This window comes from Amblyomma mixtum, chromosome 2 (assembly GCF_055824585.1).
Source record: "Amblyomma mixtum isolate Tamu chromosome 2, ASM5582458v1, whole genome shotgun sequence".
NCBI lineage: Eukaryota > Metazoa > Arthropoda > Arachnida > Ixodida > Ixodidae > Amblyomma > Amblyomma mixtum.
Genome location: NC_143013.1, coordinates 156,776,285 through 156,847,468, shown reverse-complemented (window position 1 = coordinate 156,847,468; position 71,184 = coordinate 156,776,285). Strand labels below are relative to the sequence as shown.

Here is a 71,184-nt window from a genome sequence, read left to right as displayed (position 1 = left end):
TCACATCTTTCAACCCTCCTCTGTCTGTAGGTGGCAGCCATTGCTGTTCAGCTGAGCCAGTAGGCAGGCCCGTGCACATTCCTTTTCATTTTTCCTTCAGTCGCAAGAACAACACGGGTCTTCGCTCCGGCGGACGCGGTTGTCACGACGGGCATTTGTTTTTATTGCGAAAGAAATATTGCTAGCGCTTTTCTGCCTTCGGTGGAGGTCGTTCCTTCGCTCCGGCGCAGCTGCGGCGCACGACGACGTGACACCGTGACGTGACGACCAGAGCACAGCAGGGGCCCCAACTCGTCTCTTCGGCCGTAGTCGTTGCTTCGCTCGGCGCGGCGGCTACCACGTGACGGCTTCATCGGCCCGCCGCGTGAGGGCGCTCGCTAGAAGAGGATAAACGGGGCGCCGCAGGCGCGATCCGCTTAGTCATGCTTTAGGAGTTGTACAAGGCGTCGCTGGAGCGACGAGCTGCGCGCAAACGCCGGCGCCATGCCGCGGAGACAGATGAAGAAAGGCAAGAGCGGTTGGCTAAGCAACGCACCTATGCCCCAGAATGGCGAGCCTGGTGGCGTTGTGCAAGTTGAGTGAGGTAGAGTAGTTTCATGGACTCTCTGAGTGCAGAAGAATCGTCTATGAGTTGTGCAGAGCAATATAACTACCACAGAAGAAAGCGCCGTGTAGAGGAGGCACCGGATCGTCATATCAGCTGTAGATTGTTTTCGTTCTTGTCGTCGCGCAGCGGCGGCCGGTAGCCACGCGTGACCTGTAGACGCGGCGCACTGCGTTCCAAGCCTCTTTCGGTAGTCGCGCAGCGGTGGCTTGTAGCCACACGTGACCTGTAGACGCGGCGCACTGCGTTTCTTCAGTTGGAGGCGCTGCGCTTTTGCTTTCGCAACCTACCGGGCTTGACCAAAGCTAAGCCCCCGCCATTTTTTTTCTCTCTTTCCTCTCATATCTGTTGAGTCCTCTATCAGCACGTGCAGCGGTGGTAGCTGAGCTCGAGCCAGTACGCAGGTTCGTGCAATTTCTTTTCATCCTTCTCTAAGTTGCAAACAACAACAACCGCGGAGAGCTGTTGCCGTGGAGAAGGCATGCCTTGAGCGGCTTCGCAAACATGATAAGCTCAACTCCTCCGACCATGAGGTTGAAGCCTGGGAGTTGGCTGTCGCGAAAAGGAAGAGCGATCGGTGCAAGGCGAAGAGAGCAGAGGAAACGCCCGAGGAGCGAGAGGAGGGCCTAGCCAATGGCCGACGTCAGGACGCGGAGCGACTGCAGCGTCGCGCTTTGGCCCAGCTGGGTGATTCTGCGCAATTTTTTCAGTATGCATATCAACCAACCAGCCAACTTTCTGCTCTCCAGCTGGGTGAGCCTTCTTCCGAGGACGTGAAGTCTCGCCGCATGACCGACCAAGTGATCAGACTGACTGAATGTAACCAGGGGGAACTAAAGCTATCGCTACTATATCCTGACATAGCCGAGCTAAGCCACTGCCAATTTTTATTTCGAGGGGCTCCCCCCATGCTATTCTCGATGCCTGGGCTTAGTTGAATGAATATGACTCTCATTAGCGCCATCCCTGATGTATCGTCAAAGCACTAAGGCCCTAGTCATCCTTCCACTTTCACTAAATCAAGGGTGACTTCCAATCCCACTCTAATGAGGACTATAAGTACCGCTCGCGAGAACCTTCCCGTTCTTCCCGGCTCCGAGCCAGAAGCCTACAGAGGCGTTTGGCTACGCAGTGCGCCCTACCAATTCGGAGTCTTCTAGGTAACATTTTATTCGCAGCAACGCTCCTGTGTGTGACCGTTGGGGGAGTGGGAGGCACATCACACGCAACAGTCGCCCCTTCAAAGCTGCACCTCCAAGTAGTCGTTTTACGAATCTCCTTCTCAGTGGCCCTCGACCTGTCCCAGGTACAATGGAGGACAACGCCTCTGCCCGGTTTCCAAACAGTTTCTTCCTTGCGAGCCTTCCTTCCGTGCGCGCCGGTCTTCCTCAAAGGCAGAGTCGTTCCCTATCGCGTTCACTGGAGAAAACTCGACGCAGCCGCTAGAGAGTGTGCGCTGGATTTGGGAAATTACTGCATCGGTTATTAATTTCAGCATATGGTTTATTTGCTTGTGGAAGGTGTGGGCACAGATGTTAAAAAACCATAAACTCAACTGCCTGATGGTCTCTTAGATCGCATATTAAGATTGTTTGTTGCAAAATATATAACTGAGAATAGGTCGAAGTATTAGGAGTGGAGCTGGTATGGCGTTCTCAGAGCTGTACGAGGCGATGAGTTTTTTCACTTCCCGCGTGGGTTAAATCATCTTTGAGCATATCAATCTCCACGTCCCTCAGTTTAAAACATGAGTTCTTTTTCTCATTTTTATACACAACAAATTGCATTAAACGCGATGGGAAGTTGATTTTTCGACGACATGTATTAGATCGTGTTAATAACTTGATTTATAACTACTGTAATTTTTGCTAGATCGTACGTAGTACTTCAGAAAGCAAACTGCAGCACCTACGAAGAGAAACACTGCGGAACAAGGACACAGAAGAAGCGCTAACTTTATCTCACTTTATTCGCTGAGAAACCAGCGAATATAACAAGAACCAACATATGCACAGAAGACAAAGAAAGGGGAATGAGGGGCTCGTTATAAATATGAGAGAAGCCAACAGCCACAGAAACCAAGGGGCACAGGGGATCTTTAACTCATTTTTTTATTTTGTGGTGTTTATCAATTTACAATATTAGTGAATATGTTATCGCTTAAAGCTAATTGATTAGAAAAGCAGAAGAAAAAACAACCAAATGCCACCGGTGGGATCCGAACCCATGACCTCCAAATTACGCGTCCGGTGCTCTACCTCTGAGCTACGGCGACGGCTGTCAAACCTTCTGCTTTCGGGGGTATTTATGTTTACAAATAACCGAACCTTGGGAGTGTTCACCAGCGCCACCCACGTTCTTAAGCGGCGGACGTAGGACGTCCTGAGTTACCGCTGATGTGACGTAGAACGCGCATCGAACGGCGAGGGTGGAAGCTGTGTGAGAACCCTCTTATGCTTCCTAAGGCATCAAGGCTGCCAGAACCGAGGCCCTCGTTAAGCAATTAAGCAGACAAAGAAAGGGGAATGAGGGGCTCGTTATAAATATGAGAGAAGCCAACAGCCACAGAAACCAAGGGGCACAGGGGATCTTTAACTTACTTTTTATTTTTATTTTGTGGTGTTGATCAATTTACAATATTACTGTATATGTTATCGCTTAAAGCTAATTGATTAGAAAAGCAGAAGAAAAAACAACCACATGGCGCCGGTGGGATCCGAACCCACGACCTCCGAATTACGCGTCCGGTGCTCTACCTCTGAGCTACGGCGACGGCTGTCAAACCTTCTGCTTTCGGAGGTATTTATGTTTACAAATAACCGAACCTTGGGAGTGTTCACCAGCGCCACCCACGTTCTTAAGCGGCGGACGTAGGACGTCCTGAGTTACCGCTGATGTGACGTAAAACGTCATCGAACGGCGAGGGTGGAAGCTGTGTGAGAACCCTCTTATGCTTCCTAAGGCATCCAGGCTGCCAGAACCGAGGCCCTCGTTAAGCAATTAATCAGACAAAGACAGGGGAATGAGGGGCTCGTTATAAATATGAGAGAAGCCAACAGCCACAGAAACCAAGGGGCACAGGGGATCTTTAACTTGCTATTTTATTTTGTGGTGTTGATCAATTTACAATATTACTGAACATGTTATCGCTTAAAGCTAATTGATTAGAAAAGCAGAATAAAAAACAACCACATGCCACCGGTGGGATCCGAACCCACGACCTCCGATTTACGCGTCCGGTGCTCTACCTTTGAGCTACGGCGATGGCTGTTAAACCTTCTGCTTTCGGGGGTATTTATGTTTACAAATAACCGAACCTTGGGAGTGTTCACCAGCGCCACCCACGTTCTTAAGCGGCGGACGTAGGACGTCCTGAGTTACCGCTGATGTGACGTAGAACGTCATCGAACGGCGATAGTGGAAGCTGTGTGAGAACCCTCTTATGCTTCCTAAGGCATCAAGGCTGCCAGAACCGAGGCCCTTGTTAAGCAATTAAGCAGACAAAGAAAGGGGAATGAGGGGCTCGTTATAAATATGAGAGAAGCCAACAGCCACAGAAACCAAGGGGCACAGGGGATCTTTAACTTATTTTTTAATTTGTGGTGTTGATCAATTTACAATATTACTGAATATTTTATCGCTTCAAGCTAATTGATTAGAAAAGCAGAAGAGAAAACAACCACATGCCGCCGGTGAGATCCGAACCCACGACCTCCGAATTACGCGTCCGGTGTTCTACCTCTGAGCTACGGCTACGGCTGTAAAACCTTCTGCTTTCGGGGGTATTTATGTTTACAAATAACCGAACCTTGGGAGTGTTCACCAGCGCCACCCACGTTCTTAAGCGACGGACGTAGGAAGTCCTGAGTTACCGCTGATGTTACGTAGAACGTCATAGAACGGCGAGGGTGGAAGCTGTGTGAGAACCCTCTTATGCTTCCTAAGGCATCAAGGCTGCCAAAACCGAGGAACTCGTTAAGCAATTAAGCTGTGCTTACTTACTCTTATGCTTCCTAAGGCATCAAGGCTGCCAGAACCGAGGCCCTTGTTAAGCAATTAAGCAGACAAAGAAAGGGGAATGAGGGGCTCTTTATAAATATGAGAGAAGCCACCAGCCACAGAAACCAAGGGGCACAGGGGATCTTTAACTTATTTTTTAATTTGTGGTGTTGATCAATTTACAATATTACTGAATATGTTATCGCTTCAAGCTAATTGATTAGAAAAGCAGAAGAGAAAACAACCACATGCCGCCGGTGGGATCCGAACCCACGACCTCCGAATTACGCGTCCGGTGCTCTACCTCTGAGCTACGGCTACGGCTGTAAAACCTGCTTTCGGGGGTATTTATGTTTACAAATAACCGAACCTTGGGAGTGTTCACCAGCGCCACCAACGTTCTTAAGCGACGGACGTAGGAAGTCCTGAGTTACCGCTGATGTGACGTAGAACGTCATCGAACGGCGAGGGTGGAAGCTGTGTGAGAACCCTCTTATGCTTCCTAAGGCATCAAGGCTGCCAGAACCGAGGCCCTCGTTAAGCAATTAAGCAGACAAAGAAAGGGGAATGAGGGGCTCGTTATAAATATGAGAGAAGCCAACAGATACAGAAACCAAGGGGCACAGGGGATCTTTAACTTACTTTTTATTTTTATTTTGTGGTGTTGATCAATTTACAATATTACTGAATATGTTATCGCTTAAAGCTAATTGATTAGAAAAGCAGAAGAAAAAACAACCACATGGCGCCGGTGGGATCCGAACCTACGACCTCCGAATTACGCGTCCGGTGCTCTACCTCTGAGCTATGGCGACGGCTGTCAAACCTTCTGCTTTCGGAGGTATTTATGTTTACAAATAACCGAACCTTGGGAGTGTTCACCAGCGCCACCCACGTTCTTAAGCGGCGGACGTAGGACGTCCTGAGTTACCGCTGATGTGACGTAGAACGTCATCGAACGGCGAGGGTGGAAGCTGTGTGAGAACCCTCTTATGCTTCCTAAGGCATCAAGGCCGCCAGAACCGAGGCCCTTGTTAAGCAATTAAGCAGACAAAGAAAGGGGAATGAGGGGCTCGTTATAAATATGAGAGAAGCCAACAGCCACAGAAACCAAAGGGCACAGGGGATCTTTAACTTATTTTTTATTTTGTGGTGTTGATCAATTTACAATATTGCTGAATATGTTATCGCTTAAAGCTAATTGATTAGAAAAGCAGAAGAAAAAACAACCACATGCCGGCGGTGGGATCCGAACCCACGACCTCCGAATTACGCGTCCGGTGCTCTACCTCTGAGCTACGGCGACGGCTGTCAAACCTTCTGCTTTCGGTGGTATTTATGTTTAAAATAACCGAACCTTGGAGTGTTCACCAGCGCCACCCACGTTCTTAAGCGGCGGACGTAGGACGTCCTGAGTTACCGCTGATATGACGTAGAACGCCATCGAACGGCGAGGGTGGAAACTGTGTGAGAACCCTCTTATGCTTCCTAAGGCATCAAGGCTACCAGAACCGAGGCCCTCGTTAAGCAATTAAGCAGACAAAGAAAGGGGAATGAGGGGCTCGTTATAAATATGAGAGAAGCCAACAGCCACAGAAAGCAAGGGGCACAGGGAATCTTTAACTCATTTTTTTATTTTGTGGTGTTGATCAATTTACAATATTAGTGAATATGTTATCGCTTAAAGCTAATTGATTAGAAAAGCAGAAGAAAAAACAACCAAATGCCACCGGTGGGATCCGAACCCACGACCTCCGAATTACACGTCCGGTGCTCTACCTCTGAGCTACGGCGACGGCTGTCAATCCTTCTGCTTTCGGGGGTATTTAGGTTTACAAATAACCGAACCTTGGGAGTGTTCACCAGCGCCACCCACGTTCTTAAGCGGCGGACGTAGGACGTCCTGAGTTACCGCTGATGTGACGTAGAACGTCATCGAACGGCGAGGGTGGAAGCTGTGTGAGAACCCTCTTATGCTTCCTAAGGCATCAAGGCTGCCAGAACCGAGGCCCTCGTTAAGCAATTAAGCAGACAAAGAAAGGGGAATGAGGGGCTCGTTATAAATATGAGAAGCCACCAGCCACAGAAACCAAGGGGCACAGGGGATCTTTAACTTATTTTTTAATTTGTGGTGTTGATCAATTTACAATATTAGTGAATATGTTATCGCTTAAAGCTAATTGATTAGAAAAGCAGAAGAAAAAACAACCAAATGCCTCCGGTGGGATCCGAACCCACGACCTCCGAATTACGCGTCCGGTGCTCTACCTCTGAGCTACGGCGACGGCTGTCAAACCTTCTGCTTTCGGGGGTATTTATGTTTACAAATAACCGAACCTTGGGAGTGTTCACCAGCGCCACCCACGTTCTTAAGCGGCGGACGTAGGACGTCCTGAGTTACCGCTGATGTGACGTAGAACATCATAGAACGGCGAGAGTGGAAGCTGTGTGAGAACCCTCTTGTGCTTCCTAAGGCATCAAGGCTGCCAGAACCGAGGAACTCGTTAAGCAATTAAGCTGTGCTTACTTACTCTTATGCTTCCTAAGGTATCAAGGCTGCCAGAACCGAGGAACTCGTTAAGCAATTAAGCAGGGAAAGAAAGGGGAATCAGCTGCTCGTTATAAATATGAGAGAAGCCAACAGCCACAGAAACCAAGGGGCACAGGGGATCTTTAACTTATTTTTTATTTTGTGGTGTTGATCAATTTACAATATTACTGAATATGTTATCGCTTAAAGCTAATTGATTAGAAAAGCAGAAGAAAAAACAACCACATGCCGCCGGTGGGATGCGAACCCACGACCTCCGAATTACGCGTCCGGTGCTCTACTTCTGAGCTACGGCGATGGCTGTCAAACCTTCTGCTTTCGGGGGTATTTATGTTTACAAATAACCGAACCTTGGGAGTGTTCACCAGCGCCACCCACGTTCTTAAGCGGCGGACGTTGGACGTCCTGAGTTACCGCTGATGTGACGTAGAACGTCATCGAACGGCGAGGGTGGAAGCTGTGTGAGAACCCTCTTATGCTTCCTAAGGCATCAAGGCTGCCAGAACCGAGGAACTCGTTAAGCAATTAAGCAGGCAAAGAAAGGGGAATGTGGGGCTCGTTATAAATATGAGAGAAGCCAACAGCCCCAGAAACCAAGGGGCACAGGGGATCTTTAACTTATTTTTTTATTTTGTGGTGTTGATCAATTTCCAATACTACTTAATATGTTATCGCTTAAATCTAATTGATTAGAAAAGCAGAAGAAAAAGCAACCACATGCCGCCGGTGGGATCCGAACCCACGCCCTCCGAATTACGCGTCCGGTGCTCTACCTCTGAGCTACGGCGACGGCTGTCAAACCTTCTGGTTTCGGGGTATTTATGTTTACAAAGAACCGAACCTTGGGAGTGTTCTCCAGCGCCACCCACGTTCTTAAGCGACGGACGTAGGACGTCCTGAGTTACCGCTGATGTGACGTAGAACGTCATAGAACGGCGAGGGTGGACGCTGTGTGAGAACCCTCTTATGCTTCGTAAGGCATCAAGGCTGCCAGAACCGAGGAACTCGTTAAGCAATTAAGCAGGCAAAGAAAGGGGAATGTGGGGCTCGTTATAAATATGAGAGAAGCCAACAGCCACAGAAACCAAGGGGCACAGGGGATCTTTAACTTATTATTTTATTTCGTGGTGTTGATCAATTTACAATATTACTGAATATGTTATCGCTTAAAGCTAATTGATTAGAAAAGCAGAAGAAAAAACAACCACATGCCACCTGTGGGATCCGAACCCACGACCTCCGAATTACGCGTCCGGTACTCTACCTCTGAGCTACGGCGACGGCTGTCAAACCTTCTGCTTTCGAGGGTAATTATGTTTACAAATAACCGAACCTTGGGAGTGTTCACCAGCGCCACCCACGTTCTTAAGCGGCGGACGTAGGACGTCCTGAGTTACCGCTGATGTGACGTAGGACGTCATAGAACGGCGAGGGTGGAAGCTGTGTGAGTACCCTCTTATGCTTCCTAAGGCATCCAGGCTGCCAGAACCGAGGCCCTCGTTAAGCAATTAATCAGACAAAGACAGGGGAATGAGGGGCTCGTTATAAATATGAGAGAAGCCAACAGCCACAGAAACCAAGGGGCACAGGGGATCTTTAACTTACTATTTTATTTTGTGGTGTTGATCAATTTACAATATTACTGAACATGTTATCGCTTAAAGCTAATTGATTAGAAAAGCAGAAGAAAAAACAACCACATGCCACCGGTGGGATCCGAACCCACGACCTCCGATTTACGCGTCCGGTGCTCTACCTTTGAGCTACGGCGATGGCTGTTAAACCTTCTGCTTTCGGGGGTATTTATGTTTACAAATAACCGAACCTTGGGAGTGTTCACCAGCGCCACCCACGTTCTTAAGCGGCGGACGTAGGACGTCCTGAGTTACCGCTGATGTGACGTAGAACGTCATCGAACGGTGATGGTGGAAGCTGTGTGAGAACCCTCTTATGCTTCCTAAGGCATCAAGGCTGCCAGAACCAAGGCCCTTGTTAAGCAATTAAGCAGACAAAGAAAGGGGAATGAGGGGCTCGTTATAAATATGAGAGAAGCCAACAGCCACAGAAACCAAGGGGCACAGGGGATCTTTAACTTATTTTTTTTATTTTGTGGTGTTGATCAATTTACAATATTACTGAATATGTTATCGCTTAAAGCTAATTGATTAGAAAAGCAGAAGAAAAAACAACCACATGCCGCCGGAGGGATCCGAACCCACGACCTCCGAATTACGCGTCCGGTGCTCTACCTCTGAGCTACGGCGACGGCTGTCAGACCTTCTGCTTTCGGAGGTATTTATGTTTACAAATAACCGAACCTTGGGAGTGTTCACCAGCGCCACCCACGTTCTTAAGCGGCGGACGTAGGACGTCCTGAGTTACCGCTGATGTGACGTAAAACGTCATCGAACGGCGAGGGTGGAAGCTGTGTGAGAACCCTCTTATGCTTCCTAAGGCATCCAGGCTGCCAGAACCGAGGCCGTCGTTAAGCAATTAAGCAGACAAAGACAGGGGAATGAGGGGCTCGTTATAAATATGAGAGAAGCCAACAGCCACAGAAACCAAGGGGCACAGGGGATCTTTAACTTATTATTTTATTTTGTGGTGTTGATCAATTTACAATATTACTGGATATGTTATCGCTTAAAGCTAATTGATTAGAAAAGCAGAAGAAAAAACAACCACATGCCGCCGGTGGGATCCGAACCCACGACCTCCGAATTACGCGTCCGGTGCTCTACCTCTGAGCTACGGCGACGGCTGTCAAACCTTCTGCTTTCGGGGGTATTTATGTTTACAAATAACCGAACCTTGGGAGTGTTCACCAGCGCCACCCACGTTCTTAAGCGGCGGACGTAGGACGTCCTGAGTTACCGCTGATGTGACGTAGAACGTCATCGAACGGCGAGGGTGGAAGCTGTGTGAGAACCCTCTTATGCTTCCTAAGGCATCAAGGCTGCCAGAACCGAGGCCCTCGATAAGCAATTAAGCAGACAAAGAAAGGGGAATGAGGGGCTCGTTATAAATATGAGAGAAGCCACCAGCCACAGAAACCAAGGGGCACAGGGGATCTTTAACTTATTTTTTAATTTGTGGTGTTGATCAATTTACAATATTACTGAATATGTTATCGCTTCAAGCTAATTGATTAGAAAAGCAGAAGAGAAAACAACCACATGCCGCCGGTGAGATCCGAACCCACGACCTCCGAATTACGCGTCCGGTGTTCTACCTCTGAGCTACGGCTACGGCTGTAAAACCTTCTGCTTTCGGGGGTATTTATGTTTACAAATAACCGAACCTTGGGAGTGTTCACCAGCGCCACCCACGTTCTTAAGCGACGGACGTAGGAAGTCCTGAGTTACCGCTGATGTGACGTAGAACGTCATAGAACGGCGAGGGTGGAAGCTGTGTGAGAACCCTCTTATGCTTCCTAAGGCATCAAGGCTGCCAAAACCGAGGAACTCGTTAAGCAATTAAGCTGTGCTTACTTACTCTTATGCTTCCTAAGGCATCAAGGCTGCCAGAACCGAGGCCCTCGTTAAGCAATTAAGCAGACAAAAAAGGGGAATGAGGGGCTCTTTATAAATATGAGAGAAGCCACCAGCCACAGAAACCAAGGGGCACAGGGGATCTTTAACTTATTTTTTAATTTGTGGTGTTGATCAGGTTACAATATTACTGAATATGTTATCGCTTCAAGCTAATTGATTAGAAAAGCAGAAGAGAAAACAACCACATGCCGCCGGTGGGATCCGAACCCACGACCTCCGAATTACGCGTCCGGTGCACTACCTCTGAGCTACGGCTACGGCTGTAAAACCTTCTGCTTTCGGGGGTATTTATGTTTACAAATAACCGAACCTTGGGAGTGTTCACCAGCGCCACCCACGTTCTTAAGCGTCGGACGTAGGAAGTCCTGAGTTAACGCTGATGTGACGTAGAACATCATAGAACGGCGAGGGTGGAAGCTGTGTGAGAACCCCCTTATGCTTCCTAAGGCATCAAGGCTGCCAGAACCGAGGCCCTCGTTAAGCAATTAAGCAGACAAAGAAAGGGGAATGAGGGGCTCGTTATAAATATGAGAGAAGCCAACAGATACAGAAACCAAGGGGCACAGGGGATCTTTAACTTACTTTTTATTTTTATTTTGTGGTGTTGATCAATTTACAATATTACTGAATATGTTATCGCTTAAAGCTAATTGATTAGAAAAGCAGAAGAGAAAACAACCACATGCCGCCGGTGAGATCCGAACCCACGACCTCCGAATTACGCGTCCGGTGTTCTACCTCTGAGCTACGGCTACGGCTGTAAAACCTTCTGCTTTCGGGGGTATTTATGTTTACAAATAACCGAACCTTGGGAGTGTTCACCAGCGCCACCCACGTTCTTAAGCGACGGACGTAGGAAGTCCTGAGTTACCGCTGATGTGACGTAGAACGTCATAGAACGGCGAGGGTGGAAGCTGTGTGAGAACCCTCTTATGCTTCCTAAGGCATCAAGGCTGCCAAAACCGAGGAACTCGTTAAGCAATTAAGCTGTGCTTACTTACTCTTATGCTTCCTAAGGCATCAAGGCTGCCAGAACCGAGGCCCTCGTTAAGCAATTAAGCAGACAAAGAAAGGGGAATGAGGGGCTCTTTATAAATATGAGAGAAGCCACCAGCCACAGAAACCAAGGGGCACAGGGGATCTTTAACTTATTTTTTAATTTGTGGTGTTGATCAATTTACAATATTACTGAATATGTTATCGCTTCAAGCTAATTGATTAGAAAAGCAGAAGAGAAAACAACCACATGCCGCCGGTGGGATCCGAACCCACGACCTCCGAATTACGCGTCCGGTGCTCTACCTCTGAGCTACGGCTACGGCTGTAAAACCTTCTGCTTTCGGGGGTATTTATGTTTACAAATAACCGAACCTTGGGAGTGTTCACCAGCGCCACCCACGTTCTTAAGCGGCGGACGTAGGACGTCCTGAGTTACCGCTGATGTGACGTAGAACGTCATAGAACGGCGAGGGTGGAAGCTGTGTGAGAACCCTCTTATGCTTCCTAAGGCATCAAGGCTGCCAGAACCGAGGCCCTCGTTAAGCAATTAAGCAGACAAAGAAAGGGGAATGAGGGGCTCGTTATAAATATGAGAGAAGCCAACAGATACAGAAACCAAGGGGCACAGGGGATCTTTAACTTACTTTTTATTTTTATTTTGTGGTGTTGATCAATTTACAATATTACTGAATATGTTATCGCTTAAAGCTAATTGATTAGAAAAGCAGAAGAAAAAACAACCACATGGCGCCGGTGGGATCCGAACCTACGACCTCCGAATTACGCGTCCGGTGCTCTACCTCTGAGCTACGGCGACGGCTGTCAAACCTTCTGCTTTCGGAGGTATTTATGTTTACAAATAACCGAACCTTGGGAGTGTTCACCAGCGCCACCCACGTTCTTAAGCGGCGGACGTAGGACGTCCTGAGTTACCGCTGATGTGACGTAGAACGTCATCGAACGGCGAGGGTGGAAGCTGTGTGAGAACCCTCTTATGCTTCCTAAGGCATCAAGGCTGCCAGAACCGAGGCCCTTGTTAAGCAATTAAGCAGACAAAGAAAGGGGAATGAGGGGCTCGTTATAAATATGAGAGAAGCCAACAGCCACAGAAACCAAAGGGCACAGGGGATCTTTAACTTATTTTTTTATTTTGTGGTGTTGATCAATTTACAATATTACTGAATATGTTATCGCTTAAAGCTAATTGATTAGAAAAGCAGAAGAAAAAACAACCACATGCCGGCGGTGGGATCCGAACCCACGACCTCCGAATTACGCGTCCGGTGCTCTACCTCTGAGCTACGGCTACGGCTGTAAAACCTTCTGCTTTCGGGGGTATTTATGTTTACAAATAACCGAACCTTGGGAGTGTTCACCAGCGCCACCCACGTTCTTAAGCGACGGACGTAGGAAGTCCTGAGTTACCGCTGATGTGACGTAGAACGTCATAGAACGGCGAGGGTGGAAGCTGTGTGAGAACCCTCATATGCTTCCTAAGGCATCAAGGCTGCCAAAACCGAGGAACTCGTTAAGCAATTAAGCTGTGCTTACTTACTCTTATGCTTCCTAAGGCAACAAGGCTGCCAGAACCGAGGCCCTCGTTAAGCAATTAAGCAGACAAAGAAAGGGGAATGAGGGGCTCTTTATAAATATGAGAGAAGCCACCAGCCACAGAAACCAAGGGGCACAGGGGATCTTTAACTTATTTTTTAATTTGTGGTGTTGATCAATTTACAATATTACTGAATATGTTATCGCTTCAAGCTAATTGATTAGAAAAGCAGAAGAGAAAACAACCACATGCCGCCGGTGGGATCCGAACCCACGACCTCCGAATTACGCGTCCGGTGCACTACCTCTGAGCTACGGCTACGGCTGTAAAACCTTCTGCTTTCGGGGGTATTTATGTTTACAAATAACCGAACCTTGGGAGTGTTCACCAGCGCCACCCACGTTCTTAAGCGACGGACGTAAGAAGTCCTGAGTTAACGCTGATGTGACGTAGAACATCATAGAACGGCGAGGGTGGAAGCTGTGTGAGAACCCCCTTATGCTTCCTAAGGCATCAAGGCTGCCAGAACCGAGGCCCTCGTTAAGCAATTAAGCAGACAAAGAAAGGGGAATGAGGGGCTCGTTATAAATATGAGAGAAGCCAACAGATACAGAAACCAAGGGGCACAGGGGATCTTTAACTTACTTTTTATTTTTATTTTGTGGTGTTGATCAATTTACAATATTACTGAATATGTTATCGCTTAAAGCTAATTGATTAGAAAAGCAGAAGAGAAAACAACCACATGCCGCCGGTGAGATCCGAACCCACGACCTCCGAATTACGCGTCCGGTGTTCTACCTCTGAGCTACGGCTACGGCTGTAAAACCTTCTGCTTTCGGGGGTATTTATGTTTACAAATAACCGAACCTTGGGAGTGTTCACCAGCGCCACCCACGTTCTTAAGCGACGGACGTAGAAAGTCCTGAGTTACCGCTGATGTGACGTAGAACGTCATAGAACGGCGAGGGTGGAAGCTGTGTGAGAACCCTCTTATGCTTCCTAAGGCATCAAGGCTGCCAAAACCGAGGAACTCGTTAAGCAATTAAGCTGTGCTTACTTACTCTTATGCTTCCTAAGGCATCAAGGCTGCCAGAACCGAGGCCCTCGTTAAGCAATTAAGCAGACAAAGAAAGGGGAATGAGAGGCTCTTTATAAATATGAGAGAAGCCACCAGCCACAGAAACCAAGGGGCACAGGGGATCTTTAACTTATTTTTTAATTTGTGGTGTTGATCAATTTACAATATTACTGAATATGTTATCGCTTCAAGCTAATTGATTAGAAAAGCAGAAGAGAAAACAACCACATGCCGCCGGTGGGATCCGAACCCACCACCTCCGAATTACGCGTCCGGTGCTCTACCTCTGAGCTACGGCTACGGCTGTAAAACCTTCTGCTTTCGGGGGTATTTATGTTTACAAATAACCGAACCTTGGGAGTGTTCACCAGCGCCACCCACGTTCTTAAGCGACGGACTTAGGAAGTCCTGAGTTAACGCTGATGTGACGTAGAACATCATAGAACGGCGAGGGTGGAAGCTGTGTGAGAACCCTCTTATGCTTCCTAAGGCATCAAGGCTGCCAGAACCGAGGCCCTCGTTAAGCAATTAAGCAGACAAAGAAAGGGGAATGAGGGGCTCGTTATAAATATGAGAGAAGCCAACAGATACAGAAACCAAGGGGCACAGGGGATCTTTAACTTACTTTTTATTTTTATTTTGTGGTGTTGATCAATTTACAATATTACTGAATATGTTATCGCTTAAAGCTAATTGATTAGAAAAGCAGAAGAAAAAACAACCACATGGCGCCGGTGGGATCCGAACCTACGACCTCCGAATTACGCGTCCGGTGCTCTACCTCTGAGCTACGGCGACGGCTGTCAAACCTTCTGCTTTCGGAGGTATTTATGTTTACAAATAACCGAACCTTGGGAGTGTTCACCAGCGCCACCCACGTTCTTAAGCGGCGGACGTAGGACGTCCTGAGTTACCGCTGATGTGACGTAGAACGTCATCGAACGGCGAGGGTGGAAGCTGTGTGAGAACCCTCTTATGCTTCCTAAGGCATCAAGGCTGCCAGAACCGAGGCCCTTGTTAAGCAATTAAGCAGACAAAGAAAGGGGAATGAGGGGCTCGTTATAAATATGAGAGAAGCCAACAGCCACAGAAACCAAAGGGCACAGGGGATCTTTAACTTATTTTTTTATTTTGTGGTGTTGATCAATTTACAATATTACTGAATATGTTATCGCTTAAAGCTAATTGATTAGAAAAGCAGAAGAAAAAACAACCACATGCCGGCGGTGGGATCCGAACCCACGACCTCCGAATTACGCGTCCGGTGCTCTACCTCTGAGCTACGGCGACGGCTGTCAAACCTTCTGCTTTCGGTGGTATTTATGTTTACAAATAACCGAACCTTGGGAGTGTTCACCAGCGCCACCCACGTTCTTAAGCGGCGGACGTAGGACGTCCTGAGTTACCGCTGATATGACGTAGAACGCCATCGAACGGCGAGGGTGGAAACTGTGTGAGAACCCTCTTATGCTTCCTAAGGCATCAAGGCTGCCAGAACCGAGGCCCTCGTTAAGCAATTAAGCAGACAAAGAAAGGGGAATGAGGGGCTCGTTATAAATATGAGAGAAGCCAACAGCCACAGAAAGCAAGGGGCACAGGGAATCTTTAACTCATTTTTTTATTTTGTGGTGTTGATCAATTTACAATATTAATGAATATGTTATCGCTTAAAGCTAATTGATTAGAAAAGCAGAAGAAAAAACAACCAAATGCCACCGGTGGGATCCGAACCCACGACCTCCGAATTACACGTCCGGTGCTCTACCTCTGAGCTACGGCGACGGCTGTCAAACCTTCTGCTTTCGGGGGTATTTATGTTTACAAATAACCGAACCTTGGGAGTGTTCACCAGCGCCACCCACGTTCTTAAGCGGCGGACGTAGGACGTCCTGAGTTACCGCTGATGTGACGTAGAACGTCATCGAACGGCGAGGGTGGAAGCTGTGTGAGAACCCTCTTATGCTTCCTAAGGCATCAAGGCTGCCAGAACCGAGGCCCTCGTTAAGCAATTAAGCACACAAAGAAAGGGGAATGAGGGGCTCGTTATAAATATGAGAGAAGCCACCAGCCACAGAAACCAAGGGGCACAGGGGATCTTTAACTTATTTTTTAATTTGTGGTGTTGATCAATTTACAATATTAGTGAATATGTTCTCGCTTAAAGCTAATTGATTAGAAAAGCAGAAGAAAAAACAACCAAATGCCACCGGTGGGATCCGAACCCACGACCTCCGAATTACGCGTCCGGTGCTCTACCTCTGAGCTACGGCGACGGCTGTCAAACCTTCTGCTTTCGGGGGTATTTATGTTTACAAATAACCGAACCTTGGGAGTGTTCACCAGCGCCACCCACGTTCTTAAGCGACGGACGTAGAAAGTCCTGAGTTACCGCTGATGTGACGTAGAACGTCATAGAACGGCGAGGGTGGAAGCTGTGTGAGAACCCTCTTATGCTTCCTAAGGCATCAAGGCTGCCAAAACCGAGGAACTCGTTAAGCAATTAAGCTGTGCTTACTTACTCTTATGCTTCCTAAGGCATCAAGGCTGCCAGAACCGAGGCCCTCGTTAAGCAATTAAGCAGACAAAGAAAGGGGAATGAGAGGCTCTTTATAAATATGAGAGAAGCCACCAGCCACAGAAACCAAGGGGCACAGGGGATCTTTAACTTATTTTTTAATTTGTGGTGTTGATCAATTTACAATATTACTGAATATGTTATCGCTTCAAGCTAATTGATTAGAAAAGCAGAAGAGAAAACAACCACATGCCGCCGGTGGGATCCGAACCCACCACCTCCGAATTACGCGTCCGGTGCTCTACCTCTGAGCTACGGCTACGGCTGTAAAACCTTCTGCTTTCGGGGGTATTTATGTTTACAAATAACCGAACCTTGGGAGTGTTCACCAGCGCCACCCACGTTCTTAAGCGACGGACTTAGGAAGTCCTGAGTTAACGCTGATGTGACGTAGAACATCATAGAACGGCGAGGGTGGAAGCTGTGTGAGAACCCTCTTATGCTTCCTAAGGCATCAAGGCTGCCAGAACCGAGGCCCTCGTTAAGCAATTAAGCAGACAAAGAAAGGGGAATGAGGGGCTCGTTATAAATATGAGAGAAGCCAACAGATACAGAAACCAAGGGGCACAGGGGATCTTTAACTTACTTTTTATTTTTATTTTGTGGTGTTGATCAATTTACAATATTACTGAATATGTTATCGCTTAAAGCTAATTGATTAGAAAAGCAGAAGAAAAAACAACCACATGGCGCCGGTGGGATCCGAACCTACGACCTCCGAATTACGCGTCCGGTGCTCTACCTCTGAGCTACGGCGACGGCTGTCAAACCTTCTGCTTTCGGAGGTATTTATGTTTACAAATAACCGAACCTTGGGAGTGTTCACCAGCGCCACCCACGTTCTTAAGCGGCGGACGTAGGACGTCCTGAGTTACCGCTTATGTGACGTAGAACGTCATCGAACGGCGAGGGTGGAAGCTGTGTGAGAACCCTCTTATGCTTCCTAAGGCATCAAGGCTGCCAGAACCGAGGCCCTTGTTAAGCAATTAAGCAGACAAAGAAAGGGGAATGAGGGGCTCGTTATAAATATGAGAGAAGCCAACAGCCACAGAAACCAAAGGGCACAGGGGATCTTTAACTTATTTTTTTATTTTGTGGTGTTGATCAATTTACAATATTACTGAATATGTTATCGCTTAAAGCTAATTGATTAGAAAAGCAGAAGAAAAAACAACCACATGCCGGCGGTGGGATCCGAACCCACGACCTCCGAATTACGCGTCCGGTGCTCTACCTCTGAGCTACGGCGACGGCTGTCAAACCTTCTGCTTTCGGTGGTATTTATGTTTACAAATAACCGAACCTTGGGAGTGTTCACCAGCGCCACCCACGTTCTTAAGCGGCGGACGTAGGACGTCCTGAGTTACCGCTGATATGACGTAGAACGCCATCGAACGGCGAGGGTGGAAACTGTGTGAGAACCCTCTTATGCTTCCTAAGGCATCAAGGCTGCCAGAACCGAGGCCCTCGTTAAGCAATTAAGCAGACAAAGAAAGGGGAATGAGGGGCTCGTTATAAATATGAGAGAAGCCAACAGCCACAGAAAGCAAGGGGCACAGGGAATCTTTAACTCATTTTTTTATTTTGTGGTGTTGATCAATTTACAATATTAATGAATATGTTATCGCTTAAAGCTAATTGATTAGAAAAGCAGAAGAAAAAACAACCAAATGCCACCGGTGGGATCCGAACCCACGACCTCCGAATTACACGTCCGGTGCTCTACCTCTGAGCTACGGCGACGGCTGTCAAACCTTCTGCTTTCGGGGGTATTTATGTTTACAAATAACCGAACCTTGGGAGTGTTCACCAGCGCCACCCACGTTCTTAAGCGGCGGACGTAGGACGTCCTGAGTTACCGCTGATGTGACGTAGAACGTCATCGAACGGCGAGGGTGGAAGCTGTGTGAGAACCCTCTTATGCTTCCTAAGGCATCAAGGCTGCCAGAACCGAGGCCCTCGTTAAGCAATTAAGCACACAAAGAAAGGGGAATGAGGGGCTCGTTATAAATATGAGAGAAGCCACCAGCCACAGAAACCAAGGGGCACAGGGGATCTTTAACTTATTTTTTAATTTGTGGTGTTGATCAATTTACAATATTAGTGAATATGTTATCGCTTAAAGCTAATTGATTAGAAAAGCAGAAGAAAAAACAACCAAATGCCACCGGTGGGATCCGAACCCACGACCTCCGAATTACGCGTCCGGTGCTCTACCTCTGAGCTACGGCGACGGCTGTCAAACCTTCTGCTTTCGGGGGTATTTATGTTTACAAATAACCGAACCTTGGGAGTGTTCACCAGCGCCACCCACGTTCTTAAGCGGCGGACGTAGGACGTCCTGAGTTACCGCTGATGTGACGTAAAACGTCATAGAACGGCGAGAGTGGAAGCTGTGTGAGAACCCTCTTGTGCTTCCTAAGGCATCAAGGCTGCCAGAACCGAGGAACTCGTTAAGCAATTAAGCTGTGCTTACTTACTCTTATGCTTCCTAAGGTATCAAGGCTGCCAGAACCGAGGAACTCGTTAAGCAATTAAGCAGGGAAAGAAAGGGGAATCAGCTGCTCGTTATAAATATGAGAGAAGCCAACATCCACAGAAACCAAGGGGCACAGGGGATCTTTAACTTATTTTTTTATTTTGTGGTGTTGATCAATTTACAATATTACTGAATATGTTATCGCTTAAAGCTAATTGATTAGAAAAGCAGAAGAAAAAACAACCACTTGCCGCCGGTGGGATGCGAACCCACGACCTCCGAATTACGCGTCCGGTGCTCTACTTCTGAGCTACGGCGATGGCTGTCAAACCTTCTGCTTTCGGGGGTATTTATGTTTACAAATAACCGAACCTTGGGAGTGTTCACCAGCGCCACCCACGTTCTTAAGCGGCGGACGTTGGACGTCCTGAGTTACCGCTGATGTGACGTAGAACGTCATCGAACGGCGAGGGTGGAAGCTGTGTGAGAACCCTCTTATGCTTCCTAAGGCATCAAGGCTGCCAGAACCGAGGAACTCGTTAAGCAATTAAGCAGGCAAAGAAAGGGGAATGTGGGGCTCGTTATAAATATGAGAGAAGCCAACAGCCACAGAAACCAAGGGGCACAGGGGATCTTTAACTTATTTTTTTATTTTGTGGTGTTGATCAATTTCCAATACTACTTAATATGTTATCGCTTAAATCTAATTGATTAGAAAAGCAGAAGAAAAAGCAACCACATGCCGCCGGTGGGATCCGAACCCACGCCCTCCGAATTACGCGTCCGGTGCTCTACCTCTGAGCTACGGCGACGGCTGTCAAACCTTCTGGTTTCGGGGTATTTATGTTTACAAATAACCGAACCTTGGGACTGTTCTCCAGCGCCACCCACGTTCTTAAGCGACGGACGTAGGACGTCCTGAGTTACCGCTGATGTGACGTAGAACGTCATAGAACGGCGAGGGTGGAAGCTGTGTGAGAACCCTCTTATGCTTCCTAAGGCATCAGGGCTGCCAGAACCGAGGAACTCGTCAAGCAATTAAGCAGGCAAAGAAAGGGGAATGTGGGGCTCGTTATAAATATGAGAGAAGCCAACAGCCACAGAAACCAAGGGGCACAGGGGATCTTTAACTTATTATTTTATTTTGTGGTGTTGATCAATTTACAATATTACTGAATATGTTATCGCTTAAAGCTAATTGATTAGAAAAGCAGAAGAAAAAACAACCACATGCCACCTGTGGGATCCGAACCCACGACCTCCGAATTACGCGTCCGGTACTCTACCTCTGAGCTACGGCGACGGCTGTCAAGCCTTCTGCTTTCGAGGGTAATTATGTTTACAAATAACCGAACCTTGGGAGTGTTCACCAGCGCCACCCACGTTCTTAAGCGGCGGACGTAGGACGTCCTGAGTTACCGCTGATGTGACGTAGAACGTCATAGAACGGCGAGGGTAGAAGCTGTGTGAGAACCCTTTATGCTTCCTAAGGCATCAAGGCTGCCAGAACCGAGGAACTCGTTAAGCAATTAAGCTGTGCTTACTTACTCTTATGCTTCCTAAGGCATCAAGGCTGCCAGAACCGAGGAACTCGTTAAGCAATTAAGCAGGCAAAGAAAGGGGAATGAGGGGCTCGTTATAAATATGAGAGAAGCCAACAGCCACAGAAACCAAGGGGCACAGGGGATCTTTAACTTATTATTTTATTTTGTGGTGTTGATCAATTTACAATATTACTGAATATGTTATCGCTTAAAGCTAATTGATTAGAAAAGCAGAAGAAAAAACAACCACATATCGCCGGTGGGATCCGAACCCACGACCTCCGAATTACGCGTCCGGTGCTCTACCTCTGAGCTACGGCGACGGCTGTCAAACCTTCTGGTTTCGGGAGTATTTATGTTTACAAATAACCGAACCTTGGGAGTGTTCTCCAGCGCCACCCACGTTCTTAAGCGACGGACGTAGGACGTCCTGAGTTACCGCTGATGTGACGTAGAACGTCATAGAACGGCGAGAGTGGAAGCTGTGTGAGAACCCTCTTATGCTTCCTAAGGCATCAAGGCTGCCAGAACCGAGGAACTCGTTAAGCAATTAAGCAGGCAAAGAAAGGGGAATGTGGGGCTCGTTATAAATATGAGAGAAGCCAACAGCCACAGAAACCAAGGGGCACAGGGGATCTTTAACTTATTTTTTTATTTTGTGGTGTTGATCAATTTACAATATTACTGAATATGTTATCGCTTAAAGCTAATTGATTAGAAAAGCAGAAGAAAAAACAACCACATGCCACCTGTAGGATCCGAACCCACGACCTCCGAATTACGCGTCGGGTGCTCTACCTCTGAGCACGGCGACGGCTGTCAAACCTTCTGCTTTCGGGGGTATTTATGTTTACAAATAACCGAACCTTGGGAGTGTTCACCAGCGCCACCCACGTTCTTAAGCAGCGGACGTAGGACGTCCTGAGTTACCGCTGATGTGACGTAGAACGTCATAGAACGGCGAGGGTGGAAGCTGTGTGAGAACCCTTTATGCTTCCTAAGGCATCAAGGCTTCCAGAACCGATGAACTCGTTAAGCAATTAATCTGTGCTTACTTACTCTTATGCTTCCTAAGGCATCAAGGATGCCAGAACCGAGGAACTCGTTAAGCAATTAAGCAGGCAAAAAAAGGGGAATGTGGGGCTCGTTATACATATGAGAGAAGCCAACAGCCACAGAAACCAAGGGGCACAGGGGATCTTTAACTTATTATTTTCTTTTGTGGTGTTGATCAATTTACAATATCACTGAATATGTTATCGCTTAAAGCTAATTGATTAGAAAAGCAGAAGAAAAAACAACCACATGCCGCCGGTGGGATCCGAACCCACGACGTCCGAATTAGGCGTCCGGTGCTCTACCTCTGAGCTACGTCGATGGCTGTCAAACCTTCTGCTTTCGGGGGTATTTATGTTTACAAATAACCGAACCTTGGGAGTGTTCACTAGCGCCACCCACGGTCTTAAGCGGCGGACGTAGGACGTCCTGAGTTACCGCTGATGTGACGTAGAACGTCATAGAACGGCGAGGGTGGAAGCTGTGTGAGAACCCTCTTATGCTTCCTAAGGCATCAAGGCTGCCAGAACCGAGGAACTCGTTAAGCAATTAAGCAGGCAAAGAAAGGGGAATGAGGGGCTCGTTATAAATATGAGAGAAGCCAACAGCCACAGAAACCAAGGGGCACATGGATCTTTAACTTATTTTTTTATTTTGTGGTGTTGATCAATTTACAATATTACTGAATATGTTATCGCTTAAAGCTAATTGATTAGAAAAGCAGAAGAAAAAACAACCACATGCGCCGGTGGGATCCGAACCCACGACCTCCGAATTACGCGTCCGGTGCTCTACCTCTGAGCTACGGCGACGGCTGTCAAACATTCTGCTTTCGGGGGTATTTATGTTTACAAATAACCGAACCTTGGGAGTGTTCTCCAGCGCCACCCACGTTCTTAAGCGACGGATGTAGGACGTCCTGAGTTACCGCTGATGTGACGTAGAACGTCATAGAACGACGAGGGTGGAAGCTGTGTGAGAACCCTCTTATGCTTCCTAAGGCATCAAGGCTGCCAGAACCGAGGAACTCGTTAAGCAATTAAGCAGGCAAAGAAAGAGGAATGAGGGGCTCGTTATAAATATGAGAGAAGCCAACAGCCACAGAAACCAAGGGGCACATGGATCTTTAACTTATTTTTTTATTTTGTGGTGTTGATCAATTTACAATATTACTGAATATGTTATCGCTTAAAGCTAATTGATTAGAAAAGCAGAAGAAAAAACAACCACATGCGCCGGTGGGATCCGAACCCACGACCTCCGAATTACGCGTCCGGTGCTCTACCTCTGAGCTACGGCGACAGCTGTCAAACCTTCTGCTTTCAGGGGTATTTATGTTTACAAATAACCGAACCTTGGGAGTGTTTACCAGCGCCACCCACGTTCTTAAGCGGCGGACGTAGGCCGTCCTGAGTTACCGCTGATGTGACGTAGAACGTCATCGAACGGCGAGGGTGGAAGCTGTGTGAGAACCCTTTTATGCTTCCAACGGCATCAAGGCTGCCAGAACCAAGGCCCTCGTTAAGCAATTAAGCAGACAAAGAAAGGGGAATGAGGGGCTCTTTATAAATATGAGAGAAGCCACCAGCCACAGAAACCATGGGGCACAGGGGATCTTTAACTTATTTTTTGTTTTGTGGTGTTGATCAATTTACAATATTACTGAATATGTTATCGCTTAAAGCTAATTGATTAGAAAAGCAGAAGAAAAAAACAACCACATGCCACCGGTGGGATCCGAACCCACGACCTCCGAATTACTCGTCCGGTGCTCTACCTCTGAGCTACGTCGACGGCTGTCAAACCTTCTGCTTTCGGGGGTATTTATGTTTACAAATAACCGAACCTTGGGAGTGTTCACCAGCGCCACCCACGTTCTTAAGCGGCGGACGTAGGACGTCCTGGGTTACCGCTGATGTGACGTAGAACGTCATCGAACGGCGAGGGTGGACGCTGTGTGACAACCTTCTTATGCTTCCTAAGGCATCAAGGCTGCCAGAACCGAGCCCCTCGTTAAGCAATTAAGCAGACAAAGAAAGGGGAATGAGGGGCTCGTTATAAATATGAGAGAAGCCAACAGCCACAGAAACCAAGGGGCACAGGGGATCTTTAACTTACTTTTTATTTTTATTTTGTGGTGTTCATCAATTTACAATATTACTTAATATGTTATCGCTTCAAGCTAATTGATTAGAAAAGCAGAAGAAAAAACAACCACATGGCGCCGGTGGGATCCGAACCCACGACCTCCGAATTACGCGTCCGGTGCTCTACCTCTGAGCTACGGCGACGGCTGTCAAACCTTCTGCTTTCGGGGGTATTTATGTTTACAAATAACCGAACCTTGGGAGTGTTCACCAGCGCCACCCATGTTCTTAAGCGGCGGACGTAGGACGTCCTGAGTTACCGCTGATGTGACGTAGAACGTCTTAGAACGGCGAGTGTGGAAGCTGTGTGAGAACCCTCTTATGCTTCCTAAGGCATCAAGGCTGCCAGAACCGAGGAACTCGTTAAGCAATTAAGCTGTGCTTACTTACTCTTATGCTTCCTAAGGGATCAAGGCTGCCAGAACTGAGGAACTCGTTAAGCAATTAAGCAGGCAAAGAAAGGGGAATGAGGGGCTCGTTATAAATATGAGAGAAGCCAACAGCCAAAGAAACCAAGGGGCACAGGGGATCTTTAACTTATTTTTTTATTTTGTGGTGTTGATCAATTTACAATATTACTGAATATGTTATCGCTTAAAGCTAATTGATTAGAAAAGCAGAAGAAAAAACAACCACATGCCGCCGGTGGGATCCGAACCCACGACCTCCGAATTACGCGTCCGGTGCTCTACCTCTGAGCTACGGCGATGGCTGTCAAACCTTCTGCTTTCGGGGGTATTTATGTTTACAAATAACCGAACCTTGGGAGTGTTTACCAGCGCCACCCACGTTCTTAAGCGGCGGACGTAGGACGTCTTGAGTTACCGCTGATGTGACGTAGAACGTCATCGAACGGCGAGAGTGGAAGCTGTGTGAGAACCCTTATATGCTTCCTACGGCATCAAGGCTGCCAGAACCGAGACCCTCGTTAAGCAATTAAGCAGACAAAGAAAGGGGAATGAGGGGCTCTTTATAAATATGAGAGAAGCCACCAGTCACAGAAACCAGGGGGCACAGGGGATCTTTAACTTATTTTTTATTTTGTGGTGTTGATCAATTTACAATATTACTGAATATGTTATCGCTTAAAGCTAATTGATTAGAAAAGCAGAAGAAAAAACAACCACTTGCGCCGGTGGGATCCGAACCCACGACCTCCGAATTACGCGTCCGGTGCTCTACCTCTGAGCTATGGCGACGGCTGTCAAACCTTCTGGTTTCGGGGGTATTTATGTTTACAAATAACCGAACCTTGGGAGTGTTCTCCCGCGCCACCCACGTTCTTAAGCGACGGACGTAGGACGTCCTGAGTTACCGCTGATGTGACGTAGAACGTCATAGAACGGCGAGGGTGGAAGCTGTGTGAGAACCCTGTTATGCTTCCTAAGGCATCAAGGCTGCAAGAACCGAGGAACTCGTTAAGCAATTAAGCAGACAAAGAAAGGGGAATGAGGGGCTCGTTATAAATATGAGAGAAGCCAACAGCCACAGAAACCAAGGGGCACAGGGGATCTTTAACTTACTTTTTATTTTTATTTTGTGGTGTTGATCAATTTACAATATTACTGAATATGTTATCGCTTAAAGCTAATTGATTAGAAAAGCAGAAGAAAAAACAACCACATGGCGCCGGTGGGATCCGAACCCAGGACCTCCGAATTACGCGTCCGGTGCTCTACCTCTGAGCTACGGCGACGGCTGCCAAACCTTCTGCTTTCGGGGGTATTTATGTTTACAAATAACCGAACCTTGGGAGTGTTCACCAGCGCCACCCACGTTCTTAAGCGGCGGACGTAGGACGTCCTGAGTTAACGCTGATGTGACGTAGAACGTCATAGAACGGCGAGGGTGGAAGCTGTGTGAGAACCCTCTTATGCTTCCTAAGGCATCAAGGCTGCCAGAACCGAGGAACTCGTTAAGCAATTAAGCTGTGCTTACTTACTCTTATGCTTCCTAAGGCATCAAGGCTGCCAGAACCGAGGAACTCGTTAAGCAATTAAGCAGGCAAAGAAAGGGGAATGAGGGGCTCGTTATAAATATGAGAGAAGCCACCAGCCACAGAAACCAAGGGGCACAGGGGATCTTTAACCTATTTTTTTATTTTGTTGTGTTGATCAATTTACAATATTACTTAATAAGTTATCGCTTAAAGCTAATTGATTAGAAAAGCAGAAGAAAAAACAACCACATGCCGCCGGTGGGATCCGAACCCACGCCCTCCGAATTACGCGTCCGGTGTTCTACCTCTGAGCTACGGCGACGGCTGTCAAACCTTCTGCTTTCGGGGGTATTTATGTTTACAAATAACCGAACCTTGGGAGTGTTCTCCAGCGCCACCCACGTTCTTAAGCGACGGACGTAGGACGTCCTGAGTTACCGCTGATGTGACGTAGAACGTCATAGAACAACGAGGGTGGAAGCTGTGTGAGAACCCTCTTATGCTTCCTAAGGCATCAAGGCTGCCAGAACCGAGGAACTCGTTAAGCAATTAAGCAGGCAAAGAAAGAGGAATGAGGGGCTCGTTATAAATATGAGAGAAGCCAACAGCCACAGAAACCAAGGGGCACATGGATCTTTAACTTATTTTTTATTTTGTGGTGTTGATCAATTTACAATATTACTGAATATGTTATCGCTTAAAGCTAATTGATTAGAAAAGCAGAAGAAAAAACAACCACTTGCGCCGGTGGGATCCGAACCCACGACCTCCGAACTACGCGTCCGGTGCTCTACCTCTGAGCTACGGCGACGGCTTTCAAACCTTCTGCTTTCGGGGGTATTTATGTTTACAAATAACCGAACCTTGGGAGTGTTCACCAGCGCCACCCACGTTCTTAAGCGGCGGACGTAGGACGTCCTGGGTTACCGCTGATGTGACGTAGAACGTCATCGTACGGCGAGGGTGGACGCTGTGTGACAACCTTCTTATGCTTCCTAAGGCATCAAGGCTGCCAGAACCGAGCCCCTCGTTAAGCAATTAAGCAGACAAAGAAAGGGGAATGAGGGGCTCGTTATAAATATGAGAGAAGCCAACAGCCACAGAAACCAAGGGGCACATGGGATCTTTAACTTACTTTTTATTTTTATTTTGTGGTGTTGATCAATTTACAATATTACTGAATATGTTATCGCTTCAAGCTAATTGATTAGAAAAGCAGAAGAAAAAACAACCACATGGCGCCGGTGGGATCCGAACCCACGACCTCCGAATTACGCGTCCGGTGCTGTACCTCTGAGCTACGGCGACGGCTGTCAAACCTTCTGCTTTCGGGGGTATTTATGTTTACAAATAACCGAACCTTGGGAGTGTTCACCAGCGCCACCCATGTTTTTAAGCGGCGGACGTAGGACGTCCTGAGTTACCGCTGATGTGACGTAGAACGTCTTAGAACGGCGAGAGTGGAAGCTGTGTGAGAACCCTCTTATGCTTCCTAAGGCATCAAGGCTGCCAGAACCGAGGAACTCGTTAAGCAATTAAGCTGTGCTTACTTACTCTTATGCTTCCTAAGGGATCAAGGCTGCCAGAACCGAGGAACTCGTTAAGCAATTAAGCAGGCAAAGAAAGGGGAATGAGGGGCTCGTTATAAATATGAGAGAAGCCAACAGCCAAAGAAACCAAGGGGCACAGGGGATCTTTAACTTATTTTTTTATTTTGTGGTGTTGATCAATTTACAATATTACTGAATATGTTATCGCTTCAAGCTAATTGATTAGAAAAGCAGAAGAAAAAACAACCACATGCCGCCGGTGGGATCCGAACCCACTACCTCCGAATTAGGCGTCCGGTGCTCTACCTCTGAGCTACGGCGACGGCTGTCAAACCTCCTGCTTTCGGGGGTATTTATGTTTACAAATAACCGAACCTTGGGAGTGTTCACCAGCGCCACCCATGTTCTTAAGCGAAGGACGTAGGAAGTCCTGAGTTACCGCTGATGTGACGTAGAACGTCATAGAACGGCGAGGGTGGAAGCTGTGTGAGAACCCTCTTATGCTTCCTAAGGCATCAATGCTGCCAGAACCGAGGAACTCGTTAAGCAATTAAGCAGACAAAGAAAGGGGAATGAGGGGCTCGTTATAAATATGAGAGAAGCCAACAGCCACACAAACCAAGGGGCACAGGGGATCTTTAACTTATTTTTTATTTTGTGGTGTTGATCAATTTAATATTACTGAATATGTTATCGCTTAAAGCTAATTGATTAGAAAAGCAGAAGAAAAACAACCACATGCCGCCGGTGGGATCCGAACCCACGACCTCCGAATTACGCGTCCGGTGCTCTACCTCTGAGCTACGGCGACGGCTGTCAAACCTTCTGCTTTCGGGGGTATTTATGTTTACAAATAACCGAACCTTGGGAGTGTTCACCAGCGCCACCCACGTTCTTAAGCGACGGACGTAGGAAGTCCTGAGTTACCGCTGATGTGACGTAGAACGTCATAGAACGGCGAGGGTGGAAGCTGTGTGAGAACCCTCTTATGCTTCCTAAGGCATCAATGCTGCCAGAACCGAAGAACTCGTTAAGCAATTAAGCAGGCAAAGAAAGGGGATTGAGGGGCTCGTTATAAATATTTGAGAAGCCAACAGCCACAGAAACCAAGGGGCACAGGGGATCTTTAACTTATTTTTTTATTTTGTGGTGTTGATCAATTTACAATATTACTGAATATGTTATCGCTTAAAGCTTATTGATTAGAAAAGCAGAAGAAAAAACAACCACATGCCGCTGGTGGGATACGAACCCACGACCTCCGAATTACGCGTCCGGTGCTCTAACTCTGATCTACGGCGACGGCTGTCAAACCTTCTGCTTTCGGGGGTATTTATGTTTACAAATAACCGAACCTTGGGAGTGTTCACCAGCGCCACCCACGTTCTTAAGCGGCGGACGTAGGACGTCCTGAGTTACCGCTGATGTGACGTAGAACGTCATCGAACGGCGAGGCTGGAAGCTGTGTGACAACCCTCTTATGCTTCCTACGGCATCAAGGCTGCCAGAACAGAGGCCCTCGTTAAGCAATTAAGCAGACAAAGAAAGGGGAATGAGGGGCTCTTTATAAATATGAGAGAAGCCACCAGCCACAGAAACCAAGGGGCACAGGGGATCTTTAACTGATTTTTTTATTTTGTGGTGTTGATCAATTTACAATATTACTGAATATGTTATCGCTTCAAGCTAATTGATTAGAAAAGCAGAAGAAAAAACAACCACATGCCACCGGTGGGATCCGAACCCACGACCTCCGAATTACGCGTCCGGTGCTCTACCTCTGAGCTACGGAGACGGCTGTCAAACCTTCTGCTTTCGGGGGTATTTATGTTTACAAATAACCGAACATTGGGAGTGTTTACCAGCGCCACCCACGTTCTTAAGCGGCGGACGTAGGACGTCCTGAGTTACCGCTGATGTGACGTAGAACGTCATCGAACGGAGAGGGGGGACGCTGTGTGACAACCTTCTTATGCTTACTAAGGCATCAAGGCTGCCAGAACCGAGGCCCTCGTTAAGCAATTAAGCAGAGAAAGAAAATGGAATGAGGGGCTCGTTATAAATATGAGAGAAGCCACCAGCCACAGAAACCAAGGAGCACAGGGGATCTTTAACTTATTTTTTTATTTTGTGGTGTTGATCAATTTACAATACTACTGAATATGTTATCGCTTCAAGCTAATTGATTAGAAAAGCAGAAGAAAAAACAACCACATGCCGCCGGTGGGATCCGAACCCACGACCTCCGAATTACGCGTCCGGTGCTCTACCTCTGAGCTACGGCGACGGCTGTCAAACCTTCTGCTTTCGGGGGTATTTATGTTTACAAATAACCGAACCTTGGGAGTGTTCACCAGCGCCACCCACATTCTTAAGCGACGGACGTAGGAAGTCCTGAGTTACCGCTGATGTGACGTAGAACGTCATAGAACGGCGAGGGTGGAAGCTGTGTGAGAACCCTCTTATGCTTCCTAAGGCATCAATGCTGCCAGAACCGAAGAACTCGTTAAGCAATTAAGCAGGCAAAGAAAGGGGATTGAGGGGCTCGTTATAAATATGAGAGAAGCCAACAGCCACAGAAACCAAGGGGCACAGGGGATCTTTAACTTATTTTTTTATTTTGTGGTGTTGATCAATTTACAACATTAATGAATATGTTATCGCTTAAAGCTTATTGATTAAAAAAGCAGAAGAAAAAACAACCACATGCCGCCGGTGGGATCCGAACCCACGAGCTCCGAATTACGCGTCCGGTGCTCTACCTCTGATCTACGGCGACGGCTGTCAAACCTTCTGCTTTCGGGGGTATTTATGTTTACAAATAACCGAACCTTGGGAGTGTTCACCAGCGCCACCCACGTTCTTAAGCGGCGGACGTAGGACGTCCTGAGTTACCGCTGATGTGACGTAGAACGTCTTAGAACGGCGAGTGTGGAAGCTGTGTGAGAACCCTCTTATGCTTCCTAAGGCATCAAGGCTGCCAGAACCGAGGAACTCGTTAAGCAATTAAGCTGTGCTTACTTACTCTTATGCTTCCTAAGGGATCAAGGCTGCCAGAACCGAGGAACTCGTTAAGCAATTAAGCAGGCAAAGAAAGGGGAATGAGGGGCTCGTTATAAATATGAGAGAAGCCAACAGCCAAAGAAACCAAGGGGCACAGGGGATCTTTAACTTATTTTTTTATTTTGTGGTGTTGATCAATTTACAATATTACTGAATATGTTATCGCTTCAAGCTAATTGATTAGAAAAGCAGAAGAAAAAACAACCACATGCCGCCGGTGGGATCCGAACCCACTACCTCCGAATTAGGCGTCCGGTGCTCTACCTCTGAGCTACGGCGACGGCTGTCAAACCTCCTGCTTTCGGGGGTATTTATGTTTACAAATAACCGAACCTTGGGAGTGTTCACCAGCGCCACCCATGTTCTTAAGCGAAGGACGTAGGAAGTCCTGAGTTACCGCTGATGTGACGTAGAACGTCATAGAACGGCGAGGGTGGAAGCTGTGTGAGAACCCTCTTATGCTTCCTAAGGCATCAATGCTGCCAGAACCGAGGAACTCGTTAAGCAATTAAGCAGACAAAGAAAGGGGAATGAGGGGCTCGTTATAAATATGAGAGAAGCCAACAGCCACACAAACCAAGGGGCACAGGGGATCTTTAACTTATTTTTTATTTTGTGGTGTTGATCAATTTAATATTACTGAATATGTTATCGCTTAAAGCTAATTGATTAGAAAAGCAGAAGAAAAACAACCACATGCCGCCGGTGGGATCCGAACCCACGACCTCCGAATTACGCGTCCGGTGCTCTACCTCTGAGCTACGGCGACGGCTGTCAAACCTTCTGCTTTCGGGGGTATTTATGTTTACAAATAACCGAACCTTGGGAGTGTTCACCAGCGCCACCCACGTTCTTAAGCGACGGACGTAGGAAGTCCTGAGTTACCGCTGATGTGACGTAGAACGTCATAGAACGGCGAGGGTGGAAGCTGTGTGAGAACCCTCTTATGCTTCCTAAGGCATCAATGCTGCCAGAACCGAAGAACTCGTTAAGCAATTAAGCAGGCAAAGAAAGGGGATTGAGGGGCTCGTTATAAATATGAGAGAAGCCAACAGCCACAGAAACCAAGGGGCACAGGGGATCTTTAACTTATTTTTTTATTTTGTGGTGTTGATCAATTTACAACATTAATGAATATGTTATCGCTTAAAGCTTATTGATTAGAAAAGCAGAAGAAAAAACAACCACATGCCGCCGGTGTGATCCGAACCCACGAGCTCCGAATTACGCGTCCGGTGCTCTACCTCTGATCTACGGCGACGGCTGTCAAACCTTCTGCTTTCGGGGGTATTTATGTTTACAAATAACCGAACCTTGGGAGTGTTCACCAGCGCCACCCACGTTCTTAAGCGGCGGACGTAGGACGTCCTGAGTTACCGCTGATGTGACGTAGAACGTCTTAGAACGGCGAGTGTGGAAGCTGTGTGAGAACCCTCTTATGCTTCCTAAGGCATCAAGGCTGCCAGAACCGAGGAACTCGTTAAGCAATTAAGCTGTGCTTACTTACTCTTATGCTTCCTAAGGGATCAAGGCTGCCAGAACCGAGGAACTCGTTAAGCAATTAAGCAGGCAAAGAAAGGGGAATGAGGGGCTCGTTATAAATATGAGAGAAGCCAACAGCCAAAGAAACCAAGGGGCACAGGGGATCTTTAACTTATTTTTTTATTTTGTGGTGTTGATCAATTTACAATATTACTGAATATGTTATCGCTTCAAGCTAATTGATTAGAAAAGCAGAAGAAAAAACAACCACATGCCGCCGGTGGGATCCGAACCCACTACCTCCGAATTAGGCGTCCGGTGCTCTACCTCTGAGCTACGGCGACGGCTGTCAAACCTCCTGCTTTCGGGGGTATTTATGTTTACAAATAACCGAACCTTGGGAGTGTTCACCAGCGCCACCCACGGTCTTAAGCGGCGGACGTAGGACGTCCTGAGTTACCGCTGATCGGACGTAGAACGTCATCGAACGGCGAGGGTGGAAGCTGTGTGAGAACCCTCTTATGCTTCCTAAGGCATCAAGGCAGCCATAACCGAGGCCCTCGTTAAGCAATTAAGCAGACAAACAAAGGGGAATGAGGGGCTCGTTATAAATATGAGAGAAGCCACCAGCCACAGAAACCAAGGGGCATAGGGGATCTCTAACTTATTTTTTTATTTTGTGGTGTTGATCAATTTACAATATTACTGAATATGTTATCGCTTCAAGCTAATTGATTAGAAAAGCAGAAGAAAAAAAAACCACATGCCGCCGGTGGGATCCGAACCCACGACCTCCGAATTAGGCGTCCGGTGCTCTACCTCTGAGCTACGGCGACGGCTGTCAAACCGTCTGCTTTCGGGGGTATATATGTTTACAAATAACCGAACCTTGGGAGTGTTCACCAGCGCCACCCATGTTCTTAAGCGAAGGACGTAGGAAGTCCTGAGTTACCGCTGATGTGACGTAGAACGTCATAGAACGGCGAGGGTGGAAGCTGTGTGAGAACCCTCTTATGCTTCCTAAGGCATCAATGCTGCCAGAACCGAGGAACTCGTTAAGCAATTAAGCAGGCAAAGAAACGGGAATGAGGGGCTCGTTATAAATATGAGAGAAGCCAACAGCCACAGAAACAAAGGGGCACAGGGGATCTTTAACTTATTTTTTATTTTGTGGTGTTGATCAATTTACAATATTACTGAATATGTTATCGCTTAAAGCTTATTGATTAGAAAAGCAGAAGAAAAAACAACCACATGCCGCCGGTGGGATCCGAACCCACGACCTCCGAATTACGCGTCCGTTGCTCTACCTCTGATCTACGGCGACGGCTGTCAAACCTTCTGCTTTCGGGGGTATTTATGTTTACAAATAACCGAACCTTGGGAGTGTTCACCAGCGCCACTCACGTTCTTAAGCGGCGGACGTAGGACGTCCTGAGTTACCACTGATGTGACGTAGAACGTCATCGAACGGCGAGGGTGGAAGCTGTGTGAGAACCCTCTTATGCTTCCTACGGCATCAAGGCTGCCAGAACAGAGGCCCTCGTTAAGCAATTAAGCAGACAAAGAAAGGGGAATGAGGGGCTCTTTATAAATATGAGAGAAGCAACCAGCCACAGAAACCAAGGGGCACAGGGGATCTTTAACTGATTTTTTTATTTTGTGGTGTTGATCAATTTACAATATTACTGAATATGTTATCGCTTCAAGCTAATTGATTAGAAAAGCAGAAGAAAAAACAACCACATGGCGCCGGTGGGATCCGAACCCACGACCTCCGAATTACGCGTCCGGTGCTGTACCTCTGAGCTACGGCGACGGCTGTCAAACCTTCTGCTTTCGGGGGTATTTATGTTTACAAATAACCGAACCTTGGGAGTGTTCACCAGCGCCACCCATGTTCTTAAGCGGCGGACGTAGGACGTCCTGAGTTACCGCTGATGTGACGTAGAACGTCTTAGAACGGCGAGTGTGGAAGCTGTGTGAGAACCCTCTTATGCTTCCTAAGGCATCAAGGCTGCCAGAACCGAGGAACTCGTTAAGCAATTAAGCTGTGCTTACTTACTCTTATGCTTCCTAAGGGATCAAGGCTGCCAGAACCGAGGAACTCGTTAAGCAATTAAGCAGGCAAAGAAAGGGGAATGAGGGGCTCGTTATAAATATGAGAGAAGCCAACAGCCAAAGAAACCAAGGGGCACAGGGGATCTTTAACTTATTTTTTTATTTTGTGGTGTTGATCAATTTACAATATTACTGAATATGTTATCGCTTCAAGCTAATTGATTAGAAAAGCAGAAGAAAAAACAACCACATGCCGCCGGTGGGATCCGAACCCACTACCTCCGAATTAGGCGTCCGGTGCTCTACCTCTGAGCTACGGCGACGGCTGTCAAACCTCCTGCTTTCGGGGGTATTTATGTTTACAAATAACCGAACCTTGGGAGTGTTCACCAGCGCCACCCATGTTCTTAAGCGAAGGACGTAGGAAGTCCTGAGTTACCGCTGATGTGACGTAGAACGTCATAGAACGGCGAGGGTGGAAGCTGTGTGAGAACCCTCTTATGCTTCCTAAGGCATCAATGCTGCCAGAACCGAGGAACTCGTTAAGCAATTAAGCAGACAAAGAAAGGGGAATGAGGGGCTCGTTATAAATATGAGAGAAGCCAACAGCCACACAAACCAAGGGGCACAGGGGATCTTTAACTTATTTTTTATTTTGTGGTGTTGATCAATTTAATATTACTGAATATGTTATCGCTTAAAGCTAATTGATTAGAAAAGCAGAAGAAAAACAACCACATGCCGCCGGTGGGATCCGAACCCACGACCTCCGAATTACGCGTCCGGTGCTCTACCTCTGAGCTACGGCGACGGCTGTCAAACCTTCTGCTTTCGGGGGTATTTATGTTTACAAATAACCGAACCTTGGGAGTGTTCACCAGCGCCACCCACGTTCTTAAGCGACGGACGTAGGAAGTCCTGAGTTACCGCTGATGTGACGTAGAACGTCATAGAACGGCGAGGGTGGAAGCTGTGTAAGAACCCTCTTATGCTTCCTAAGGCATCAATGCTGCCAGAACCGAAGAACTCGTTAAGCAATTAAGCAGGCAAAGAAAGGGGATTGAGGGGCTCGTTATAAATATGAGAGAAGCCAACAGCCACAGAAACCAAGGGGCACAGGGGATCTTTAACTTATTTTTTTATTTTGTGGTGTTGATCAATTTACAACATTAATGAATATGTTATCGCTTAAAGCTTATTGATTAGAAAAGCAGAAGAAAAAACAACCACATGCCGCCGGTGTGATCCGAACCCACGAGCTCCGAATTACGCGTCCGGTGCTCTACCTCTGATCTACGGCGACGGCTGTCAAACCTTCTGCTTTCGGGGGTATTTATGTTTACAAATAACCGAACCTTGGGAGTGTTCACCAGCGCCACCCACGTTCTTAAGCGGCGGACGTAGGACGTCCTGAGTTACCGCTGATGTGACGTAGAACGTCTTAGAACGGCGAGTGTGGAAGCTGTGTGAGAACCCTCTTATGCTTCCTAAGGCATCAAGGCTGCCAGAACCGAGGAACTCGTTAAGCAATTAAGCTGTGCTTACTTACTCTTATGCTTCCTAAGGGATCAAGGCTGCCAGAACCGAGGAACTCGTTAAGCAATTAAGCAGGCAAAGAAAGGGGAATGAGGGGCTCGTTATAAATATGAGAGAAGCCAACAGCCAAAGAAACCAAGGGGCACAGGGGATCTTTAACTTATTTTTTTATTTTGTGGTGTTGATCAATTTACAATATTACTGAATATGTTATCGCTTCAAGCTAATTGATTAGAAAAGCAGAAGAAAAAACAACCACATGCCGCCGGTGGGATCCGAACCCACTACCTCCGAATTAGGCGTCTGGTGCTCTACCTCTGAGCTACGGCGACGGCTGTCAAACCTCCTGCTTTCGGGGGTATTTATGTTTACAAATAACCGAACCTTGGGAGTGTTCACCAGCGCCACCCACGGTCTTAAGCGGCGGACGTAGGGCGTCCTGAGTTACCGCTGATCGGACGTAGAACGTCATCGAACGGCGAGGGTGGAAGCTGTGTGAGAACCCTCTTATGCTTCCTAAGGCATCAAGGCTGCCATAACCGAGGCCCTCGTTAAGCAATTAAGCAGACAAACAAAGGGGAATGAGGGGCTCGTTATAAATATGAGAGAAGCCACCAGCCACAGAAACCAAGGGGCATAGGGGATCTCTAACTTATTTTTTTATTTTGTGGTGTTGATCAATTTACAATATTACTGAATATGTTATCGCTTCAAGCTAATTGATTAGAAAAGCAGAAGAAAAAAAAACCACATGCCGCCGGTGGGATCCGAACCCACGACCTCCGAATTAGGCGTCCGGTGCTCTACCTCTGAGCTACGGCGACGGCTGTCAAACCGTCTGCTTTCGGGGGTATATATGTTTACAAATAACCGAACCTTGGGAGTGTTCACCAGCGCCACCCATGTTCTTAAGCGAAGGACGTAGGAAGTCCTGAGTTACCGCTGATGTGACGTAGAACGTCATAGAACGGCGAGGGTGGAAGCTGTGTGAGAACCCTCTTATGCTTCCTAAGGCATCAATGCTGCCAGAACCGAGGAACTCGTTAAGCAATTAAGCAGGCAAAGAAAGGGGAATGAGGGGCTCGTTATAAATATGAGAGAAGCCAACAGCCACAGAAACAAAGGGGCACAGGGGATCTTTAACTTATTTTTTATTTTGTGGTGTTGATCAATTTACAATATTACTGAATATGTTATCGCTTAAAGCTTATTGATTAGAAAAGCAGAAGAAAAAACAACCACATGCCGCCGGTGGGATCCGAACCCACGACCTCCGAATTACGCGTCCGTTGCTCTACCTCTGATCTACGGCGACGGCTGTCAAACCTTCTGCTTTCGGGGGTATTTATGTTTACAAATAACCGAACCTTGGGAGTGTTCACCAGCGCCACTCACGTTCTTAAGCGGCGGACGTAGGACGTCCTGAGTTACCACTGATGTGACGTAGAACGTCATCGAACGGCGAGGGTGGAAGCTGTGTGAGAACCCTCTTATGCTTCCTACGGCATCAAGGCTGCCAGAACAGAGGCCCTCGTTAAGCAATTAAGCAGACAAAGAAAGGGGAATGAGGGGCTCTTTATAAATATGAGAGAAGCAACCAGCCACAGAAACCAAGGGGCACAGGGGATCTTTAACTGATTTTTTTATTTTGTGGTGTTGATCAATTTACAATATTACTGAATATGTTATCGCTTCAAGCTAATTGATTAGAAAAGCAGAAGAAAAAACAACCACTTGGCGCCGGTGGGATCCGAACCCACGACCTCCGAATTACGCGTCCGGTGCTGTACCTCTGAGCTACGGCGACGGCTGTCAAACCTTCTGCTTTCGGGGGTATTTATGTTTACAAATAACCGAACCTTGGGAGTGTTCACCAGCGCCACCCATGTTCTTAAGCGGCGGACGTAGGACGTCCTGAGTTACCGCTGATGTGACGTAGAACGTCTTAGAACGGCGAGTGTGGAAGCTGTGTGAGAACCCTCTTATGCTTCCTAAGGCATCAAGGCTGCCAGAACCGAGGAACTCGTTAAGCAATTAAGCTGTGCTTACTTACTCTTATGCTTCCTAAGGGATCAAAGCTGCCAGAACCGAGGAACTCGTTAAGCAATTAAGCAGGCAAAGAAAGGGGAATGAGGGGCTCGTTATAAATATGAGAGAAGCCAACAGCCAAAGAAACCAAGGGGCACAGGGGATCTTTAACTTATTTTTTTATTTTGTGGTGTTGATCAATTTACAATATTACTGAATATGTTATCGCTTCAAGCTAATTGATTAGAAAAGCAGAAGAAAAAACAACCACATGCCGCCGGTGGGATCCGAACCCACTACCTCCGAATTAGGCGTCCGGTGCTCTACCTCTGAGCTACGGCGACGGCTGTCAAACCTCCTGCTTTCGGGGGTATTTATGTTTACAAATAACCGAACCTTGGGAGTGTTCACCAGCGCCACCCATGTTCTTAAGCGGCGGACGTAGGACGTCCTGAGTTACCGCTGATGTGACGTAGAACGTCATAGAACGGCGAGGGTGGAAGCTGTGTGAGAACCGTCTTATGCTTCCTAAGGCATCAATGCTGCCAGAACCGAGGAACTCGTTAAGCAATTAAGCAGACAAAGAAAGGGGAATGAGGGGCTCGTTATAAATATGAGAGAAGCCAACAGCCACACAAACCAAGGGGCACAGGGGATCTTTAACTTATTTTTTATTTTGTGGTGTTGATCAATTTAATATTACTGAATATGTTATCGCTTAAAGCTAATTGATTAGAAAAGCAGAAGAAAAACAACCACATGCCGCCGGTGGGATCCGAACCCACGACCTCCGAATTACGCGTCCGGTGCTCTACCTCTGAGCTACGGCGACGGCTGTCAAACCTTCTGCTTTCGGGGGTATTTATGTTTACAAATAACCGAACCTTGGGAGTGTTCACCAGCGCCACCCACGTTCTTAAGCGACGGACGTAGGAAGTCCTGAGTTACCGCTGATGTGACGTAGAACGTCATAGAACGGCGAGGTTGGAAGCTGTGTGAGAACCCTCTTATGCTTCCTAAGGCATCAATGCTGCCAGAACCGAAGAACTCGTTAAGCAATTAAGCAGGCAAAGAAAGGGGATTGAGGGGCTCGTTATAAATATTTGAGAAGCCAACAGCCACAGAAACCAAGGGGCACAGGGGATCTTTAACTTATTTTTTTATTTTGTGGTGTTGATCAATTTACAATATTACTGAATATGTTATCGCTTAAAGCTTATTGATTAGAAAAGCAGAAGAAAAAACAACCACATGCCGCTGGTGGGATACGAACCCACGACCTCCGAATTACGCGTCCGGTGCTCTACCTCTGATCTACGGCGACGGCTGTCAAACCTTCTGCTTTCGGGGGTATTTATGTTTACAAATAACCGAACCTTGGGAGTGTTCACCAGCGCCACCCACGTTCTTAAGCGGCGGACGTAGGACGTCCTGAGTTACCGCTGATGTGACGTAGAACGTCATCGAACGGCGAGGCTGGAAGCTGTGTGACAACCCTCTTATGCTTCCTACGGCATCAAGGCTGCCAGAACAGAGGCCCTCGTTAAGCAATTAAGCAGACAAAGAAAGGGGAATGAGGGGCTCTTTATAAATATCAGAGAAGCCACCAGCCACAGAAACCAAGGGGCACAGGGGATCTTTAACTGATTTTTTTATTTTGTGGTGTTGATCAATTTACAATATTACTGAATATGTTATCGCTTCAAGCTAATTGATTAGAAAAGCAGAAGAAAAAACAACCACATGCCACCGGTGGGATCCGAACCCACGACCTCCGAATTACGCGTCCGGTGCTCTACCTCTGAGCTACGGAGACGGCTGTCAAACCTTCTGCTTTCGGGGGTATTTATGTTTACAAATAACCGAACATTGGGAGTGTTTACCAGCGCCACCCACGTTCTTAAGCGGCGGACGTAGGGCGTCCTGAGTTACCGCTGATGTGACGTAGAACGTCATCGAACGGAGAGGGGGGACGCTGTGTGACAACCTTCTTATGCTTACTAAGGCATCAAGGCTGCCAGAACCGAGGCCCTCGTTAAGCAATTAAGCAGAGAAAGAAAATGGAATGAGGGGCTCGTTATAAATATGAGAGAAGCCACCAGCCACAGAAACCAAGGAGCACAGGGGATCTTTAACTTATTTTTTTATTTTGTGGTGTCGATCAATTTACAATACTACTGAATATGTTATCGCTTCAAGCTAATTGATTAGAAAAGCAGAAGAAAAAACAACCACATGCCGCCGGTGGGATCCGAACCCACGACCTCCGAATTACGCGTCCGGTGCTCTACCTCTGAGCTACGGCGACGGCTGTCAAACCTTCTGCTTTCGGGGGTATTTATGTTTACAAATAACCGAACCTTGGGAGTGTTCACCAGCGCCACCCACATTCTTAAGCGACGGACGTAGGAAGTCCTGAGTTACCGCTGATGTGACGTAGAACGTCATAGAACGGCGAGGGTGGAAGCTGTGTGAGAACCCTCTTATGCTTCCTAAGGCATCAATGCTGCCAGAACCGAAGAACTCGTTAAGCAATTAAGCAGGCAAAGAAAGGGGATTGAGGGGCTCGTTATAAATATGAGAGAAGCCAACAGCCACAGAAACCAAGGGGCACAGGGGATCTTTAACTTATTTTTTTATTTTGTGGTGTTGATCAATTTACAACATTAATGAATATGTTATCGCTTAAAGCTTATTGATTAAAAAAGCAGAAGAAAAAACAACCACATGCCGCCGGTGGGATCCGAACCCACGAGCTCCGAATTACGCGTCCGGTGCTCTACCTCTGATCTACGGCGACGGCTGTCAAACCTTCTGCTTTCGGGGGTATTTATGTTTACAAATAACCGAACCTTGGGAGTGTTCACCAGCGCCACCCACGTTCTTAAGCGGCGGACGTAGGACGTCCTGAGTTACCGCTGATGTGACGTAGAACGTCTTAGAACGGCGAGTGTGGAAGCTGTGTGAGAACCCTCTTATGCTTCCTAAGGCATAAAGGCTGCCAGAACCGAGGAACTCGTTAAGCAATTAAGCTGTGCTTACTTACTCTTATGCTTCCTAAGGGATCAAGGCTGCCAGAACCGAGGAACTCGTTAAGCAATTAAGCAGGCAAAGAAAGGGGAATGAGGGGCTCGTTATAAATATGAGAGAAGCCAACAGCCAAAGAAACCAAGGGGCACAGGGGATCTTTAACTTATTTTTTTATTTTGTGGTGTTGATCAATTTACAATATTACTGAATATGTTATCGCTTCAAGCTAATTGATTAGAAAAGCAGAAGAAAAAACAACCACATGCCGCCGGTGGGATCCGAACCCACTACCTCCGAATTAGGCGTCCGGTGCTCTACCTCTGAGCTACGGCGACGGCTGTCAAACCTCCTGCTTTCGGGGGTATTTATGTTTACAAATAACCGAACCTTGGGAGTGTTCACCAGCGCCACCCATGTTCTTAAGCGAAGGACGTAGGAAGTCCTGAGTTACCGCTGATGTGACGTAGAACGTCATAGAACGGCGAGGGTGGAAGCTGTGTGAGAACCCTCTTATGCTTCCTAAGGCATCAATGCTGCCAGAACCGAGGAACTCGTTAAGCAATTAAGCAGACAAAGAAAGGGGAATGAGGGGCTCGTTATAAATATGAGAGAAGCCAACAGCCACACAAACCAAGGGGCACAGGGGATCTTTAACTTATTTTTTATTTTGTGGTGTTGATCAATTTAATATTACTGAATATGTTATCGCTTAAAGCTAATTGATTAGAAAAGCAGAAGAAAAACAACCACATGCCGCCGGTGGGATCCGAACCCACGACCTCCGAATTACGCGTCCGGTGCTCTACCTCTGAGCTACGGCGACGGCTGTCAAACCTTCTGCTTTCGGGGGTATTTATGTTTACAAATAACCGAACCTTGGGAGTGTTCACCAGCGCCACCCACGTTCTTAAGCGACGGACGTAGGAAGTCCTGAGTTACCGCTGATGTGACGTAGAACGTCATAGAACGGCGAGGGTGGAAGCTGTGTGAGAACCCTCTTATGCTTCCTAAGGCATCAATGCTGCCAGAACCGAAGAACTCGTTAAGCAATTAAGCAGGCAAAGAAAGGGGATTGAGGGGCTCGTTATAAATATGAGAGAAGCCAACAGCCACAGAAACCAAGGGGCACAGGGGATCTTTAACTTATTTTTTTATTTTGTGGTGTTGATCAATTTACAACATTAATGAATATGTTATCGCTTAAAGCTTATTGATTAGAAAAGCAGAAGAAAAAACAACCACATGCCGCCGGTGTGATCCGAACCCACGAGCTCCGAATTACGCGTCCGGTGCTCTACCTCTGATCTATGGCGACGGCTGTCAAACCTTCTGCTTTCGGGGGTATTTATGTTTACAAATAACCGAACCTTGGGAGTGTTCACCAGCGCCACCCACGTTCTTAAGCGGCGGACGTAGGACGTCCTGAGTTACCGCTGATGTGACGTAGAACGTCTTAGAACGGCGAGTGTGGAAGCTGTGTGAGAACCCTCTTATGCTTCCTAAGGCATCAAGGCTGCCAGAACCGAGGAACTCGTTAAGCAATTAAGCTGTGCTTACTTACTCTTATGCTTCCTAAGGGATCAAGGCTGCCAGAACCGAGGAACTCGTTAAGCAATTAAGCAGGCAAAGAAAGGGGAATGAGGGGCTCGTTATAAATATGAGAGAAGCCAACAGCCAAAGAAACCAAGGGGCACAGGGGATCTTTAACTTATTTTTTTATTTTGTGGTGTTGATCAATTTACAATATTACTGAATATGTTATCGCTTCAAGCTAATTGATTAGAAAAGCAGAAGAAAAAAAACCACATGCCGCCGGTGGGATCCGAACCCACTACCTCCGAATTAGGCGTCCGGTGCTCTACCTCTGAGCTACGGCGACGGCTGTCAAACCTCCTGCTTTCGGGGGTATTTATGTTTACAAATAACCGAACCTTGGGAGTGTTCACCAGCGCCACCCATGTTCTTAAGCGAAGGACGTAGGAAGTCCTGAGTTACCGCTGATGTGACGTAGAACGTCATAGAACGGCGAGGGTGGAAGCTGTGTGAGAACCCTCTTATGCTTCCTAAGGCATCAATGCTGCCAGAACCGAGGAACTCGTTAAGCAATTAAGCAGACAAAGAAAGGGGAATGAGGGGCTCGTTATAAATATGAGAGAAGCCAACAGCCACACAAACCAAGGGGCACAGGGGATCTTTAACTTATTTTTTATTTTGTGGTGTTGATCAATTTAATATTACTGAATATGTTATCGCTTAAAGCTAATTGATTAGAAAAGCAGAAGAAAAACAACCACATGCTGCCGGTGGGATCCGAACCCACGACCTCCGAATTACGCGTCCGGTGCTCTACCTCTGAGCTACGGCGACGGCTGTCAAACCTTCTGCTTTCGGGGGTATTTATGTTTACAAATAACCGAACCTTGGGAGTGTTCACCAGCGCCACCCACGTTCTTAAGCGACGGACGTAGGAAGTCCTGAGTTACCGCTGATGTGACGTAGAACGTCATAGAACGGCGAGGGTGGAAGCTGTGTGAGAACCCTCTTATGCTTCCTAAGGCATCAATGCTGCCAGAACCGAAGAACTCGTTAAGCAATTAAGCAGGCAAAGAAAGGGGATTGAGGGGCTCGTTATAAATATGAGAGAAGCCTACAGCCACAGAAACCAAGGGGCACAGGGGATCTTTAACTTATTTTTTTATTTTGTGGTGTTGATCAATTTACAATATTACTGAATATGTTATCGCTTAAAGCTTATTGATTAGAAAAGCAGAAGAAAAAACAACCACATGCCGCTGGTGGGATACGAACCCACGACCTCCGAATTACGCGTCCGGTGCTCTACCTCTGATCTACGGCGACGGCTGTCAAACCTTCTGCTTTCGGGGGTATTTATGTTTACAAATAACCGAACCTTGGGAGTGTTCACCAGCGCCACCCACGTTCTTAAGCGGCGGACGTAGGACGTCCTGAGTTACCGCTGATGTGACGTAGAACGTCATCGAACGGCGAGGCTGGAAGCTGTGTGACAACCCTCTTATGCTTCCTACGGCATCAAGGCTGCCAGAACAGAGGCCCTCGTTAAGCAATTAAGCAGACAAAGAAAGGGGAATGAGGGGCTCTTTATAAATATGAGAGAAGCCACCAGCCACAGAAACCAAGGGGCACAGGGGATCTTTAACTGATTTTTTTATTTTGTGGTGTTGATCAATTTACAATATTACTGAATATGTTATCGCTTCAAGCTAATTGATTAGAAAAGCAGAAGAAAAAACAACCACATGCCACCGGTGGGATCCGAACCCACGACCTCCGAATTACGCGTCCGGTGCTCTACCTCTGAGCTACGGAGACGGCTGTCAAACCTTCTGCTTTCGGGGGTATTTATGTTTACAAATAACCGAACATTGGGAGTGTTTACCAGCGCCACCCACGTTCTTAAGCGGCGGACGTAGGACGTCCTGAGTTACCGCTGATGTGACGTAGAACGTCATCGAACGGAGAGGGGGGACGCTGTGTGACAACCTTCTTATGCTTACTAAGGCATCAAGGCTGCCAGAACCGAGGCCCTCGTTAAGCAATTAAGCAGAGAAAGAAAATGGAATGAGGGGCTCGTTATAAATATGAGAGAAGCCACCAGCCACAGAAACCAAGGAGCACAGGGGATCTTTAACTTATTTTTTTATTTTGTGGTGTTGATCAATTTACAATACTACTGAATATGTTATCGCTTCAAGCTAATTGATTAGAAAAGCAGAAGAAAAAACAACCACATGCCGCCGGTGGGATCCGAACCCACGACCTCCGAATTACGCGTCCGGTGCTCTACCTCTGAGCTACGGCGACGGCTGTCAAACCTTCTGCTTTCGGGGGTATTTATGTTTACAAATAACCGAACCTTGGGAGTGTTCACCAGCGCCACCCACGTTCTTAAGCGACGGACGTAGGAAGTCCTGAGTTACCGCTGATGTGACGTAGAACGTCATAGAACGGCGAGGGTGGAAGCTGTGTGAGAACCCTCTTATGCTTCCTAAGGCATCAATGCTGCCAGAACCGAAGAACTCGTTAAGCAATTAAGCAGGCAAAGAAAGGGGATTGAGGGGCTCGTTATAAATATGAGAGAAGCCAACAGCCACAGAAACCAAGGGGCACAGGGGATCTTTAACTTATTTTTTTATTTTGTGGTGTTGATCAATTTACAACATTAATGAATATGTTATCGCTTAAAGCTTATTGATTAGAAAAGCAGAAGAAAAAACAACCACATGCCGCCGGTGGGATCCGAACCCACGAGCTCCGAATTACGCGTCCGGTGCTCTACCTCTGATCTACGGCGACGGCTGTCAAACCTTCTGCTTTCGGGGGTATTTATGTTTACAAATAACCGAACCTTGGGAGTGTTCACCAGCGCCACCCACGTTCTTAAGCGGCGGACGTAGGACGTCCTGAGTTACCGCTGATGTGACGTAGAACGTCATCTAAAGGCGAGGGTGGAAGCTGTGTGAGAACCCTCTTATGCTTCCTACGGCATCAAGGCTGCCAGAACAGAGGCCCTCGTTAAGCAATTAAGCAGACAAAGAAAGGGGAATGAGGGGCTCTTGATAAATATGAGAGAAGCCACCAGCCACGGAAACCAAGGGGCACAGGGGATCTTTAACTGATTTTTTTATTTTGTGGTGTTGATCAATTTACAATATTACTGAATATGTTATCGCTTCAAGCTAATTGATTAGAAAAGCAGAAGAAAAAACAACCACATGCCACCGGTGGGATACGAACCCACGACCTGCGAATTACGCGTCCGGTGCTCTACCTCTGAGCTACGGAGACGGCTGTCAAACCTTCTGCTTCCGGGGGTATTTATGTTTACAAATAACCGAACCTTGGGAGTGTTCACCAGCGCCACCCACGTTCTTAAGCGGCGGACGTAGGACGTCCTGAGTTACCGCTGATGTGACGTAGAACGTCATCGAACGGCGAGGGGGGACGCTGTGTGACAACCTTCTTATGCTTCCTAAGGCATCAAGGCTGCCAGAACCGAGGCCCTCGTTAAGCAATTAAGCAGACAAAGAAAGGGGAATGAGGGGCTCGTTATAAATATGAGAGAAGCCAACAGCCACAGAAACCAAGGGGCACAGGGGATCTTTAACTTACTTTTTATTTTTATTTTGTGGTGTTGATCAATTTACAATATTACTGAATATGTTATCGCTTAAAGCTAATTGATTAGAAAAGCAGAAGAAAAAACAACCACATGGTGCTGGTGGGATCCGAACCCACGACCTCCGAATTACGCGTCCGGTGCTCTACCTCTGAGCTACGGCGACGGCTGTCAAACCTTCTGCTTTCGGGAATATTTATGTTTACAAATAACCGAACCTTGGGAGTGTTCACCAGCGCCACCCATGCTCTTAAGCGGCGGACGTAGGACGTCCTGAGTTACCGCTGATGTGACGTAGGACGTCTTAGAACGGCGAGGGTGGAAGCTGTGTGAGAACCCTCTTATGCTTCCTAAGGCATCAAGGCTGCCAGAACCGAGGAACTCGTTAAGCAATTAGGCTGTGCTTACTTACTCTTATGCTTCCTAAGGCATCAAGGCTGCCAGAACCGAGGAACTCGTTAAGCAATTAAGCAGGCAAAGAAAGGGGAATGAGGGGCTCGTTATAAATATGAGAGAAGCCAACAGCCAAAGAAACCAAGGGGCACAGGGGATCTTTAACTTATTTTTTTATTTTGTGGTGTTGATCAACTTACAATATTACTGAATATGTTATCGCTTAAAGCTAATTGATTAGAAAAGCAGAACAAACAACCACATGCCGCCTGTGGGATCCGAACCCACGACCTCCGAATTACGCGTCCGGTGCTCTACCTCTGAGCTACGGCGATGGCTGTCAAACCTTCTGCTTTCGGGGGTATTTATGTTTACAAATAACCGAACCTTGGGAGTGTTCACCAGCGCCACCCACGGTCTTAAGCGGCGGACGTAGGACGTCCTGAGTTACCGCTGATCGGACGTAGAACGTCATCGAACGGCGAGGGTGGAAGCTGTGTGAGAACCCTCTTATGCTTCCTAAGGCATCAAGGCTGCCATAACCGAGGCCCTCGTTAAGCAATTAAGCAGACAAACAAAGGGGAATGAGGGGCTCGTTATAAATATGAGAGAAGCCACCAGCCACAGAAACCAAGGGGCATAGGGGATCTCTAACTTATTTTTTTATTTTGTGGTGTTGATCAATTTACAATATTACTGAATATGTTATCGCTTCAAGCTAATTGATTAGAAAAGCAGAAGAAAAAAAAACCACATGCCGCCGGTGGGATCCGAACCCACGACCTCCGAATTAGGCGTCCGGTGCTCTACCTCTGAGCTACGGCGACGGCTGTCAAACCGTCTGCTTTCGGGGGTATATATGTTTACAAATAACCGAACCTTGGGAGTGTTCACCAGCGCCACCCATGTTCTTAAGCGAAGGACGTAGGAAGTCCTGAGTTACCGCTGATGTGACGTAGAACGTCATAGAACGGCGAGGGTGGAAGCTGTGTGAGAACCCTCTTATGCTTCCTAAGGCATCAATGCTGCCAGAACCGAGGAACTCGTTAAGCAATTAAGCAGGCAAAGAAAGGGGAATGAGGGGCTCGTTATAAATATGAGAGAAGCCAACAGCCACAGAAACAAAGGGGCACAGGGGATCTTTAACTTATTTTTTATTTTGTGGTGTTGATCAATTTACAATATTACTGAATATGTTATCGCTTAAAGCTTATTGATTAGAAAAGCAGAAGAAAAAACAACCACATGCCGCCGGTGGGATCCGAACCCACGACCTCCGAATTACGCGTCCGTTGCTCTACCTCTGATCTACGGCGACGGCTGTCAAACCTTCTGCTTTCGGGGGTATTTATGTTTACAAATAACCGAACCTTGGGAGTGTTCACCAGCGCCACTCACGTTCTTAAGCGGCGGACGTAGGACGTCCTGAGTTACCACTGATGTGACGTAGAACGTCATAGAACGGCGAGGGTGGAAGCTGTGTGAGAACCCTCTTATGCTTCCTAAGGCATCAATGCTGCCAGAACCGAAGAACTCGTTAAGCAATTAAGCAGGCAAAGAAAGGGGATTGAGGGGCTCGTTATAAATATGAGAGAAGCCAACAGCCACAGAAACCAAGGGGCACAGGGGATCTTTAACTTATTTTTTTATTTTGTGGTGTTGATCAATTTACAACATTAATGAATATGTTATCGCTTAAAGCTTATTGATTAGAAAAGCAGAAGAAAAAACAACCACATGCCGCCGGTGTGATCCGAACCCACGAGCTCCGAATTACGCGTCCGGTGCTCTACCTCTGATCTATGGCGACGGCTGTCAAACCTTCTGCTTTCGGGGGTATTTATGTTTACAAATAACCGAACCTTGGGAGTGTTCACCAGCGCCACCCACGTTCTTAAGCGGCGGACGTAGGACGTCCTGAGTTACCGCTGATGTGACGTAGAACGTCTTAGAACGGCGAGTGTGGAAGCTGTGTGAGAACCCTCTTATGCTTCCTAAGGCATCAAGGCTGCCAGAACCGAGGAACTCGTTAAGCAATTAAGCTGTGCTTACTTACTCTTATGCTTCCTAAGGGATCAAGGCTGCCAGAACCGAGGAACTCGTTAAGCAATTAAGCAGGCAAAGAAAGGGGAATGAGGGGCTCGTTATAAATATGAGAGAAGCCAACAGCCAAAGAAACCAAGGGGCACAGGGGATCTTTAACTTATTTTTTTATTTTGTGGTGTTGATCAATTTACAATATTACTGAATATGTTATCGCTTCAAGCTAATTGATTAGAAAAGCAGAAGAAAAAACAACCACATGCCGCCGGTGGGATCCGAACCCACTACCTCCGAATTAGGCGTCCGGTGCTCTACCTCTGAGCTACGGCGACGGCTGTCAAACCTCCTGCTTTCGGGGGTATTTATGTTTACAAATAACCGAACCTTGGGAGTGTTCACCAGCGCCACCCATGTTCTTAAGCGAAGGACGTAGGAAGTCCTGAGTTACCGCTGATGTGACGTAGAACGTCATAGAACGGCGAGGGTGGAAGCTGTGTGAGAACCCTCTTATGCTTCCTAAGGCATCAATGCTGCCAGAACCGAGGAACTCGTTAAGCAATTAAGCAGACAAAGAAAGGGGAATGAGGGGCTCGTTATAAATATGAGAGAAGCCAACAGCCACACAAACCAAGGGGCACAGGGGATCTTTAACTTATTTTTTATTTTGTGGTGTTGATCAATTTAATATTACTGAATATGTTATCGCTTAAAGCTAATTGATTAGAAAAGCAGAAGAAAAACAACCACATGCTGCCGGTGGGATCCGAACCCACGACCTCCGAATTACGCGTCCGGTGCTCTACCTCTGAGCTACGGCGACGGCTGTCAAACCTTCTGCTTTCGGGGGTATTTATGTTTACAAATAACCGAACCTTGGGAGTGTTCACCAGCGCCACCCACGTTCTTAAGCGACGGACGTAGGAAGTCCTGAGTTACCGCTGATGTGACGTAGAACGTCATAGAACGGCGAGGGTGGAAGCTGTGTGAGAACCCTCTTATGCTTCCTAAGGCATCAATGCTGCCAGAACCGAAGAACTCGTTAAGCAATTAAGCAGGCAAAGAAAGGGGATTGAGGGGCTCGTTATAAATATGAGAGAAGCCTACAGCCACAGAAACCAAGGGGCACAGGGGATCTTTAACTTATTTTTTTATTTTGTGGTGTTGATCAATTTACAATATTACTGAATATGTTATCGCTTAAAGCTTATTGATTAGAAAAGCAGAAGAAAAAACAACCACATGCCGCTGGTGGGATACGAACCCACGACCTCCGAATTACGCGTCCGGTGCTCTACCTCTGATCTACGGCGACGGCTGTCAAACCTTCTGCTTTCGGGGGTATTTATGTTTACAAATAACCGAACCTTGGGAGTGTTCACCAGCGCCACCCACGTTCTTAAGCGGCGGACGTAGGACGTCCTGAGTTACCGCTGATGTGACGTAGAACGTCATCGAACGGCGAGGCTGGAAGCTGTGTGACAACCCTCTTATGCTTCCTACGGCATCAAGGCTGCCAGAACAGAGGCCCTCGTTAAGCAATTAAGCAGACAAAGAAAGGGGAATGAGGGGCTCTTTATAAATATGAGAGAAGCCACCAGCCACAGAAACCAAGGGGCACAGGGGATCTTTAACTGATTTTTTTATTTTGTGGTGTTGATCAATTTACAATATTACTGAATATGTTATCGCTTCAAGCTAATTGATTAGAAAAGCAGAAGAAAAAACAACCACATGCCACCGGTGGGATCCGAACCCACGACCTCCGAATTACGCGTCCGGTGCTCTACCTCTGAGCTACGGAGACGGCTGTCAAACCTTCTGCTTTCGGGGGTATTTATGTTTACAAATAACCGAACATTGGGAGTGTTTACCAGCGCCACCCACGTTCTTAAGCGGCGGACGTAGGACGTCCTGAGTTACCGCTGATGTTACGTAGAACGTCATCGAACGGAGAGGGGGGACGCTGTGTGACAACCTTCTTATGCTTACTAAGGCATCAAGGCTGCCAGAACCGAGGCCCTCGTTAAGCAATTAAGCAGAGAAAGAAAATGGAATGAGGGGCTCGTTATAAATATGAGAGAAGCCACCAGCCACAGAAACCAAGGAGCACAGGGGATCTTTAACTTATTTTTGTATTTTGTGGTGTTGATCAATTTACAATACTACTGAATATGTTATCGCTTCAAGCTAATTGATTAGAAAAGCAGAAGAAAAAACAACCACATGCCGCCGGTGGGATCCGAACCCACGACCTCCGAATTACGCGTCCGGTGCTCTACCTCTGAGCTACGGCGACGGCTGTCAAACCTTCTGCTTTCGGGGGTATTTATATTTACAAATAACCGAACCTTGGGAGTGTTCACCAGCGCCACCCACGTTCTTAAGCGACGGACGTAGGAAGTCCTGAGTTACCGCTGATGTGACGTAGAACGTCATAGAACGGCGAGGGTGGAAGCTGTGTGAGAACCCTCTTATGCTTCCTAAGGCATCAATGCTGCCAGAACCGAAGAACTCGTTAAGCAATTAAGCAGGCAAAGAAAGGGGATTGAGGGGCTCGTTATAAATATGAGAGAAGCCAACAGCCACAGAAACCAAGGGGCACAGGGGATCTTTAACTTATTTTTTTATTTTGTGGTGTTGATCAATTTACAACATTAATGAATATGTTATCGCTTAAAGCTTATTGATTAGAAAAGCAGAAGAAAAAACAACCACATGCCGCCGGTGGGATCCGAACCCACGAGCTCCGAATTACGCGTCCGGTGCTCTACCTCTGATCTACGGCGACGGCTGTCAAACCTTCTGCTTTCGGGGGTATTTATGTTTACAAATAACCGAACCTTGGGAGTGTTCACCAGCGCCACCCACGTTCTTAAGCGGCGGACGTAGGACGTCCTGAGTTACCGCTGATGTGACGTAGAACGTCATCGAACGGCGAGGGTGGAAGCTGTGTGAGAACCCTCTTATGCTTCCTACGGCATCAAGGCTGCCAGAACAGAGGCCCTCGTTAAGCAATTAAGCAGACAAAGAAAGGGGAATGAGGGGCTCTTGATAAATATGAGAGAAGCCACCAGCCACGGAAACCAAGGGGCACAGGGGATCTTTAACTGATTTTTTTATTTTGTGGTGTTGATCAATTTACAATATTACTGAATATGTTATCGCTTCAAGCTAATTGATTAGAAAAGCAGAAGAAAAAACAACCACATGCCACCGGTGGGATACGAACCCACGACCTGCGAATTACGCGTCCGGTGCTCTACCTCTGAGCTACGGAGACGGCTGTCAAACCTTCTGCTTCCGGGGGTATTTATGTTTACAAATAACCGAACCTTGGGAGTGTTCACCAGCGCCACCCACGTTCTTAAGCGGCGGACGTAGGACGTCCTGAGTTACCGCTGATGTGACGTAGAACGTCATCGAACGGCGAGGGGGGACGCTGTGTGACAACCTTCTTATGCTTCCTAAGGCATCAAGGCTGCCAGAACCGAGGCCCTCGTTAAGCAATTAAGCAGACAAAGAAAGGGGAATGAGGGGCTCGTTATAAATATGAGAGAAGCCAACAGCCACAGAAACCAAGGGGCACAGGGGATCTTTAACTTACTTTTTATTTTTATTTTGTGGTGTTGATCAATTTACAATATTACTGAATATGTTATCGCTTAAAGCTAATTGATTAGAAAAGCAGAAGAAAAAACAACCACATGGTGCTGGTGGGATCCGAACCCACGACCTCCGAATTACGCGTCCGGTGCTCTACCTCTGAGCTACGGCGACGGCTGTCAAACCTTCTGCTTTCGGGAATATTTATGTTTACAAATAACCGAACCTTGGGAGTGTTCACCAGCGCCACCCATGCTCTTAAGCGGCGGACGTAGGACGTCCTGAGTTACCGCTGATGTGACGTAGAACGTCTTAGAACGGCGAGGGTGGAAGCTGTGTGAGAACCCTCTTATGCTTCCTAAGGCATCAAGGCTGCCAGAACCGAGGAACTCGTTAAGCAATTAGGCTGTGCTTACTTACTCTTATGCTTCCTAAGGCATCAAGGCTGCCAGAACCGAGGAACTCGTTAAGCAATTAAGCAGGCAAAGAAAGGGGAATGAGGGGCTCGTTATAAATATGAGAGAAGCCAACAGCCAAAGAAACCAAGGGGCACAGGGGATCTTTAACTTATTTTTTTATTTTGTGGTGTTGATCAACTTACAATATTACTGAATATGTTATCGCTTAAAGCTAATTGATTAGAAAAGCAGAACAAACAACCACATGCCGCCGGTGGGATCCGAACCCACGACCTCCGAATTACGCGTCCGGTGCTCTACCTCTGAGCTACGGCGATGGCTGTCAAACCTTCTGCTTTCGGGGGTATTTATGTTTACAAATAACCGAACCTTGGGAGTGTTCACCAGCGCCACCCACGGTCTTAAGCGGCGGACGTAGGACGTCCTGAGTTACCGCTGATCGGACATAGAACGTCATCGAACGGCGAGGGTGGAAGCTGTGTGAGAACCCTCTTATGCTTCCTAAGGCATCAAGGCTGCCATAACCGAGGCCCTCGTTAAGCAATTAAGCAGACAAACAAAGGGGAATGAGGGGCTCGTTATAAATATGAGAGAAGCCACCAGCCACAGAAACCAAGGGGCATAGGGGATCTCTAACTTATTTTTTTATTTTGTGGTGTTGATCAATTTACAATATTACTGAATATGTTATCGCTTCAAGCTAATTGATTAGAAAAGCAGAAGAAAAAAAAACCACATGCCGCCGGTGGGATCCGAACCCACGACCTCCGAATTAGGCGTCCGGTGCTCTACCTCTGAGCTACGGCGACGGCTGTCAAACCGTCTGCTTTCGGGGGTATATATGTTTACAAATAACCGAACCTTGGGAGTGTTCACCAGCGCCACCCATGTTCTTAAGCGAAGGACGTAGGAAGTCCTGAGTTACCGCTGATGTGACGTAGAACGTCATAGAACGGCGAGGGTGGAAGCTGTGTGAGAACCCTCTTATGCTTCCTAAGGCATCAATGCTGCCAGAACCGAGGAACTCGTTAAGCAATTAAGCAGGCAAAGAAAGGGGAATGAGGGGCTCGTTATAAATATGAGAGAAGCCAACAGCCACAGAACCAAAGGGGCACAGGGGATCTTTAACTTATTTTTTATTTTGTGGTGTTGATCAATTTACAATATTACTGAATATGTTATCGCTTAAAGCTTATTGATTAGAAAAGCAGAAGAAAAAACAACCACATGCCGCCGGTGGGATCCGAACCCACGACCTCCGAATTACGCGTCCGTTGCTCTACCTCTGATCTACGGCGACGGCTGTCAAACCTTCTGCTTTCGGGGGTATTTATGTTTACAAATAACCGAACCTTGGGAGTGTTCACCAGCGCCACTCACGTTCTTAAGCGGCGGACGTAGGACGTCCTGAGTTACCACTGATGTGACGTAGAACGTCATCGAACGGCGAGGGTGGAAGCTGTGTGAGAACCCTCTTATGCTTCCTACGGCATCAAGGCTGCCAGAACAGAGGCCCTCGTTAAGCAATTAAGCAGACAAAGAAAGGGGAATGAGGGGCTCTTTATAAATATGAGAGAAGCAACCAGCCACAGAAACCAAGGGGCACAGGGGATCTTTAACTGATTTTTTTATTTTGTGGTGTTGATCAATTTACAATATTACTGAATATGTTATCGCTTCAAGCTAATTGATTAGAAAAGCAGAAGAAAAAACAACCACATGCCACCGGTGGGATCCGAACCCACGACCTCCGAATTACGCGTCCGGTGCTCTACCTCTGAGCTACGGAGACGGCTGTCAAACCTTCTGCTTTCGGGGGTATTTATGTTTACAAATAACCGAACCTTGGGAGTGTTCACCAGCGCCACCCACGTTCTTAAGCGGCGGACGTAGGACGTCCTGAGTTACCGCTGATGAGACGTAGAACGTCATCGAACGGCGAGGGTGGACGCTGTGTGACAACCTTCTTATGCTTCCTAAGGCATCAAGGCTGCCAGAACCGAGGTCCTCGTTAAGCAATTAAGCAGACAAAGAAAGGGGAATGAGGGGCTCGTTATAAATATGAGAGAAGCCAACAGCCACAGAAACCAAGGGGCACAGGGGATCTTTAACTTACTTTTTATTTTTATTTTGTGGTGTTGGTCAATTTACAATATTACTGAATATGTAATCGCTTAAAGCTAATTGATTAGAAAAGCAGAAGAAAAAACAACCACATGGCGCCGGTGGGATCCGAACCCACGACCTCCGAATTACGCGTCCGGTGCTCTACCTCTGAGCTACGGAGACGGCTGTCAAACCTTCTGCTTTCGGGGGTATTTATGTTTACAAATAACCGAACCTTGGGAGTGTTCACCAGCGCCACCCACGTTCTTAAGCGGCGGACGTAGGGCGTCCTGAGTTACCGCTGATGTGACGTAGAACGTCATAGAACGGCGAGGGTGGAAGCTGTGTGAGAACCCTCTTATGCTTCCTAAGGCATCAATGCTACCAGAACCGAAGAACTCGTTAAGCAATTAAGCAGGCAAAGAAAGGGGATTGAGGGGCTCGTTATAAATATGAGAGAAGCCAACAGCCACAGAAACCAAGGGGCACAGGGGATCTTTAACTTATTTTTTTATTTTGTGGTGTTGATCAATTTACAACATTAATGAATATGTTATCGCTTAAAGCTTATTGATTAGAAAAGCAGAAGAAAAAACAACCACATGCCGCCGGTGGGATCCGAACCCACGAGCTCCGAATTACGCGTCCGGTGCTCTACCTCTGATCTACGGCGACGGCTGTCAAACCTTCTGCTTTCGGGGGTATTTATGTTTACAAATAACCGAACCTTGGGAGTGTTCACCAGCGCCACCCACGTTCTTAAGCGGCGGACGTAGGACGTCCTGAGTTACCGCTGATGTGACGTAGAACGTCATCGAACGGCGAGGGTGGAAGCTGTGTGAGAACCCTCTTATGCTTCCTACGGCATCAAGGCTGCCAGAACAGAGGCCCTCGTTAAGCAATTAAGCAGACAAAGAAAGGGGAATGAGGGGCTCTTGATAAATATGAGAGAAGCCACCAGCCACGGAAACCAAGGGGCACAGGGGATCTTTAACTGATTTTTTTATTTTGTGGTGTTGATCAATTTACAATATTACTGAATATGTTATCGCTTCAAGCTAATTGATGAGAAAAGCAGAAGAAAAAACAACCACATGCCACCGGTGGGATCCGAACCCACGACCTGCGAATTACGCGTCCGGTGCTCTACCTCTGAGCTACGGAGACGGCTGTCAAACCTTCTGCTTTCGGGGGTATTTATGTTTACAAATAACCGAACCTTGGGAGTGTTCACCAGCGCCACCCACGTTCTTAAGCGGCGGACGTAGGACGTCCTGAGTTACCGCTGATGTGACGTAGAACGTCATCGAACGGCGAGGGGGGACGCTGTGTGACAACCTTCTTATGCTTCCTAAGGCATCAAGGCTGCCAGAACCGAGGCCCTCGTTAAGCAATTAAGCAGACAAAGAAAGGGGAATGAGGGGCTCGTTATAAATATGAGAGAAGCCAACAGCCACAGAAACCAAGGGGCACAGGGGATCTTTAACTTACTTTTTATTTTTATTTTGTGGTGTTGATCAATTTACAATATTACTGAATATGTTATCGCTTAAAGCTAATTGATTAGAAAAGCAGAAGAAAAAACAACCACATGGTGCCGGTGGGATCCGAACCCACGACCTCCGAATTACGCGTCCGGTGCTCTACCTCTGAGCTACGGCGACGGCTGTCAAACCTTCTGCTTTCGGGAATATTTATGTTTACAAATAACCGAACCTTGGGAGTGTTCACCAGCGCCACCCACGGTCTTAAGCGGCGGACGTAGGACGTCCTGAGTTACCGCTGATCGGACGTAGAACGTCATCGAACGGCGAGGGTGGAAGCTGTGTGAGAACCCTCTTATGCTTCCTAAGGCATCAAGGCTGCCATAACCGAGGAACTCGTTAAGCAATTAGGCTGTGCTTACTTACTCTTATGCTTCCTAAGGCATCAAGGCTGCCAGAACCGAGGAACTCGTTAAGCAATTAAGCAGGCAAAGAAAGGGGAATGAGGGGCTCGTTATAAATATGAGAAGCCAACAGCCAAAGAAACCAAGGGGCACAGGGGATCTTTAACTTATTTTTTTATTTTGTGGTGTTGATCAACTTACAATATTACTGAATATGTTATCGCTTAAAGCTAATTGATTAGAAAAGCAGAACAAAGAACCACATGCCGCCGGTGGGATCCGAACCCACGACCTCCGAATTACGCGTCCGGTGCTCTACCTCTGAGCTACGGCGATGGCTGTCAAACCTTCTGCTTTCGGGGGTATTTATGTTTACAAATAACCGAACCTTGGGAGTGTTCACCAGCGCCACCCACGGTCTTAAGCGGCGGACGTAGGACGTCCTGAGTTACCGCTGATCGGACGTAGAACGTCATCGAACGGCGAGGGTGGAAGCTGTGTGAGAACCCTCTTATGCTTCCTAAGGCATCAAGGCTGCCATAACCGAGGCCCTCGTTAAGCAATTAAGCAGACAAACAAAGGGGAATGAGGGGCTCGTTATAAATATGAGAGAAGCCACCAGCCACAGAAACCAAGGGGCATAGGGGATCTCTAACTTATTTTTTTATTTTGTGGTGTTGATCAATTTACAATATTACTGAATATGTTATCGCTTCAAGCTAATTGATTAGAAAAGCAGAAGAAAAAAAAACCACATGCCGCCGGTGGGATCCGAACCCACGACCTCCTAATTAGGCGTCCGGTGCTCTACCTCTGAGCTACGGCGACGGCTGTCAAACCGTCTGCTTTCGGGGGTATATATGTTTACAAATAACCGAACCTTGGGAGTGTTCCCCAGCGCCACCCATGTTCTTAAGCGAAGGACGTAGGAAGTCCTGAGTTACCGCTGATGTGACGTAGAACGTCATAGAACGGCGAGGGTGGAAGCTGTGTGACAACCTTCTTATGCTTCCTAAGGCATCAAGGCTGCCAGAACCGAGGTCCTCGTTAAGCAATTAAGCAGACAAAGAAAGGGGAATGAGGGGCTCGTTATAAATATGAGAGAAGCCAACAGCCACAGAAACCAAGGGGCACAGGGGATCTTTAACTTACTTTTTATTTTTATTTTGTGGTGTTGGTCAATTTACAATATTACTGAATATGTAATCGCTTAAAGCTAATTGATTAGAAAAGCAGAAGAAAAAACAACCACATGGCGCCGGTGGGATCCGAACCCACGACCTCCGAATTACGCGTCCGGTGCTCTACCTCTGAGCTACGGCGACGGCTGTCAAACCTTCTGCTTTCGGGGGTATTTATGTTTACAAATAACCGAACCTTGGGAGTGTTCAGCAGCGCCACCCACGTTCTTAAGCGGCGGACGTAGGACGTCCTGAGTTACCACTGATGTGACGTAGAACGTCATCGAACGGCGAGGGTGGAAGCTGTGTGAGAACCCTCTTATGCTTCCTACGGCATCAAGGCTGCCAGAACAGAGGCCCTCGTTAAGCAATTAAGCTGTGCTTACTTACTCTTATGCTTCCTAAGGCATCAAGGCTGCCAGAACCGAGGAACTCGTTAAGCAATTAAGCAGGCAAAGAAAGGGGAATGAGGGGCTCGTTAGAAATATGAGAGAGGCCAACAGCCACAGAAACCAAGAGGCACAGGGGATCTTTAACTTATTTTTTTATTTTGTGGTGTTGATCAATTTACAATATTACTGAATATGTTATCGCTTAAAGCTAATTGATTAGAAAAGCAGAAGAAAAAACAACCACATGCTGCCGGTGGGATCCGAACCCACGTCCTCCGAATTACGCGTCCGGTGCTCTACCTCTGAGCTACGGCGATGGCTGGCAAACCTTCTGCTTTCGGGGGTATTTATGTTTACAAATAACCGAACCTTGGGAGTTTTCACCAGCGCCACCCACGTTCTTAAGCGGCGGACGTAGGACGTCCTGAGTTACCGCTGATGTGACGTAGAACGTCATCGAACGGCGAGGGTGGAATCTGTGTGAGAACCCTCTTATGCTTCCTAAGGCATCAAGGCTGCCAGAACCGAGGCCCTCGTTAAGCAATTAAGCAGACAAAGAAAGGGGAATGAGGGGCTCGTTATAAATATGAGAGAAGCCACCAGCCACAGAAACCAAGGGGCACAGGGGATCTTTAACTTACTTTTTTATTTTGTGGTGTTGATCAATTTACAATATTACTGAATATGTTATCGCTTCAAGCTAATTGATTAGAAAAGCAGAAGAAAAAACAACCACATGCCGCCGGTGGGATCCGAACCCACGACCTCCGAATTACGCGTCCGGTGCTCTACCTGTGAGCTACGGCGACGGCTGTCAAACCTTCTGCTTTCGGGGGTATTTATGTTTACAAATAACCGAACCTTGGGAGTGTTCACCAGCGCCACCCACGTTCTTAAAGGGACACTGAGGAGAGCACCATTAATATATTTTTTATAGCAAAATCCGATAGTTCGGCATGTCATGGCTTTGTTGCCACTTGGCCGGCAGAGAAAAATGCATTTATTTCTAAGAAATTTGGATTCGAAGTTGAAAAGGTTTTTCCCGCCGCTGTGATTCAAACTTGGGATTCGGCTATGACGACAGAGGACTAAGTGACGTGAAACATGACGTGACATGACTTGATGCAGACTCCGTGATTTCTGGCGGCCAGCAGTGCGGCCTAGCAGCAGCCGAAAAGAAAGCTACCGCCGGCCGCACGTTGAAGGCATCTATCGGCTATTGCGGCCGTCGCTACAGTCGCTTCGCTTACGTTTGCACCGGCGTTTTGCGAGCGCTACGATGGATCTCGTTCTCGAAGTCGTCAACGAAGTTCTCGCAAATAGACACCTTTAGCATACCGTGTACCTTGATACCGCTAGCGGAATACCAAGAGCCCGCCTAACGCCGGCGAGCAGGCGCTGATTGGTCCCGATGCTTCAGGCGAGCGCGTAGCTGCCCGGCACGCGGCGCCATCTGGCGACGTCAAGGAGATTTGCGCATGCATTGGCTGCGCCTCAGTGATTTGTGCTTCTCGTGTCCTAGCGTTGCTAGAACCATTGGTTCTAGCAACACTGTTTTGTTATATGACGTCATGACGCTTGTACTTGCGAGTTTGGCCTGTGGCGGCGATACCTGTATTTTGGTTCTTGCTCTTTTCTACGTTGCAAGAGCTTTGTTGTCAGTATGAGTGGCGTTTTTGTAATCAGGAGCTGGTATTCTGTCGATACAAGCCAACTTCAATTTCTCCTCAGTGTCCCTTTAAGCGACGGACGTAGGAAGTCCTGAGTTACCGCTGATGTGACGTAAAACGTCATCGAACGGCGAGGGTGGACGCTGTGTGAGAACCCTCTTATGCTTTCTAAGGCATCAAGGCTGCCAGAACCGAGGCCCTCGTTAAGCAGTTAAGCAGACAAAGAAAGTGGAATGAGGGGCTCGTTATAAATATGAGAGAAGCCAACAGCCACAGAAACCAAGGGGCACAGGGGATCTTTAATCCCACCGGCGGCATGTCGTTGTTTTTTCTTCTGCTTTTCTAATTAATTAGCTTTAAGCGATATCATATTCAGTAATATTGTAAATTGATCAACACTAAAAAAAATAAAAAAAAATAGGTTAAAGATCCCCTGTGCCCCTTGGTTTCTGTGGCTGTTGGCTTCTCTCATATGCACAGAAGGATGGCTACGCACAATCAACAAAACCGTACAATATACGAAATATCTCTTAAAAAAAGGGTTACAGAGGCATCACTAACAGAATATCTTCCTGTCTTAAGTAGAAAGCTTCCAAAACCTCCAGTGCCTTACTATCTTAGCTCCTGGCCAGAATCCTTATCTCATGAAGCCCTGGTTCAGACTTCCTGCGGTGCGAGCATTTTTCCCTGACGAATCTTTTGTCGCTCGGCGACACACATTGGATTCGGCACAGTGTTGCCAATTATGCGCGACTCCTAGTTGTTTTAGCGACCGCACATTTTCAGGTCCACGATCATTCATGCGACAACCTGTTTGGCCCTCATAGGCTTTAACGCAGGTCTCAGTTACCTCGGACACCACTTCGACCGCCCTGCTGGCTCAGTGGTTATGGCGCGGCTGCTGACACGAAAGACGCGGGTTCGATCCCTGCCGCGGTGGCAGAATTTCGGTGTAGGCGAAATTCTAGAGGCCCGTGTGCTGTCCGTTGTCAGTGCTCGTTAAAGAACAACAGTCGGTCGAAATTTCCGGGGCCCTTCACTACGGCGTCCCTCATTAGATGAGTCACTTTGGGACGTTAACCCCTCATAAACGGAACTAAAGCAATCGTACAACACACCGGTGCAGCACTGCACAAAAGATTTGGCATGTTTTTTTTATATATCAACCATTCTTCGTGCCACGGCTCGCAACGCGCATTCAGAGCTCTGCAAGCTTTAGCGAAGGCGAGCACAGGACTCGCCATTTTTGTTCACCACCCTTTTGAAATCGTGGGCGACCTTCCGGACATAAGAAACCACTTCTGGTTTCGCAGCTTCCTCTCCTTGCTCACACGGCTTTTCTAACATGGCACCTTTCCTCTTTTTTTGTTGGAACGCCTCAGCAATGATGATGATGATGGAAAACTTTATTTGGAACAAGGGAATTTCGAACACATCGGTCCTTGTGCCCCCGCACGGCCCCACTGCACTCAAACGTTCATGTCCCGGAGGTTCATGACGCTGGCAGCCCGGCATGTGGCGAGGGCTTGCTTGGCCGGGTCCTCGGAGCGCAGTAAGGTCTCCCAAGGCTCCCAAGTCGTAAGGTGCTCCAGGCGGCGCGGGGGGAGGATCCGCCGGGCAGAGGAACAGAATATGGTAGAGAGTGGCTTTCGGGTGGTGGCAGAGGGTACAGGAAGGGTTTGTGTGGACATGGTGATATTGTGTGTGTTGTGTTTTATGGCACATAGGCGACTAAGGCCATCATGCGCCAAGCACAAGGTATGTATGAAAAAATTCCTGCGCTGATTTGTAATGAGATGTAAGAAAGATCGGTGGTGTAGAGGACCTAAGACGTTAGTACAACTTAGTGAACACATAGAAGAGAAATTTTTTTAATGGTCTGGTATGGTTTAGTTTAATGGCGCATAACCAACTAAGGCAATCATGCGCCAAGCTCAGGGTATAGAAAATTCTTTTAAATAGCTGTTGTACTAAAATCTAAATGAGCGGTGGTGTAAAGGGCCTAAAAAGTTAATTCGTGCAACCTAGTAAAAATATAAGACAAAATTTTAAAAGAGACTTCTGCTAAATGCTTTAAAAAGGTTGGCAACCTCAGCAGCCATTCTTGGCTGTGCAAGGATCTTGAGGTCCCCAACCGAAGGAACAGTGACCTCAGCCATCTTCTCACGACGAGAGGGTGGGTGAGGTGTGCTTCAAAAAAAATTCGCAAGTTGTAAAAACACTGACCCTTGTTCAGAGTTCCGAGAGTACATTGGCTTCTTTTAAAAAGTTAAAAACGCTTGACTTATAAATAAGAGCTTCTTCACCTAAAATCAATGACGGATGAAAAGGGATGTGCTGGTTGTAAAACGGGGTAAAAAAATCTCTGCCTCTACCATGGGGGTTGGTACACGGCTGCCGTTGTCCACCAAAACAACCCAGTTCAGGGCCTCACCTTCCGTTCCCCCAACATTACATTCGCGGAGGAAGTTGCTATCGCACTTGCAGCTGCGGATCCAGCGTCCCGAGTCATTATCACCGACTCAAGAGAAGCTTGCCGCAATTTTGAACAGGGCCAAATTCCAGATCGTGCTTTCCAAATTTTACACAGATGTGAGTACCGGGATTTCCCAACCCGGCGCACCATCATCTGGGCCCCAGCACATGCGGGGATAGAGGGAAATAAGGTAGCGGACACTACCGCCCGCGCGCTTAACCACCGGGCATCGCCTCTCTCGCCGCCTGATCCGGCTACTGATTTTAATCCGGCTATTACTTTTCGGGAGACCTCTCTCCTGTATCAAAACGCTCACGGCCGATACACACCCCCCTGTAAAGGCCTCAATAAGTCAGAGGAGCGTTGGCTACTTCGCCTCTACACCAACACGGTACTGTGCCCGGCAGTGCTCAAACATTTCAATTCGGCCTTTTCGGGCGAGTGTCCACACTGTGGGGAAGTGTTTGCGGACACGTATCACATGGTGTGGGCATACCCGGCGAATCCTGCTTTCCCACCCCACCCCACCCGAGAGGACTGGGAGGCTGCCCTGCTCGGCTGCTCAACTCTCCAGGACCAACGAGCCCTGGTGACAAGAGCCCGGGCCGCCGCGGAGGCCACAGGGGTCCCGGACTAGGGATCCCTCCCAGTGACTGTGAGGGCCGGGCCCTTCAGGCGCGGTCCAAGCAATACCTCTGTATATAGTAGAAATAAATGTTTTACACCACCACCACCACCTCTCCCGTAACCGAGAGTAGAGTAAGCATGAAATGTTTACGGGCCTAATGTCATCTCGGTGGACACCCGAACCGCACCGTACAGGAAGGGAGGAACGCCACCACCCGTTCAGTGCGATGCCTTGCCATTTGAACGCAAGGTTTCTTGAGGAAAGTAAATGGCGCAGTAATTCTCTGCCATCTCGGAGGACACCCGAACCGCACCGTAAAGGAAGGGAGGAACGCCACCACCCGTTCGGCGCGATGCCCTGACCTTTGAACGCAGCGCACCTCCCCCGTGCCCCTGTGCGCCTGCGCGGCTTTGCTTCGATGCGCGAAGCCCCTAAGAGATCACGTATTACAACGAAATGTATCATGGAATTTATGTGCTCTTTGCACGAGTTATTAGAAATCGGAAATTATAATTCCGTGCATTATCAAACGCACAGATCGACTGATATCTTGATAAACATTGAGAAGGCACTGGCAGCAGTCATTTTTTGTGACTCCTTTGGAGACCAACCGGCGCTTGCATGCCGGTCGCGTAAGAGGGCTTAGAGAGTCTCGTTAAATCTCGTTAAGTCTCGTACGGTGCCCGGATGTTCTCGTTTCAGAGCCCGGATAACTAAAATTCAGTGCCCGGATGACTGGAATTCAGTGCCCGGATGAGTGGATTTCTGTGCCCGGATGATGGCTCTCGGTCTCGGCGTGACGTCACCACACTGCCGACAACGGGAGCTAAAAGCATTTCACGCTTAAAACTTGTTTCTGAGTGTTTCGATTTCTATGCATGAGATTAAGATATGAGAGACTGTCAGTTGATCTCCGCATTTTTCACAGGTAGGTTTGTCTTGTTTTGTTAGTAGAAAGTTGTGGGTAAGGTATGTGTGTCCAATACGTATCGCTTGTGTGTGTCTCTGTGTCTTTCTACGTGGTTCGTCCCTTGGTTGCGCAACCTACACCTTCACAACATCATCTACCAACTAGGCCCAACCCAAGTTTTATTTAATACGTAAGCGACATAAAATAACTTCAAAAAAGAGTGCCTGATGTGTGCATGATTTCCATTCTCCTAATATTGGTTTTATTAAGTGTAGCTTGTTATTTATCTGACTATTCCATGTGCTCTGCCATTTGTTCCTCAGTCTGCTCTGAACTAGCTTCATACAATCATTATGTGGCATGCTTATTTTCTGTATTTCCTTGTTGTGTGCTTGAGCAGCGCATACGTCCGCTCTCTCGTTACCATCAATTCCAACATGGCTTGGAACCCAACATAATTTGATGTTATGCCCTTGTGTTACAATCCTTGTTATGTTACATATAACCTTACCTAGGGATGGCATGACTGCATTTCTGGACTGTAGTGCTTTCAGTACACTGAGGGAGTCTGTGTATATAATACTGTTTTCGATGTTCTTGCTTATTATTTTCTCCGTAGCAACAAACACAGCATAACACTCGGCCGTAAAAACTGATGCACACTGAGGAAGCCTTACTATTTTTTCCCAGTTCCCTTCAACTACTGCACTTCCAACATAACCTGTAGTTTTCGATCCGTCTGTGTAAAACTCGGTGTTGATATCATATTTTTCCTTTAGTGTAAGGAACTCTTGTATGATGTGTTCTGCTGGAGTTTGTTTCTTGTTGAACTGTGTAACTTATATCACAGACCGATGGAAAACTGTACCAAGGGGCAAATGCGTCGCAACGTTCTGCAACATTTGGTAGCGTTTCTGATAAGTCAAGTTCTCGGCAGATCTCCTCAAACCGCATTAGTAAGGCCTGGTTGCTTGGGGCCTATTTGTAAATATTATTCGAGAAGGGCATGTTGTGACGATTGAATAACACACGTGTTTTGTTCGCGACCTAATTCTATGAATGTATGAACATGTAAGTGCTTTTCTTCTATCTTCTAGTGATGGCTCATTTGCTTCAACATGAAGGGTCATTACCGGAGACGTTCTGTATGCTCCACAAGAAAGGCAGACACCTAGATTATGAACTGAATCTATTCTCTTTAGATATGAAGGCCTTGCCGAGCCGTACACTATACTCCCATAATCTAGGCATGAGCGCACTACAGAACGGTAGATATAAAATAGGCATGCTCTGTTCAGTCCCCAGCGTTTCCTTGAGAGTACTTTAATGATATTCATTGCACGGGAGGCCTTTACGTTCAAGTTGTTTATGTGCGGGAGAAATGTAAGTTTTTATCAAATGTTATTCCTAAAAATTTATGTTCTTGCTTTACTGGTAGTGTGGCTTCATTTAGGTGCAAGTTCGGATCGATCTGCAAGCCTCTTTTAAGCGAGAAAGCAACAGCCACTGTTTTCTGTGGAGAGAACTTGAGCCCATTTTTGTCTGCCCAGATTGCTAGCTTGTTTAATGTGAGTTGTTCCTGCCTCTCACACGTTGACAGGCTGGATGACGTGCAAGCAATCTGCAGGTCGTCGGCATACACGGAATACATAATGTAGTTGGGAATTATTTTCGCTATGGAATTCATTTTCACGACAAAAAGAGTAGTACTTAGGATACAGCCCTGCGGCACCCCATTCTCCTGGACAAAGCACTTCGAAAGGGTTGCACCCAGACGCACCTTAAAAGACCGGTCTGAAAGAAAATCGTTCAGGCAGTTCAACATCCTACTCCGGATACCAAGACCTGCTAAGTTGCGTAGAATCCCATATCTCCATGTGGTATCGTACGCCTTCTTCATGTCAAAGAAGACTGCCAGACAGTGTTGTTGGTGTATGAACGCCTCTCGGACTGTGTTTTCTAAGCGGAGGAGATGATCAGTTCTCGAACATCCTTTTTTAAATTCGCACTGGTGGATGTCAAGAAGTTCACGTGATTCAAGAATGAACATTAGCCTAATGTTGAGCACACTTTCAAATGATTTTGCGACACAACTAGTAAGAGCTATGGGCCAATAACTATTTGGGGAGGTGGGGGGCTTTCCAGGTTTTAAGAACGGTACTATAAATGTTTTTTTCCAAGCCTCCGGCATCTTTCCGGACACCCATATTTTGTTAAAAAATTGCGATAGTGCCCCTACTGCAGCTTCGGACAGGTGGGCAAGCATTTTATAATGTACATCATCCGGGCCAGGTGCTGTCTCTTTACCGGAAGAAAATACGTTCTGGATCTCCTGAATTGTAAATAATGCATTGTATGTTTCGCTTGTACTGCCAGTCGTTGGAAGTTTCTGCTTTTCAGTTGTGTTTTTGTGTTTTAAGATTGACTGGGTGAAGAGCTTGAAACGTAAGAGCCTGTTCATCTATACTTTTTTGTGTACCAGGTGTTGTTAAAAGGGGGATTGTGAAGGGTGAGTACCTGCCGCTTAGTTTTCGCACCTGCGCCCACATTTGTTTTGATGTGGTTGAACTTTTTATAGAAGAGACATAAGCTTGCCATGATGTTTTCTGGGCCTTGTACCGAATGGACCGTGCTTGCACTCTTGCCTCTTTGAAAATCATAAGGTTCTCGTGTGTGGAATATCTGTGAAATACTCCCCATGCTTTATTTTGTTGTTTTTTAGCCTCTTTGCATTCTTGTGTGTACCACAATTTGTGGTTCTGGCGGACCACTCCTGAGGATTTCGGAATTGACAGGTGCGCAGCAGAAAGAATGCATGTTGTGAACATTTCATTTATTTCATCTACGTTATGATTCTCTAAAATTATATCCTCCAAATTGGACATTTTCCTAAACAATTCCCAGTTAGCTAAATTTAGCTTCCAACGCCGGGGTTTCGTGGGAACGACTGTTGGCGAGGTTTAGAGACGTATTTTGACAGGGAGATGATCACTTCCGTATGGATTGTCTAAAACACTGAAGTTAAAATCGCTAAAAACAGACGGTGAACTAAAAGACAAATCTAAAACACTGATTTTCCCTGAGGTTGGGGAGCAGTACGTGGGTTTACCCGAGTTAAGTAAACAAACGCTAATGCATATAATAAAATCCTCAGTAAGATGGCTCTAACGTCAGTTTTTTCACTTCCCAAAAAACGTGAATGCGCATTAGTCTCCAGCTACCAGGTATTGCTCTGGTAGCTGGTCTAAAAGAAGCTCTAAATCATGAAGTGTTACCTTAAGGTGTGGATCGATATATAGAGAGCACACTGTAATGGTTATATATGTAAGCAGTGTGGCTGCGACAGCTTCGAGACTTGTTTTTAGTTTAAGCTCTCGAGCCGGGACACCGTTTTTCACTATGATGACTACGCCTCCCGACAGCCTGCTCGCCTGCTCTCGATCACGGTGGAAAACAGTACAATTCTTAGGAAAGTTATTTTTTGGGGGGGCCTAAATTTGTCTCTTCTAGACATAAGGCAACAGGAGCGTGCGCTCCTAGTAAGTCTTTTATATCACTGTAGTTGTTTAGAAGTCCTCTACAGTTCCATTGTATTATGAAAGCCATTTTAATTTGTTGTTTCTATAGGGTGAAAAAGTAGATCAAGTTGTCGATGGCCCCGTGACTCGTGGCCTGTCTTTTTTTGACCGATCTGGGGAGCTCCGCCGACCGTCCGACGTGGACGGCACGGGGCTGTCCTGGGTCGTGTCCATCGCCTCTGCGGAGGCGCTGGCCCACCGTGCAGAAGGCATGTTGATTCTTGAGTTTGACGTCGACCTGTGGGAAGGGGTTTTGAGGCCCGCCGACCCGGGGGTCTGCGTTGCCCCCTTTGGGGTTTGCGGAGTAGCGCTAGCTACTCCACACTGGGGCGCGGCAGGCCCCGCCATAGGCTCACTGCGTGTGGCCTGGACAGGTGCCGTAGCCTGGTGTGGTGCGCCGCGCCCACGCACCACATCGGCGAAGTTTGTTTTTGCAGTGAAGGAGAATTGTTTCAGTGAGCGTATTGCCTTCTTGCTTCTTTGAAAGAAATGTTTTGTGTTGTCTTGAGAGTAATTATTTCCTTTTCTTTTTTCCAAGAAGGACAAGCTCTGGAGTAGGCAGCATGGTCTCCTTCACAGTTTGCACACCGCGGTGTAGCAACACATTCTTCAAATTGGAGTTCCATCGACGAGCATTTTGCACACGTTTTGCGGCCGCGACTTTATGACCCATGACCGAATCTTTGGCAATTGAAACATCTTCTTGGGTTGGGTATGTAAGGTCCTACATTTATTTTCAGATATCCGACTTCAATGCTTTCAGGCAGTATGCTGGTGTTGGAAGTGAGGATGATGTGTTTCGTGTCAATTTCTCTGTTGTCTTTCCTGATCTTTATTCGCTGAACATTTATGACATCTTGATCGCTAAGGCCCTCAAGCATTTCTTTTTCAGAAACACGCCTCGGACAGTGTTTAGAGATCGGTGTGAAGTCACGGAGACAGGAATCTCCCCTATGGGCACGAGGTTTGGGAGTTTAGAGTACTGGACGGCGTCATGCAGTTCGAGCAGTAAGTCACCACTGGCCATTTTTGATACCTTGTACCGAAGGCCCAAGGTGTAGCGCCCAAGGTGTAGCGTTCTCTTCTGCGCGAGCCGGCGTTCTCCTACGCGTGCCCACCGCTTCGTCGTCTTCAGCGTGCCGAAGCGGTGGCGCTACAAAGGTATCTGTCAAGCACTTTGCTACCAGGAACTGGGATAACAGTCTTGCTTGTTTTTCTTCTGCATTGCTATGTACAAAATGGAATTTCGAGAAAGTTATCTTTCATTTTTGGAAAAAGTCGCCTGCATCACTCCACCCTCTTTTCAGAAAGCGATCAGGTTTGTAAAGGGGGAGCCATAAAAAATTCGAGTTTTTCAGTCATGGTGCCAGCCACCCACCATGGAGCCCAACGAGGGGACGGGACAGGATCTTGCCAGGAAGTCCTGCCCACGCCAGCTTTACACCTCAACTATAACCAAATATGACACAACTCAGGGTAGTTGGCCACACAAGGTTAACCCTAGCCTCCAGGAAAAAGAGGAAAAACTAAGAAGTGAACAGAATACAGGAAAGTTGTAAGAAAGAGATAGGAAAGTGAGATGGAGGGGAGGATAGGAAAAGGCGACTGCCGATTTCCCCCGGTCGGGTCAGGCCGGAGGTGCCGTCTACAGGAAGCTGGGACCAAAGTGGTGTGTTGCCTCCGCCGAGTGGCCTTAAAGGTCCAAACGCTCGGCATCGCCTCAACCACCAGGATCCCCTTTCCCCCGGACAGGGCGATGCCACGCACGGCTAAACGCGGGTGCTCGGGTCCGTGGTGGCGCACTGCTCACCATCATCCCCCTGCGGGGATGTCCCTGCGGATGCTCAGGAACCCGTGGTGTCGCAACTCACCATCGTCGGCATGAATCAGACGCCCCTGCTGGCTGGACATGGTGATATCGCGAGCGTATATAAGGGGAGGGCAAAGTGCTTGTTTGGAGCCGCCTCCAAAGTGTCTGATGGTAATTGTCGAGGGAGGGATGAAGTGGGGGGTAGAGCCCAGCTGTGATGACCGAGCACTGGAGCCGACGCCAGCCGTTCTACTTGCTTTTGAAAACTCGCCTGCACAACATGGTGACACGATTTCACGAGAGTAGACTGGAGGCAACTCGCGGACTCTCTCTCTCTCGGTGGCTGATTACTACAATGCTTGCTTTACTGTTTTACTGTCGTCCTTTACTGTCTTCGAATGAGGCGACTCAGCAGCTCCTTCCGTGCTCGAGGTGCTGACGCGGACTCTCTCTCTCGGTGGCTGATTGGTACGATTGAATGTGCCGTCATCGACATTGACCGCTAAATCACTTCCGTGTTACCTAAATTCCCTGATGCTTTTACGTCCGGGGATGAGCAACGGAAGGACCAGCCTCTCAAACTGTGGAGGCCACTGCAGCGTCCAGAACATTGTGTGTAGCACATGGTACTTGGTACAGGAGGGTATACTCTGTCAGTGGTGTTTACTTCCTTCTGATGGTGCCGGAGAGTTAACACCCCTCTGCTTTGGTGTCATAATTGAAGACTGCACTACAGGAGACCTGGAATCTGAGCAGACACTCTACCGCACCCACGAATCTTTACACTAACCGTTGATGCGCGGCATGAGAGAGAAGTATGCTGAAGCTGTGCCCGCTGTACCAGTCATAAACGCTCCACAGGTACTGGTTCTGGCGCACTCCATACTGTGATGCCTCCCCGATCTCCTTTTGAGTAGATAGGGGTAAACATCTGATATCCTTTTCCCGTGTCTCATATTGTGATCCGCTCGATCGTCGCCAGTACAGACTACCTCTCTTGTTACTGTGGTACAGCTGCTCTCGTCTCGAATGCTGCATATCAGGTCTCCATGCCTCCGCTGCAATCTTCTATCCTACGAGCTATGGCTCCGATCAAAACGGCCGTGACTGTGTTTTGTCTTTTACCCCGTACGCATACTGCGTCGCTACACACGAAACAGGTTGCAGTCCGTTCTTCCTCCTCTATGCCCGCTTTCCTCTGCAGAGAACGCTGTAATTCTCTCGTTTTTCCCAGACAATTACCCCGGGCGATCTCAAATTTCATGCCATGTTGATGAAGCCCGCGGGATCACCCACCTGAGAAGTCTCGCCTCACAGAGCATTCTAAATCCCGCTACCTCCTACCTCCCTGGCGAGTTCGCCTGGCTTCAGCGTCCATTCAGGGAGCGTGGTTTAAGCCGCAAAATGAAAAACACTAGCTAGGCGGGCGAGTTGGTGATGCATGTTCAAAATTAACCGTGCTAGAAAACGAATTCGAAAGGGAAGAAAAACACAGGACATCGTACTTATGTTTTCGTGGAAAGAATCAGTGAATGAGTGCATGTAATGGGTTCTAAGTATAAAAATATTCCAGGCAGTACTGAATTCGTCTAATCTCTACTTTTCAGCGACTAAATGGGCTTGTTTCCCTTCATTTTATGTGTTGTGTGTTACTAACCTCATAACCCTTACGGTTGAGGCATGTAGTGGAAGTCCTAAGGCGGCTTTGTAGGCCTGCCGTATCTTGCTGCCTAATGTGTTCTTTTCTGCATTCACCAATTTGAGGCCAGGGGCGGCACAGAATAACGTGTTTAGTGCAAAGTCCTACACTAGTCGGCATAGATCTCGTTCACTCACTCCTTGTCTGTGATGAGCTATGCGGCGTATTAATCCCGCCGTCGGTTCTGCCGTGCATTTTAGCTTTTTGAGTGTTTCATTATTCATTGCATTAGTTCGAAAATACATCCTCATTAATCTCGTGGTTCAGACCTGTTTGACTGATCGTCCATTGGCACTGAGCTTTAGTAATGTGTATGAGGGGAGGCAGAGATTGTTGTGCTCCTACCTCCTTGTTTACGTTTTATCACAAAAAGTTCAGATTTTATACCGAAACCTCCACT

The 71,184-nt window shown here is 47.4% G+C and overlaps 14 non-coding genes across 14 annotated transcripts; all 14 read right to left on the bottom strand.

Annotated features, from left to right (window-relative positions):
* Positions 1-23,716: 23,716 nt before the first annotated feature.
* TRNAT-AGU (transfer RNA threonine (anticodon AGU)) lies at positions 23,717-23,791 on the bottom strand. The gene has a single exon. It is a non-coding gene; the product is annotated as a tRNA-Thr (tRNA).
* Positions 23,792-27,881: 4,090 nt separating this feature from the next.
* TRNAR-CCU (transfer RNA arginine (anticodon CCU)) lies at positions 27,882-27,953 on the bottom strand. The gene has a single exon. It is a non-coding gene; the product is annotated as a tRNA-Arg (tRNA).
* A 2,949-nt stretch (positions 27,954-30,902) lies between these two features.
* Positions 30,903-30,974, bottom strand: TRNAR-CCU (transfer RNA arginine (anticodon CCU)). Its single transcript has one exon. It is a non-coding gene; the product is annotated as a tRNA-Arg (tRNA).
* A 1,473-nt stretch (positions 30,975-32,447) lies between these two features.
* TRNAR-CCU (transfer RNA arginine (anticodon CCU)) lies at positions 32,448-32,519 on the bottom strand. Its single transcript has one exon. It is a non-coding gene; the product is annotated as a tRNA-Arg (tRNA).
* A 420-nt stretch (positions 32,520-32,939) lies between these two features.
* Positions 32,940-33,011, bottom strand: TRNAR-CCU (transfer RNA arginine (anticodon CCU)). The gene has a single exon. It is a non-coding gene; the product is annotated as a tRNA-Arg (tRNA).
* A 1,476-nt stretch (positions 33,012-34,487) lies between these two features.
* TRNAR-CCU (transfer RNA arginine (anticodon CCU)) lies at positions 34,488-34,559 on the bottom strand. The gene has a single exon. It is a non-coding gene; the product is annotated as a tRNA-Arg (tRNA).
* Positions 34,560-36,524: 1,965 nt separating this feature from the next.
* Positions 36,525-36,596, bottom strand: TRNAR-CCU (transfer RNA arginine (anticodon CCU)). The gene has a single exon. It is a non-coding gene; the product is annotated as a tRNA-Arg (tRNA).
* A 1,476-nt stretch (positions 36,597-38,072) lies between these two features.
* Positions 38,073-38,144, bottom strand: TRNAR-CCU (transfer RNA arginine (anticodon CCU)). Its single transcript has one exon. It is a non-coding gene; the product is annotated as a tRNA-Arg (tRNA).
* Positions 38,145-41,093: 2,949 nt separating this feature from the next.
* On the bottom strand, positions 41,094-41,165 carry TRNAR-CCU (transfer RNA arginine (anticodon CCU)). The gene has a single exon. It is a non-coding gene; the product is annotated as a tRNA-Arg (tRNA).
* A 1,472-nt stretch (positions 41,166-42,637) lies between these two features.
* TRNAR-CCU (transfer RNA arginine (anticodon CCU)) lies at positions 42,638-42,709 on the bottom strand. The gene has a single exon. It is a non-coding gene; the product is annotated as a tRNA-Arg (tRNA).
* Positions 42,710-47,136: 4,427 nt separating this feature from the next.
* TRNAR-CCU (transfer RNA arginine (anticodon CCU)) lies at positions 47,137-47,208 on the bottom strand. Its single transcript has one exon. It is a non-coding gene; the product is annotated as a tRNA-Arg (tRNA).
* Positions 47,209-48,684: 1,476 nt separating this feature from the next.
* Positions 48,685-48,756, bottom strand: TRNAR-CCU (transfer RNA arginine (anticodon CCU)). The gene has a single exon. It is a non-coding gene; the product is annotated as a tRNA-Arg (tRNA).
* A 4,427-nt stretch (positions 48,757-53,183) lies between these two features.
* On the bottom strand, positions 53,184-53,255 carry TRNAR-CCU (transfer RNA arginine (anticodon CCU)). The gene has a single exon. It is a non-coding gene; the product is annotated as a tRNA-Arg (tRNA).
* A 3,941-nt stretch (positions 53,256-57,196) lies between these two features.
* Positions 57,197-57,268, bottom strand: TRNAR-CCU (transfer RNA arginine (anticodon CCU)). The gene has a single exon. It is a non-coding gene; the product is annotated as a tRNA-Arg (tRNA).
* Between the last annotated feature and the right edge of the window lie 13,916 nt (positions 57,269-71,184).